This window comes from Carassius gibelio, chromosome A15 (genome assembly GCF_023724105.1).
Source record: "Carassius gibelio isolate Cgi1373 ecotype wild population from Czech Republic chromosome A15, carGib1.2-hapl.c, whole genome shotgun sequence".
Lineage (NCBI taxonomy): Eukaryota > Metazoa > Chordata > Actinopteri > Cypriniformes > Cyprinidae > Carassius > Carassius gibelio.
This window is the reverse complement of record NC_068385.1, coordinates 6,759,729-6,816,091: the sequence shown is the minus strand read 5'-3', so window position 1 is coordinate 6,816,091 and position 56,363 is coordinate 6,759,729. Positions and strand designations below refer to the sequence as shown.

Below are 56,363 nucleotides of genomic sequence, written 5' to 3'. Positions count from 1 at the left end.
TACATATTGTATTAATACAAATGTATTTACTGACCCTTTACAAAAATGTAATTTAATATTATTCAATAATACATTTTCTTAAAAAAAAAAAAAAAAAGTTATTTATTCTTATTTATTTTTTAGTTCATAGTGTTTACAAGAACCATTTTCATCTCTGTACAGGTTGAGAGATTGTGGTCTTACAGATGAAGGCTGTGCTGCTCTGACTTCAGCTCTGAGATCGAACCCCTCACACCTGAGAGAACTGGATATGTCAGGGAATAAACTACAAGATTTGGACCTAGAACTTCTCTGTGCTGCACTTCAAGACTCTCGCTGTAAACTGGAGAAACTGTGGTAAGATTATCTCTCTGACAGTCTCACACATCATTGTCCATTATAAGCCTGTCGTTTGATGTCACCAAAATGCTGGGAACAAACAAACACACTTGCACAAACACACTTGCACAAACACACTTGCACGACTCCGTTGAGACAAGAGACAAACTATTCCCTTAACACTGGGTTCTTTGGGAAGCTAAACAAGGTTATCTTTCCCTCACAACCAAAAACACACTTCTTTAGTGACATTGTTGATTTTGTGGTCTAGATATGAAATTACAAAGCCTTCTCAAGCAAATCCTGTGCAGCGCTACTGATTACTTCCCTAACCCTAATGAAGCATGTTAACCTAATAGGCTGCTTTTGCTCTCGCTCTGGTTGCTGTGTGAGCACACTCTTCCAGAAGGAGTGCTCATAAAAGAAATTCCACTCTTTATGACATCATACAGGGCCATAAAAAAAAAAAAAAACTTTAACGAACATTATATAATGCTTAACAGATCATTAGTATAACATCTGTTAACCCTTGAACAGGCAAGACTGGAAAATGATCAGCAAAAAATCTGTTTCATGTGACTTTTTACATCATCTGGACTTAAGTAAAACATATCCAAAGGAATTTTGGAAATATCTGATGTAGTTTGGATTGTATGAGTTGTAACTCCCAGGTTATGTTGCCTGTTTAGGGTATTAAAAAAAAGGATTATCCACAGTATTGACAATGAATGGTGTTTCAAGGTAAACTGTGCTCCCCGCACTGATCACTGCATTATTGTGATGTGTGAGAGGTGGGTTGTAGGTGGTTGGGAGGGCCAGTAAAAATCTCGTTCCAGGACCCGGGCCCCTTCTCAATCTATGTATTTTGAGTAAAAATAAAGTTATTAAAAATAAAGTTATTATAATGTGTTACCAAAATACTCTAAAACTTTGGCCATGTTTAGCATGGAGAATAACATTTTTTACAGTGTAAATAACTCAGAATGCATGTAATATATGGAAGCATATGGGTAGCATTATTCAATTTGGGATGTAATATGCAAAATGACAATGTAATATGTAAAATGGCAATGCATTTCTGTATTTACATTTACATTTTCCAATACATCTGTGCAACGTTTGGTGCAAAATGAAAATGAAAATTAAATTACATAATTTTCATTTGCCATTTACTACACCAGTTTTAATATGTAAAATGAATATTAATTTTAACGCTTTATAAGTTGCAAATTTAAAATGAAAATGTATTACAGAAATGATTAGATATGTCTAACATGTTAAAGCAAAACTGTGGCAAAATGATCATTTAAATGCTATTTTTCTTAATTGCATTAACACTCACAGTCAAGACACTTACGATTGCATTTTCATTCGGTGTCCCGCAATGAATGTAGCAAAACTCAATGTGCACAATGAAAATGCATTCCGAGCCGATCACGTGTCCCCGCCCTCGCGCCACGTCAATCATTGTGTGAACAAGGCGGGGCTTGCAGAAGGTCAGAGACTCAAGTCTCAAGAAGAGGATTCAATCAAGTGAGACAACATGGACAAGACAGTTGGTCCGTGTATGTTTTGATCATTTCGGTTTATGGCTTCAATATTTCATTCGGATTTGTGGGCGGAGCTGAAACGCTGCTTTCATCTGATTGGTCGAATCGGATCGGTTTTCATCTGACAGCCTTCAGCTGAAATGTCTGAAACTACACTCACTGTTAATTAGCATAATATTTGAATCAGATGTAGCTGGGCACATAATTCGTGCTGCTGAGACCTGCAAATTATTTCTAGGTTGTAGTATTGTATGAATATTGTCCCACTGATAAAAACAGTGCAAATAGTTCTGTCCCTTTGGATAACAGTAAAGTGGAAATAAATATAGTTAAATTTATGAAATAAAATTAAATAGGATTTTTTGGGAAGGTAAGTCTGGCCAGTTATACAAGCAACACGAGTCGGAAGAGTCTAAAGATATGAGCTGAATTGGGTGAAACATTAAAGTTCTAGTCTGTGTCAATTACTCTCATAATAAATAATAATAATAATGTTAACTGTATTTTTCGGTATAAGTGGCATCAGTCCAAAAATACGTCATGACGAGGAAAAAAAACATATATAAGTCGCACTGGACTATATGTCACATTTATTCAAGACCAAGAGAAAACATTACCGTCTACAGCCGCGAGAGGGCGCTCTGGGGTAGGCTACAGGAGCACTGAGCAGCATAGAGCTAATTTTACTATTTTTATTTAGAAATGTAACTATATTCATTTTTACAATTATTTATTAATGTCACACACACACACATACCTAGTGCCTTATGACTTAAAAGATGAGAGTGGTAAATGTTACAGACATGGAACTGTTCAGTCTATTATTGATTTTAATTTCCACTTCACTGTTATCCAAAGGGACAGAACTATTTGCACTGTATTTATCAGTGGGACAATATTCATACAATACTACAACCTAGAAATAATTTGCAGGTCTCAGCAGCACGAATTTGCCCAGCTACATCTGATTCAAATATTATTTTAATTAACAGTGAGTGCTTTCAGACATTGCAGTGCTTCACTCGCACTGACTCTTATTCTTCCTGAAAGAATGACAAGACCGAGCTGAAGGCTGTCAGATGAAAACCGATCCGATTCGACCAATCAGATGAAAGCAGCGTTTCAGCTCCGCCCACAAATCCGAATGAAATATTGAAGCCATAAACCGAAATGATCAAAACATACACGGACCAACTGTCTTGTCCATGTTGTCTCACTTGATTGAATCCTCTTCTTGAGACTTGAGTCTCTGACCTTCTGCAAGCCCCGCCTTGTTCACACAATGATTGACGTGGCGCGAGGGCGGGGACACGTGATCGGCTCGGAATGCATTTTCAATGTGCACATTGAATTTTGCTACATTCATTGCGGGACTCCGAATGAAAATGCAATCGTAAGTGTCTTGACTGTGAGTGTTAATGCAATTAAGAAAAATAGCATTTAAATGATCATTTTGCCACAGTTTTTGCTTTAACATGTTAGACATATCTAATCATTTCTGTAATACATTTTCATTTTAATTTTGCAACTTATAAAGCGTTAAAATTAATATTCATTTTACATATTAAAACTGGTGTAGTAAATGGCAAATGAAAATTATGTAATTTAATTTTCATTTTCATTTTGCACCAAACGTTGCACAAATGTATTGGAAAATGTAAATGTAAATACAGAAATGCATTGCCATTTTACATATTACATTGTCATTTTGCATATTACATCCCAAAATTGAATATGCTACCCATATGCTTCCATAGTAATAGCATTAGACATCCCCTTTAATTATGATTGGTAGAGTGTGTTTTTGTGTTTGTACCTTGGCAGGTTTTGACCTGTCATGGATAAATATATTACACTTAATGCCAGCAGTAGGTGGCAGCAAGTTCCTGTCTTAATGAGTCATTCATTGAATCATTCATTCAAATTATTTGTTCAAATCACCTGTGCATACAAGGAATTTGTTTTTAGTGACATAAGCTTACAAAGTACAAAGAGACAACAAAAACACAGAGTCAATAAAAAATAAGATGAGAATAAAAAATACACATGTAAGTATAAATAAACAAAAATGTAAAAATAAATTGAAAGATAAATAAATTGTATGTACATTTGTGCTATAGATGATAGAATGTAATAGATTAGAAAGAGATACAGGGCTGTACTGGGATGGAAGTGGTAACATATTCAAGATTATTGTACATTTTTTTTTATTGCATAATGGGGGGGGGGCATTTAACTGTTCATAAGTTAGATTGCCTGGGGGAATAAACTGTTCTTGTGCCTGGTTGTCCTGGTATTTGGGGTTCTGTAGCATCGGCCAGATGGCAAAAGTTCAAAAAGGGGATAACTTTGATGTTATGGATCCAGAGTGATTATCTGAGCCCTTTTCCTCACTCTGGATGTATACAGTTCTTGAAGGGTGGTCAGGGGAGCACCAATAATCCCTTCAGCAGTCCAAACCGTTCTCTGTAGTCTTCTGATGTCTGATTTTGTAATTAAACCAAAACAGTCCTGGTAGGAATGCATACGTCCTCACAGAAAGTAAGGATGTTACAGTCTCTGTGAGTTCGTCCAGATCGGTGGTAGCAGCTACAAAAACACTCCAATCAGTCAGGTCAAAACAGGCTTGTAGTACACACTGTTTCGTTGGTCCATCTCTTTACAGTCTGTACTACAGGTTTACCAGATTTAAGTTTTTGCCTGAAAAGTGGTATAAGATGAACCAGGCAGTGATCAGACAGCCCCAAAGCTGCCCATGGGATGGAGCGATATGCATCCTATTGCTGTGTAACAGTGATTCAGTATATAATTGTTTCTAGTGAAACACAGAGCAGCAGAGTGTGAGAAATACTTATTTGTCCAGGAGAACAGAAGTTAACTGTCTATTTTATTGGGTAGAGAGTGTGCTTTCTGAGCTTCTTGAGTGCACTGCCTCACTTCCCCCATCTGCGTGTCCTGAAGCGCTTGATCAGCACCTCTGCTCTGTCAATTACTATGTTCAGCAAAACATCCGAATAATCGAAAACCTGTAGGAGATTTTGTGGTATGTTCTGCCGAGTGTTCAGCAGTTCATCCCTGGTGAAACTGATCGTGTTTGAAAAACAGGAAAAGCTAACAAAACCACTAAAACAACTGGGGCGTGAAGCACTGTGGCTGCCATGTGCGGCGCCATCTTGCTTATAAATTATAAATGGATCATTGGATCACTGACTCACTCAATTAATTCAAAAACAGATTAATTTAGGAACAAAAGGCTGCAGAGCAAAAACCTATACATGGGTAATTTTTTATTAACAATGACGATATCACATGCCCCATCCCTTAGCTGTTCTAAATTTAAATGACAATTTTTGAGTCCCACACTTTTTAGTGCGCACTATGGCTGCCGTCGCATCATCCAGGTGGATGCTGCACACTGGTGGTGATGAGGAGATACCCCCTGACTATGTAAAGCACTTTGAGTGCCCAGAAAATCGCTATATAAATGTAAGGAATTAATTAATCAAGGGAATATCACACTTTTGTTTTGTTCTTTTTAAAGAACCTCAAAAGTTGTACTTGAACCATTTTGTGCAAAACAAAAAAATACAACACAGGTGAAATTATGTTTTATGTTCTGATAGTGTTCTGATAGTGCTCGTTCTTTTGTTTGTAAATTATTATATGTAAAGAAGTTTAATATTTCATTTACATTTCCGAGTTTTACAAAATACACAACAATATTAATCTAAAGGGGATGGTTGTTTAAAGGGGGATTCTTATATTTTTCGTCATTTTATTTCATTCAACTTTGTGTGTCTGTTTAGTCCTGAAGCACATGACTGTTTCAAACAGCACTGAACATCATGCATAAATCTCATTCTGTCAGCAGCCGTACTGTATGAGGCAGTGATTGTTATCATATCTCCTCTTCTTCTCTGAAACCACAGTCAATGACAAACTACAGATACTTCAACTATAGTTCACAGTGTGTCATTGTTCTCTACAGGTTGAGTGATTGTGGAATCACAGCTGAAGGTTGTGCTGCTTTGACTTTAGCTCTGAGATCAAACCCTGGACACCTGAGAGAACTGGATCTGTCTTGGAATAGACTAAGTCAATCAGATGTGAAGTTACTCTCAGATCTACATGATGATCCACATTATAAACTGGAGAGATTATACTTTTGTAAGTATATTTTTATTTAAAGCATTTACATTGGCCCAAGTTTAGTAACAGGGATCTTACAGTATGTGTGTAACTGGGGTATTTGTGTTAGATAATTATTCAGCTCTGCATCAGTCTATACAATTTAACATTCTGTAATTTGACTGATCTATCAATATTTTCATATTTTACAGTGTCTCTGTCATAAAGAGAGAATTGTTGGTCATTTACTGTTAATTTTATATTAGCAGTTTCTCATTCATATCTCTGGCTGTTTTCTGAAATGGATCTGCTGATGTGATAGCGTTAATGTCTCGGTCTCATATGTGACTGTCTGTGTGTTTTATTGTAGGACTCTCAGTATTTAGACTTCAGTCCAGTTTCTTCAGGATCAGCTGCTACAGAGACACAATCACACAATCAACAGACACTGAAGACGCAGAAATGGCAATCTTTTGTTTAATCTCTGTTCTCTTCAATTATGGATTTCCACAATAATTTTTTAGAGGAGCTGAACTCACTCTGTCATTTAAAACTGTCATTTAAAAAAAAAATAATTATAATCTCATGAAAATCAGTGCTGACAAGTACCATTAGAGAGTTGTAATTGTTTTAGATTTACTAGATACTGATTACAATGTAGCTTTTAAATCAAGAAAAGGTTTAAATATTTTACTTTGAGAAAAAAATAAGAGCTTGATTAATGGAGAGATAGATGTTATTATTGTGTCTACTAGCAGAGAGAGACAAATATGCAATTTTTTTTATTGAATTATTTTTTTAGCTACCTTTATGATGATCTATGAAAGTTTACACCAAAATCTTTTATATTATCCACCGTTTTCCTGACGTAAAAATGGGCGCCGCCATTTGTAAATTACAGCTATTTTTAGCTGTACAAAACAGTACGTTTTGCTGCTTGATATTGACAGTTAATGTGTCCTATCATATTATTTTAATCTGTTATCTTAATTAAGAACACACTGGTTTGTACTGCAAACAGTTTAACCATTTACTGCATGTTGTTATTCTCCTCGTTGTTTACCTATAGCTGCTAATGAAACGGAAGTCTCACCGATAGGCTTACTTCCGCGATGTGGAAAAAGTATTTAGTTTCTAATTCTTTATTTAAATTAATTCTTTATTTCTGAAGTCACACAGTCAATGCAGACTGAAGAAGCAGAGACACACAGCGATCACTCTGAATTCACATCACTGTATTGTTTTTATATTTTGTGAGTCTGTTTTTTTTTTTTTTTTTTTTTAAGTACTGTTGTCATTAGATTTCCACAATTATCTCTTTAGAGGACCTGGACTTGCTGTATTATTTAAGACTCAATTTTGTACATGATCTGTGGATGAATGTTGAATACCACTGTGTACTATTTTGGATTGTTTTGAATTCGCTAGATATTGATTACAGTACAGATGCTGTAACACTTGTTTCATTTCAGTTTTCATTTTTGTGTGAATTATCTTTTTAAGTGACAAAAGTCAAGCCATAGACATGAAAGTGAAAAAGAAAGAAAGTGAAAAAGTGAAATTGAAATGCATTGTATAATTGTATAAAAGATATGTATTGTGCACTAGACAACTTTTTTATGGGAGAACGTTTTTTTTTTGTACAGAATTTTCAAAAAAAAAAAAAAAATCCTCTAGAAAGATCTGGTTTTATCAAAACATTTAAAGTTACTGTGTATGAGCTTCACTCCAGGTACTGTACATATTTGAAATAACTCAATCTTATTTAGAATTAAATAACTTTTTTAAGAGATTGGATGGAGAATAAAAGACCCCACATTTTACAGAACACACATATTGGCTCATAGTTTTGTTAACTTTAATTTTCCTTCTGGATCTTGGAACAAAGCATTCAAGCTTCAGATTATGAGATGTTAAATCACCGAAAAAGCTGATTTGTCTCAAGGCAAAACAGTGTTAAAGCATGTAACACATAAACCAAAAATTAACGAAGCTTAATTTGTTTGTAGTCATAAATAGATTATAGATAACATTTCTGAATACAAATATTATAATTAAAAGTCTTACGCGTGCACCTCTCAAGGGGGGAAATGTCAAAATTTTCAATAAATAGGGAGTTTGAATGTTTTCTGAGTGTAAATCTAGTCTAATTAGCATTATATATATATATATATATTAACAGTGGCAAAACCAAAAAAAAGACGTGTCCTGTTCAATCTGAATTTAAATCAGACTCTTATTTTGAAATGAATGTATCGCGCTTCCACCGGAAACACTACGCGCAGTTGATGCTCATGCTTTACACTGATGTTATAATGCAGTTTGTGTCGTTACAAACTATTTAATTTCGGGAAATTTGGATGGATGAAATGCCCTTTACATAGTTTTAAATGAATTTCGTGGATTCGTAAGTATACTTGAACGGTTCTCGTAATGTTTTTCTTCTGAAAATAACAGCTGCTGCACTTCATTTGCATTTTCGGTGGATTTAACGTCCAATATTAATTGTATACTAATTAAACTGACTCAACTTTATTGTATCGGAGAAGGGTATTTGCATATACAGTCATAAACGATCTATTGTCAAGCATTGGTGTTTATTTGTTAAAATAAACGAATTATGTTGTATTATTATGTGCTGTTAATATACATGCCATGCTTTTGACCCCATTTAGGTTCTTCTCTATAAACCAGAATGGGTAAAAAGAAGGGGAAAGACAGAAGTCCTCGAGCAGACAGAAGTCCTGAGACAGCAGGTACATGTATGACAGCTGCCCTTGAACAGTGATTTTAATTATGAAACCTCACACGATTCTCCTGATGCTTTGTTAGGAGTGTCCTGCGCTCACATCCGTAAAGGAATAGAGCACAACTTACTGAAGAAAGCCAGTCTGGATGAGCACTGGAGCTCGTGTCAGGACTGTGAGCCAGACAAACCTGTTGAAAAGCAGATTTTAGAGGATGAACCTGACAGAGAAAGTCCAGCTGTGTGGATGTGCCTGAAATGCGGCCACAGAGTAAGTGTTCAGGTGACTTATAACACATTACTGTTGACCAGCTGCACATAAAAACCCATGTTATGATCCTCGTCAGGGCTGCGGGAGATCAGAGAATCAGCATGCGATCAAGCACTACGAGACGCCTCGATCTGAGCCACACTGTTTAGTGCTCAGTCTGGACGTCTGGAGCGTCTGGTGAGTGACACACATCCTCCTCCTCACTGAAATGTGGCAGGTTTGTGTATTCAGAGCTCTGTGTGCCGCAGGTGTTACATCTGTGATGATGAAGTTCAGTATTCCAGCACGGGGAAGCTGGCACAGCTGATCACAAACATAAGAAAAGAGGTGCTGACGGATCCTAGCAAGAGGAACTCCAACAGAAGTAGGTTTTTTAGAGCTTTTAGGTCAATTTACGCTTCTAAAATATCTGTAGTTTACGCATTTATGAGCGGATTATCATAAGGACGTTTATATATACGCTATGCAATATGCACGTTTAAAAAAAAAAGTAATTTTAGAGATGTTGTCTATCTATCTTATATATATATATATATATATATATATATATATATATATATATATATATATATATATATAGGTATTTCGTATTCTAAACCCGTTTTTTTGAATATGCAAATTTTGTTATCTACTTAAACATGCACTAATTTGCATTTCCAGATTCTAAATCGGAAAATTTAAGCCATGTTCAAAATTCCAGTTTGATTGACGTATTAGAGTTAGAAGAAAAATTAATTCACCACGTTAGGAATAAAATATGATATAAATCATGTGAATGATATATAAACAAACATTTCTATAAAAAACGTCAATTTATAAACTGGGAAGTTGTATGTAATGTAAGTCCTGCTGAAGGGGAGATTTCCGACTCCATTTGAGGAAATTATTTGTAAAGATATGTTTCATAATTTAAATAGGTGAACTGTAATAAATAAACACTTAATTGTGTATTTTGGAGGTTTTCTTTCTATTAGTCTGAAATGTTTTGGAAGCAGAATGGCCTTAAAATTGACCAGTGCGTGAAATAAGAATGATGTTGCCTGTAGTGTTTTGCCTTAAAAAGCATCATTTTGCATGCATACTCTGCAGAAAGCAAGAAGGAGGAGAGCTTAGTGACAAATCCTGCAGAGCAAGCGCTGGACGAAGAGAAAGAGATCAAGGAGAAGCAAAAGAGCAGCTCAAATCATGATGAGAGTCCCAGAAGACAGAAAGCAGCATCCGCAGGAAGCTCTGGTGTCGTGAGCGTCAGGGGTCTCAGTAATCTGGGCAACACGTGCTTCTTCAATGCAGTCGTGCAGGTGCAGAGTATAAAACACTTCACATGACAAACAGAAACACGCTTGCATGCTCCGCTAACCATGATGTTCTCGTCTCCCGCTCAGAATTTATCACAGACGCAGTTTTTACGAGAACTGCTGAACCAGATCACAGATGAGAAGAGCTGCTTCACCATAACTCCTGGCCTGTCATCTGAGCTGGTACTGATGATGAGCCACAGTGTGTTCTCTTCTGGATCATTTTATGAGTAAAGCTTCATCTAACAGGATGTTTCCAAATTATGTTTTCAGGATCCTCTTCAGATCCAGCTGGACAGGCCCGGGGCGCTCACGCTGGCAATGTGTCAGCTACTGAATGAAATCCAGGAGACCAAGAAAGGTGTCGTGACCCCAAAAGAACTCTTCACACAAGTGTGTAAAAAGTAAGTAGCCAAACAAGAGCATTCCCAGCGCAGACGCCTCGTGTTATAACAAGTGTTCTGTCCTGAAAAGATTTGGTTGCTTTCAGAATCTCAGTTTCAAAAAATTGACCCTTATGACTGGTTTTGTGTTCCAGAGTCACAAATATCAGCCTCCAAAACAAAAAAAATTTTTTACCCTACATTTCAAAAGTTTGGCGTCATTAAAATTAGGTCAGTTTTATTTTTGTAACCACTGACTACTCTTAGTCAGCAAAAATGCAATAACATGATCAAAAGTGACAGTAAAGTCATAAATATTACAAACGATTTCTAATTCAAATAAATGCTGTTCTTTTGAAATTTCCAAATCACCAAATAGTCTTGAAAATGATCCCAAATCAGCTTATCAGAATGATTTCTGAAGGATCATGTGACTGGAATAATGATGCTGAAAATTCAGCTTTGATCACATGAATAAATTATATTTTAGAATATATTAAAATGAAAAACAATTCTATTAAATTGCAATAATATTTTAATATATATATATGTGTGTGTGTGTTTGTGTTCTATTAAATAAATGCATTCTTTCTTGTTATCTGTTGTTGACAGAGCTCCACGATTTAAAGGCTTCCAGCAGCAGGACAGTCAGGAGCTTCTGCGGTACCTTCTGGACGGCATGAGAGCAGAAGAAGTCAAAGTATGAACCTCTAACAGCACATGAACACAGACCAGAAGAAATGTGCATCAGTTTAGCAGTGGACTCATGTCATTTGACTATAAAGAATGTTTGAGACGTTTTACTGTAACTGAGTCCTCCTGCTGTTTATTTATTCCCTGTGTTTTCCAGAGAGTTAATTCTGGAATTCTGGAGGCTTTGAAAAACTCTGGCAAAAGCTTAGAAGCTGAGCAGATGAAGAAAGTTATTAAAGGTACAAGACAGAATGGCAAAGGAAATATTTTAATGAAATGTTAAAGCATGATTGAACACAAAACCTGTAAAATGATATCAATGTCTTTGACTTCCTCTTGCATCATTTTCACCAGAGTATGAGAAAAACGGTGCACCCAAGAACTTTGTGGACCGAGTGTTTGGTGGACAGATGAGCAGCACAGTGATGTGTAAAGAGTGCAGAACTGTGTCTCTGGTGACAGAGATGTTTCTGGATCTTTCTCTTCCTGTAGCTGATGAGGTGAGCGCCATATAGACTCTGTATCCCTCGTGTGAATATTCTGGGAAAGTAAACTGATATGAGTGTTTCCTCCAGGCTTACAGGAAGAAGAACCAGAAGAAGGTCACTCAGTATCACAGCAGTGTCAGTGATGATCGAGACGGAGAAAACACAGCATCCCTGGCCAATGGGAATGAAGACATGCCTACAGGAACAGGAAGCAAGTACCAGCAGAAGAAAGCCAAGAAACAGGCCAAGAAACAAGCCAAGGTGAAGACACGCACACACACAAGTTCAAACCAATAAAGTGGGAATAATAATGTATTTGTTATTACATATGTTATAAATAGTGATGCTCATATATATTGACCAGGCTGTTTAATATTTACTGTTAACTGCATTGAATGGTTAACAGACATTTTTTGTGTGTGTGTGTGAAAGGAGTTTATATTGTTTAAAATAAATGTTAATTCAATTTAAAATCTAGTGTGTATATGGGGGGGGGGGGTTGAGTAAATATCGCAGCAGGTAAAATAAATCTTTTTTAAATCTCATAGAAATCTATTGTTTATATTTTGCCTTTATATTGCCATTTATTAATAATTGATTTGGTGGATTAATGCACATTTTAGCCTCGACTCTTCTTTATAATTTTTTTGGTGAATTTTGAGAAAATATGTAAAATAAATGCTCATTTAATTTAATTCTATTATGTATATATCACCATTATATAAGACAGAATTAAATTGCATAATATTTTCATTTAATATTAACTGCAGTAGTGCTGCAACAACGTGAGAGGAAAACATCTTGGCGCTCTCCGGTTACGGTTTAACTGGTTACCGTGTGATCTGGTGACCAACTTCCTGGTTCAGGTCTGATATTCTTGCGCTTGCGGCATTCTGAAAAGTTGAGATGTTTTTAACTCGATGCGGTGCGGACGCGCCTGGAAAAAAGAATGCGTCGCGACGTCGTCTATCCATTATGAGCACGCTTATCGCGCCTACATTGGAAATTACGTGATATGTGAACGGCCCCTTAAAAGTCAGCGCGCCGCGAGACAACAGTCACAAACCACCGAGCTACCCCCAATCAGCTCCAGATCTCTGGAAACCAAGCTAAACCATAGCAGAACCCTGACTACATTTTATGGTTTGTGATGCTAAAGAACATTTCATGACGGCTCAGACTACTGTAAATTTATGGCTACTGTGGTTTAGTTATAAACGCTATCATAAACTCATATTTACCATAGTAAAATAATTTTCTTTGCCTCTTTATTATTTTATACTGTAAAAACTTCAACCACATTGGTTGAAAATGAATAAAGGTTGAAATATTATATTAGAAGTTGTACTCATATTTTTTTTGTAAAGTTCTCCAAAGGATTCATTAGCTAATTAAAAAAAGAACATTAGATTATTTATTGTAATAAAAATAATCGTCAGATTAGTCGACAGAAAAAATAATCATTAGTTGCAGCTCTAAACTGCAGTTCCAAACTCTAATGACACCATGCCTGAATTATCTGAATTTATTTTATTAATTTTTTTCCGACATGTTTGTTCCAGTAACATAATTTCCAAAATATTAAGTAGAATTCAGATGACATGAGATACAGCTATATGCTTACTATTGACTTTTGTGTCCATAGGGTCAGAGACGTCAGCAGAAACTGGACAGTAAGGTCAGTCTTGACTCTCTGACCCATCAGAGCACAGCTAGCAGCTCCGATCCAGCAGACTCCTCCAATCAGAGTCTATCAGTAAATGGCAGCGCTGATGCAGAGTCAGGCGAAAACATCCAGGAGCGTTCGAACCTTGAGAAACCTCCTGCATGCTCACAAAATGAGGATGAAGATGATGAGGAACCCAAGCAAGAACCTGCTACTTCTGTCAACAACCGCTTCACTGCCTTATCTGAAGACCGGACCCCTGAAGACCAGACCACTGAGGACCAAACCACTGAAGACGTGTCTTTGGAGGGAGAAGAAACAGAAGATGTGAATGCAACTGAGAAAGAGAACGGTGAAGACCAGCTTTGTGATGAAGAGGATCAGTTAGTAGAAGAACTGAATGCTATGTCACTAAAAACAACTGGAGACGAGGCCTCGTGTGACGTTAAAGAATACACAGTAGTGAATCAGGACCCGGAGCTGGCCTTTCAGTCCCTGGCCAGCAGGACGGCGCCAGAGAAGCAGGAGTGTTCGGTGGAGTCCTGTCTGTATCAGTTCACTGAGGTGGAACAGCTAATGGAGAACAACAGACTGATGTGTGTCACCTGCACTAAACGCCAGTCTGGACATAAAGCCGAAGACGGTACTGTGCTCAACTATTAACATAGCTCTCTCTTGCCTCGGTTTTAACCTCAGTTTACAGCCCAGAAACATTTCGTCAGCAGAACCACTTAGAACATATTTAAGTTACTTAGTATTTCTAGAATTGAACAATACTGGTGTTGTTAATGATATTGGTTAATGGTTGTATGACATTCAGGTGAACATAAAATAACACTTATTCTGTATAATGATTTCTACATGTATCCACCGCTGAGACGGAAAGAACTTAAACTGTTACTAATGTAAACTGTAACTATCAAGGTTTTTTTGGTTCGATCTCTAGATAGAAGAACCAACTAACACTACAAGTTACAATACAGTCAAATGTTCACACTGTTGAGCTTTTGATGACCGTGTTTTGCACGCTAATTGTTTTAGTTTTTTTCTAACATCTCATTTTGCGATCGTTAAATACATTCAAATATATTCCATGTTTATTTTTTTATGTGTATATTTATATCTTTATTCATCCCTGACCACTTTCATATTTTAAATGATCATAATAAGCTTCCAGAAATCATTGCACACCGTCCAGTTTTTTCATAAACCTCAATTATGAGAGCAGTGCAAAGTGTAAACCGATTTTGTCGTTGTGTTCAGGTTGTAAGAAAGCTGTTTACAGAGATGCCCTGAAGCAGATGCTGATCTCTGATCCTCCAGCGGTTCTCACGCTCCACCTGAAGAGATTCCAGCAGGTAAAACAGCTTGTTCCTCCTCAATCACATCTCTACACAACAGTCAGCTCAAAGAAATCTGCATTAAGCCCTTCATTGTGTCATTCACCTGTAGGTTGGATACAGTGTTTGTAAGGTGAACAGACATGTGCGGTTTCCTCAGATCCTGGATCTCGCTCCATTCTGCTCTTTAAGCTGCAAGGTGAGGAAATACTCACTGGTCTTCACAACATTTATCCATCACTCCTTGAGTTCTGGGTTCAGTGAACTCACTCAAAACTGTGTGCATCAAACAATGTCTGTGTTTTAGGGAGTGAAGGAGGACGAGAGGCGAGTGTTGTATAGTCTTTATGGGATAGTGGAGCATGGCGGCACCATGCGCTCTGGACATTACACCGCTTACGTCAAATCAAGACCTTCAACACACAATCATGTAGAAAACGGCCTCGATGCTGGTTGTGAGTATCTACGCTGCTGAGTTTTTTTTTTACTAACATGCATTAATATTATAGAACATAAAATCAGTCAAACCTGATGCGAGCTTATTGCATTAAATTGCATTTAGTTGGAACAAAAAGACGTTTTGTTTATTATTATCCTCTCGTAGCAGGTCACGCCGAGGCCAGTAAAGGATCGTGGTTTCACGTTAGTGACAGCAGTGTTCATCCGGTTCCAGAGGCCAAAGTGCAGAGTTCCCAAGCCTACCTCCTGTTCTACGAGAAGATCTCATAACTCACATGAGGAACGGTCTTCAAAACAAAGGGCTGCTGCTGCTTCATTCAGACTCGGCTGCTGCTGGGAAATCCTCCAAATCAATTGAAAACTTGAATCAAAGTCCTTTGTATGTGCATCATCTTTTTTTTTCTTCTTTTTCTTTCTGTTATCAGCTGCTGTTCATGGGAAAGTTTTCATTCATCCAAACAAGATGCAGAACTTACTTGGAATTAATTTTTTTAACCCGAAGTTAATAATTTTCAGTGGTGATGATTCCAAAGCGATGAAATATTTATCTTACCTCTAGATCATGATGGGATGGTGTGATGAAGCTGTGATGCGGTTGTTTTTCTCATACAGTGTTTCTCAAAGAGTCTGTTTAAGAGCATCCTTCAATCTTCCTGGACTGATAGTCATTTTGCATGAATCTCATAAGGAATAGTCATATTCCACCCCAAAATTAATGCTATATATATTTTATTCACATTGTTATAAAAATGATTTATTTATCCGTTTAGTAAATTATTATTGTCTTAAGAATGGGCTTAATTTTTTATATGTAAAATAAAATAAAAGATTTTCCTTTTATTTTGGGATGAAATATGACCAATATTACTTTACAGAGACTCATCCTTTTTAGTTCTGAAATATAAAACTAGACTGTAATATATATTGGTACAATTTTATATTGCAATACATCCTGTGCTGTCCTCAATATAATGGCACAGGTTTGTTTTCTAACATTTTAAAAATGCTTAAGATATATAAATAAAACTGACAATTTTCAATTCTCAAAACGAGTGTCTCTTGTCAAAACAATACTTTGTGTTGTGTATTGAGTTCAAGGAAACAGAATATTATTGGGCGGCACTATTTACTGCGCAATAATAGAAATGTATTATAACAATAACTTCCTCAGGGGCGCAAAAATTTTTTCCACTCTAGTTTCGTTTCTACAATGGCTCATCTGAAAGTGGAAAAACATTTGTATACTCCCATAATCTGAAGTTGTTCAAAATAATTTGTGACAAAAAGAGACCGTTCTTCACCTGGCCCATATCCATCTTTTGTAAAGCCAACAATGTGATCAAGGTTCCTTTTCTAATGTGAAAATGTTATAAATAAAGCTTAATATTAAAAGTTCCCCTCCTTTATCTCAGGTGTTGAATGAAGAGTTAGAAGGTCAGTTTCAACACCGGAAAACACTTGACTACAGACAATATCACAACAAATTTAAGTTATTTCTATTTAGTTTCAGTTTTAATGTCATTTGATGGTGTGAAATACACTTGCACTTTAGAATTGACAAGGTGTCATAAGAAACAAAATAACAATGATAGTGATAGTTGAACAGTAAAATAGGATTATTTTAATGTACTGTATACTTTCAATGAAATATCAAAGTAAAATAGCTAATAAAACAAATTGAGCAAATTAACACCAACTAAACAAATGATTAAGAAGAATAAAATCTGGAAGATAAGACTAAATATACCAGTGATAGTAAAGTTCTGCTGCTAGTTTCTCATACACACTGCTGTGCTTGTGCTGTTTGTTCAGACAGAGCGAGATTGTGTGTGTAAACCCCTTCAGAAGCAGGATCTGCTTTTAGACACAGCAATGAGGAGCGTCCAGACTGAACTACAGGGCACCACATCAGAGAAACTCACCCTGTGAGATACACACACACCGATTCAGCACTGTAGATCATTCACAGCAGGAAAAAGACCAGCGCTTCCTGTGTCTTATGTTACTGATGCCAAACGCTGAAGTGTTAGATTAGGCTGATGGCAAAATGTTCCATGATCCTTGAAAACCATTACCAAAACTACACAAGATGAAAGAAAATATGATATGTAAATCACAGTTCTGACATAATGCACTGTAAATGACATCAAGATTGGAATGTTGGAATCATCAGCTCTTTTAGTTTCACTGAAGGCAGATCCTGGAAGACTGCAGCAGAGTTCCACTGTTGCCGAGGAGACAGCTGTCAATCATCAGCAGCTGCTGGAACGCTCCATTGAGACGCTTCAGGGGGAGCTCAGCTGTGCTGTGAAAGATGGAGAGACCCTGAGAGAAGAGATACATCAGATAAAGAGGAAGGTCAGTTAAAAGTTCTTTTAGAAGTTAAAACAAAAGAACATAGGCACTGCTGTTTAAATGTATATGACTGAAACCAATAGTTCTGGCACTGAACCACACTTTTTAAATATTTATTATTCTTTTTTATTATTATTGGTAGGGGTAGTATGTATGTATTATATTATATATATGCAATATGTATTATATTATATTATAATTTACTAATTTAATAAAAAAAATATTAAAAGGAATAATAATTATATATAATAAATTATACATAATATACATATAAACATTTTTATTTTATATTATGTATTAATAAAATGATTATTTTGATAATAAAAATAAATAAACTTTGATTAATAATAATTCTTATGACAATAACAAAATTATTTAACATTAATAAAAAAATACAATGTTTTATTATGTTATGCATAATTATATAATTAATATACATATACACATCATACAACGTATCATATTAACATGATTACATGTATTTTATTATTAAAAAGGATAATAATAATAAATATAGTATTTATTATACATGTATAGTCATGTATTTCAATTATAATATTAAAAATGTATAATGTTAATACATTATTATTTTTATTAATACTATTAAAAAGCGGCTGTTTTATCAAAGCAATACACTGAAATCTCTTCTCATGTGTCTGCTGGATATAAAACGGAACTCATTTTACCTGCTATACTGACTCCAGTACAGCAATTACCATAAACATCTTCTTCTTCCCCCAGTGACGGACAGGTGGAGATGACCACGGTGAACTCAGCACTGCAGAAACAGAAGGAGGACAACAAGGAGCTGATGGAGAGCCTGGCAGCCTTCAGCATCAGCATGTTTAACATCAAAAGATCACCGAGTCAGATGCACGTCAAACGAAGAGTGTGCTAGTAAGTCTCTCTCTCTCTCTCTCTGTCTCTCTCAGGTAACTCATCATCAGATTTAACAGATGCTTGGGGACTTGACAAACAGCATGAACAAACTGGCCTATTTGAAGGGCAATCTGTAGGTCTGTTTCACATGTTGCATGTATATGGATTTATTGCACACATTTTGCACGGTGTGACATACAGTGTTGCTTGAACAGTCATATAATGAACAAACATCATATGTCAGAAAAACACACCAGGCTTCAAATGAACAGAGTGTGTGTGTGCATTTACACAGGCACAAGTGCAACAGATGGCCACTGAATGTACTCAACACTGAGCAACACTGCACTGCAGAACACTTACACACAGGTAAACACACACACACACACACACTCTAACAAGCACTTTCACCAGTTCTGTGCCGCTCAGGTGTGTGAAACTGAACTGCATGAACACAGAAAAGCAACTGACACTGGTCAAATTTGAACACTGTTTATTGATTAAAGAGTTCATATCATGAGTCAGAGTCAGATTTAACAACAACGTTTGAGATCAATTAGTTTGCTGTGCTTCCTCTTCAGTCCATTCTATTAGAAATTAACTAAATAATAAATGCACTAAGCAACAAACTGCTTCTTTTAAAAACCACAAGGTTTCTGTAGTGCTGATCTTGTATTACAGTTCTGGCTGATACCTGCCGAGCCAAAAATTATTTTCTAGATATGACAAAAAAGAAAGCACTGCAAACACAAACAAGTCATATTAAATGCTACAAGTACATGCTAAACATCGCAGCATTATAATTTACAATATAAAAATAGATATTCATTTTGAGATTAGATTTAAATTTAACAGTATTATTAAAATATTTGTATTATCTATAATATCGGTCATTAACTGACATGGTACTGTACTATAGCTCGCATCCCTTGATTCTAGACATTTGAAGAAAGCATTAACTTATGACTAGCATTTAACAATGTCCATTCTGTGTTTATAATGTTAACTTGCCGAGCCAGAGCAATATAATATTAGCATCTCATTTCACTGCCCAGTGTTTTATGTGGTTGTCATGAAATGATGGATCATTTAAAAACTGTGTTAGAGCAGCAGTGTTTTTGGACGTAGTGTGCAAAATTGTGATTTAATACAAATTGTTTTTCAGAACCCAAAACTTTGTAAGAGAACTTTAAGGCTAAATATTAAATAATGCATGATATGAACCCTTCAGCTAGTGAACTACTGAATATTTAACACTCTTTCTGTCTCATACTCAGACGCAGGGAGGAAATCAGACACTAAAAGAGCAACGCTGTGCACTACAGCAACACCACAGAGACACGCTGAGGTTTTCAGCAGCCAAAATTTTACATTTCTGGAAATTGCTACAGCCCAATTTATTATTATTTATTTGAATAACTGCAAAATCTGCACTTCTTCCGTGGCTTATTTTAATTTCATAATGAACTTTACTCTTTGAAGTCAAACAGCAGTGGTTAAGTGACAATATGCAAATACTTCTGGCCCATTTTGGGGTGAACTAAATATACAAGACTAGATTTACATGTCACTGTTTATAACACATTCTGTTCATCCTTTGCTGGGTCGCTTTAAAAAAAAATTGGGGCATAAATTGAGAGAATGCCCACTTCTCCAGGCACCACTACAACACTGTATGTGCCCTGGAGCACAGGTCTCTGGGCTATATTTGTAGCAATATCCAAAAATACATTGTATGGGTCAAAATTATAGATTTTTCTCTCATGCCAAAAATCTATGGGATATTAAGATCATGTTCCATGAAGATATGTTGTAAATTTCCTACCATAAATATTATCAAAACCAAATTTCTGATTAGTAATATGCATTGCTAAAAGCTTCATTTGGACAACTTTAAAGGTGATTTTCTGCACCCTCAGTTTCCAGATTTTCAAATAGTTGTATCTCGGCCAAATATTGTCCTATACATCAATGGAAAGAATGTTTATTCAGCTTTCAGATAATGTATAAGTCGCAGTTTTGAGAAATTGACCCTTATGACAGGTTCTGTGGTCCAAGGTCACATATGGAACACTTAATAAAGAGCTTTAATATTTGTTAATTTCTTGCTATATAGACTTCAATTACACTGTAAGTGCATCACTGTAAACATGATTTCTGTGTGTTTTCACTCAGTGATTGTTTGTAGTAAACGGCAGTATGTTGTGTGTTTGTCAGACTGCAGGCTATGGAAGAGATTCAGAGGTTTGAAGCTGAAGAAGGGAATCACAACGCACCAAAGATATGATATGAATATGATGAATGAGTTTAACTGTATACATACATTCTGTAAACAACCTTGCCCAGAGTTTAGAGCAGGCCTCAAGGGAAAACCACAATGCACAGGAGAAACTAAACACCCTCAGCGAGAGGTAAGGGAAGGTGAGTTTATGGTATATTATGAACATTATGATTTATCAGTCACTAATATATGGTGCATGCCTAAACTTTTGCATAGATTATCTGTTTGTGTTGGATTGTTCATATATCTTCTGTATACACGTGTCCAAGGTCCATTATATATTTAACTAACAGAGCTTTTTGCATCATCTTTGTCTTCCCAACAGGATTTGGAAGCAGAAATTGAAAGTCTTGAAAAAGAAAGGGATGAATATAAGAGGAAGAGTTATGAACAGGCATGCATTCAAACCTGTTAATATACAGACAAGTCTGAAGGTTATGCTAAACCAAATATATTTAAAATCCTAGTTGATGGTTTATTAAACAAATGCTCGGTCTTAACCCACTAAAGATGCATGTATCATATTTTATACATGACTTTCTAAGGCCTCTACATCTTTTACATAATATTGTCACAAAAAAACTTTTCATCTGCATGTCTTCTGTGCATTTTTCGGATTATCCATGCAGATCAATAAGTAGAAAAACTTTCAATGTAATTTCTAATTGTTATTTGCTCGGTAAAGTAAGGGCAAGGATAACTTTATATTTTACTCGCCTTAATATTTCATTAATATTAATAAAGAATTTAATTGTTTATAAAAAAGTGTTGAAGTGCTATATTTGAGGCATATTTTAATCGTCCTTTTTATAATGCATTTCACAGTGTATTTTGTTGAGCACAATAGTATCAAATTGATTTTGCTGAGATGTATTTTGAGTTATTTCCAATCTCATACTATTATTTGTTATTAATAATAATTATAATTTTACATATTCCTCACAAAAATAATTCCTCGCAAAAATACATTTAATTATTGTTAATTATAGGAGCTGAAGGCAGAGAAGTTATTATACAAGCGCTGCTTTACTAGAAAGTAAAAGTACTGAAACTAAATGTTTCATTTCTAAATTCACCCTTTAAAGCACGTCTGCTATAAATATTAGAGCTAAAATTTGGATAATCGCTTTATAACCAGCTTGCTGGACTATAGTGAATGTCCCAATCCATCCCTATGAAGGATGATATCTCACAGTGTGTTTGTTATGTGTGTATCAGTCTGATCTGCAGTGTCTGTATTGCACTCAGCAGGTGGAGCTACAGGCCGAAAGAGATCTCAATCGCACGCTACAGGAGACATGTCGGGTCTTAGATCTCTGACACTGTCCTAGATGGACCCTCAGCTCTTGTGGTCCATGCAAAATTACAGGAGCCATTAGTATCCATCCTCCTTTTCTTCTTTCATCTCTTTCTTAGTTTCTGTTTGCTTTGTGATTCTCTCTCCTCATTTTCCTTCCCTTGTGCAGTATCAGCAAGCTACAGTTCCCTTCATCTTCCTGTCTGTTACTCCCTTCAGGTCATCAATACTGCAAGACCAACAAAGTGCTGGAGAATTGCCATTATGTAAAGGAATAATCAGGGCTTTTGTGCTGAATGCTGCTGTTATGTGTGTGCAGCACCTGGAAGAGAGTTTGAAACGGCTCCAGGATGAGGCAGAAGTGAGACTCAGGGAAGTTTATCTGGAGTCACAGCAGGTAAACAAACCCCACCAACATCAGTTTATACACTAGCAATATTAATAGAGACATTTAATGAGAGAATTGTTATTGTTGAGTAAACCATCCCTTTCAACGGAATCCGAATGCTGTTGTGTTTCCGATGTGATCATCTCCTGTGTTCTAAAATCCTGAAATTAATGCTCTAAACTCTAAAGCATGTCAGATTTTAGGATGCCGCCTCCTTCACTGATGACAGCCAGTGTTGAAATCATGCAAGCTCTCCAGAGGATGGAAATTTATTTTGCCTCGCAATTTTGCCCTTGATATGGTTCTTTCGTTTGCATCCTGCTTCTCTGTTCCTCGGAATCACAGAGAACATGGACGAGGACCACAGAGGGCTCTGCTCTAAATCTGAGAGCTTTAATGGCCACAGAAACTCACAGAGAGCTTTTGCAAGATGGGAAAAGACAGCACATGGTCCACTTCAGCTCAAGTAGCAAATGAAACATGATTTCTGATATTATTTTATACTGTTTTTTTTTATCATTAAAAATGCTCCTTAAAATTCATTTTAAGTGGTTTGACAAATTTTTTCAAATGATTTTTTTTAAGTAATTTTAAAGGATATATCCATTTATTATTCAGCAAGGATGCATAAAAATTAATCAAAATGTATGTTACAAAATATTTCTGTTTTTAAATAAATGCCGTTCTATTGAAAATTCCATTAATCAATAAAAAAAGTTTCCACAAAAATATTAGTTAGTAGAAATGTTTTCAACATTCCTAATAATAATAAATGTTTCTTGAGAAAATCAGCATATTAGAATGATTTCTGAAAGATCATGTGACTCTGAAGACTTGAGTAATGATTCTTAAAATTCAGCTGTGCATCACAGAAATAAATTACATTTTAAAATATATTCAAATAGTAAACAGTTATTTTAAGTTGCAATTTATAAAATGTATATAATTTTTTTTATTGGTATATCTTTTATACTTCAACCTGAAAAAATAACCATGTAATATAACAACAACAATATATATATATATATTTCCAAGGGAATTCATTGCTCTATAAATGTTATAAACTGAACAGCCCACGTCTCCAAACCCCGCCCATCACTGATGTGTCAGCCAACCAGAACACGTAAAAAGCCAGTGCTTGTACTCTGATTGGCTAAAATTCTGTAGGCAGCTCCTCGGTTTTTTTATTTATTTATTTATTTATTATTATTTTTTACAAAGTTAGTATTTTACGGAAAGAAATTTTATTTCTCAAAACACACTTTTCAGTGTTAAAAGTCACATAATGCGGGCCTTTTGATATTTGTTATAAAAAATAAAATAATGATAATTTGAAGGTTTTTGTGTAACAGTCTCCGCCTGTCGGTGTTAAGGACTCACTGTCACTACTGAAGGTTTTATTTTTGTACCTCGTTTCCTTGTCTCGTGCCCCCGCAGACAGGGAGAGAGAGAGAGAGCGCGCGCGCCGGGCTCCGGTACTGCCACGTAATCTCAGTCGAGCCCCCGCTCGCTCACTCACTCAAAACTCAAAACCTCCGGGAACAGTGACAACGACTACGGAAAATTAAAAACACACTGTACGAAACCCCTCCGGGCGGTGCACGGACTGCAGCGGTAAGCGAAAAGCGCGTGGAAGTGTCCCCGCAGTGCACGAGACGCTGTCCACGTTTAACACATTCTCACGAGCAACAGGGCGATCCGCGCGTGTGAAGCGGAGCCGAGTAGTTTTCAAGTCATGTCGCATGCAACAGGTCGTTGATTTGCTGTCGATAGCTCATCATAAACAACACCGACGCGGAAGAGAACGCGTGCGGCTCGTGCTGTCATGCGCTACATTTCTAGTATGTTCTGTCCTGTATCAGCCTGATCTGAAAGATTGATTTGAACTCTGCTTTTCTCAAACGCTGATTTAGTGTTTCGAGCAGAGATGCTGAGAACTTTAACTTTTGTTTTCACGTGCAGAGAAGTTCAACGCATCCACCTGCATATAACAATTTATGAGAGTTTAAATATTTTTAATATACAATCCTGTGTATTCACTCCCCTCTTATCAAAATATAATAACTTGCTGTGCCTCCTGAAACAACTTTTTCACTGTCTTCACATCCAGTCAAATCATAGTGGATGAAATCCAAATCTTTTAATAATCATTATGCATTTATAATTCATAAGACATACTTAAAAATTAATTTGTCACACTGGAGGATTGTTTAACAGATAAAAAAGCAAATGGATTAAAATCCTAAAGTCAAATAGAAATCATATTTGTATATTTATATTAAAAATATATAAATATTGTAATTTATTATTTAATATGCATTCCTGGTATTATTGTATAGAATTGATCAGTGTTCATTAATAAAAAATAAAAAAAATTCTATGGAATTATGAATTATAATCCAATCAAATCCTAAAGTATGATTTCAAACTTCACCCTGCATTTTTCTCATTGAATATTATATGTCACTTTAAAATACGTTAAACTGAAAGACCACTAAAAGCATCTAAATATACAATAAAGATTTATGTAAACTTGAAATTAAAATCTTAAGTTGTTTATCCTTTTATAAATAAAATCCATTAACAAATGTATGGTCATGTGCTTCAATAGAAAATAATTTAGCATCACAAAATTGTTAATGCTATTTACAGGACATTGTCTTTTGGGTTTTCTCTCGGGATCGCCGGTGACCCGCTGTGTGGAAACACTGAGCCATGCGACAGTTGAAGGGCAAGCCGAAGAAGGAGTCGTGGAAGGACAAAAAGGAGCGCAAACAGGCCATGCATGAGGCGCGGGAGCAGGTGACAACCATCGTTCTTCCGACGCTCGTCTTCCTCGTGCTGCTCATCGTCCTCTTAGTCTACGTGGCTACGAGACCCGGAGCCATCGAGGAGACAGACTCCAAATAGCCAAATGTCCTCTGCCCTTGTCTTTCTCTTACATTTCCCCTTGTTCCTTTCCCAATGCCAACTCCCCAATGGACTCAATCATAAGGATGAATGGATTGATAAAGTAGTGGTTTTCTGTGCCATGTTTGGAGTATGTTGAAGGAGTCTTCCATTTGGGCTTCTGACAGAGCACCTCTCCCAGCCACCAGCATTCGCTTCTGTGGCGGCCATGTTGGCTCCAAATGCATTTACAGGGTTCTAGTTTCATGCCAAAGCACCTGAGATACAGCAGACTCAGACTGACCCAGGAACCGGGCCAGATCTGATGCCTCTGTGCTCAAAGTCAGTACAAACGAGAAGTGATTGTAGTATTGCACATGTCTGTAGCATGCAAACTTATGCATACACACACACACAGATACACAAATGAACATTTATGGGTTCACATGAAACCATTAATGACAGAATTGTATGTTACCTAAAATGTATACTTATTGCTCACTACCAAATGCCTTTTAACAAGCAGTTGCTGATGTTTTTTGTTAATGTGTGTGTGTGTGTGTGTGTGAGCATATGCACATTGAAGTGAATGTTCCTATGACACATCTGTGATATACAATCCCAGCTGCAAATGTACTCTTATTTTAAAATGTATTCCAGCAGGACTTGGATCTAAAAATGTGCCTTAACTTTTAATAACATAACAGGATTTAAAGTATTATTAAAGAAGTAGAAAGCCATGCCGACTGGTTTTAATAAGACTCTGTGTTTGGAACTTTGAAGTTTTTCCTCCCATCTGTCTCTTACGAAAGTATTTAATTATTTTGGGAGCTTTGTTTTTGCTGACAAAACGTTGTGATTTCTTGCTTAAATTATTGCATTTTCTTGAGAAACTTTACATGCACAAGCACTGAAATGTAGTTTATCCGCAAAAGCTTTGTGAGCGCATTCATTGAAATACAATTTCTCCTCGCGTGTCCTCTCAAAAAAAGTATTTGTATTCCCCTGAAAACTTTGCATTCGCTTACACAAGCATTCAAATATAGTTTTTCAACACAAATGTTTTATGAGAGAATGCACTGACTGAAATATAACTTTCCTCCAATCTTTCATCCAAAAAGTATTTAGTTCCCCTGAGAAATACTGCATTGGCTTGCAAAACTTTTTGTGCTCTCTCACAAAAGTAAGGCATTTTCTCGTAAAGCTTTGCATTAGCTCACAAAAGCATTGAAATATAGTGTTTTTCTCCTACTTCATATTAGCCAAAGGACTTAAAGTTACTTTTTACACTAGACAAACTACACACTTTCCCTGCCTGCCAGAAGATAACTTTCCAAATTTATTAACGATTCACAAAAAAATTAAAAGAAAAAAAAAGGATAAATTAAGCAGCTGGCCCAGTAATCAAGAGTAAGTTTTAGAGAAAGTATCAAACACTGTAGTGCATATATATTTTTTTTTCTAACATACAATATATGATTGATATTCGTGACTTTTTTTTATTGGAATTCTGAAACTTTACATTAATTATAGAACTTTATTAAAACTCCATAAGGAGACAGGTAAAAGAAAAGAAAAATCAGCTACTAGTGAAACTAAATATAATATAGGATATAAATATTCCCATTGTGTTGGTTGGGTAAAAATGTCATAATTAAAAAAGTAGCCTGCATTATGGTGTAGTTGGTAACTGCTAAAACTAACCAGTCAAACGCGACTCTTATCCGGGCGGCTGTATTAGTGTCGCGGCTCCTTTAAGGATTTGCTCCGTCATTACCGCGGTGACGTTGCGCGCATAGTTTGTGTGTGACTGTGGGATCCTGTGATGATTTCCATCGTGCGAGTCTGTTTCATTCGCTGTCATCCACTACAAATCTCACACCCAGGACTCATATTCAAGGATGGCATGTCATCACTTTACGCCTGAGTAATCTGATCGCGCGGGTTGTTCGGTGTGGATAGCGGATCCGGATCCAGCACAGGGCCGGTGATGGTCGCGCGTCAAGCCGGAGAGAGCAACAGAGGAGCGGCTGTGATTTCTGCGCTCCGTCGGTAACATCCTCCACTTCCATCACGCTATACAGCATTAACATTTAGCTCCTTATACTGTTTTATTTTTAAAATGTAAAGTTGTTGTTTAGCTATTTTGATTGAGTTTATATTCAATGATAGGGTTCAAATATATATAAATATTTACTAAAAAAATATATATATATAAGTATAGGGATTTTAGTAAACCCTTTTTTCTAATTAATATATTCCGTGAATAAAAAAGAAATAAGTAGGTTTTTAGTATTTTATGTAAAAAAATCTGTAAAATATATGTAAATTGTGTACTATTGTGTGTTTAAAAATAATAATATTATTATATGCATTAGACATAATGCAACACACACAAACATGTATATATTTCATGTTTTGTTGACACACTTTTTATTAAATAGTATTTACTAAATACATTAATTCACATATTTCCCTGAATCAATATTTTAAATAATTTTCTAATGTCCAGTATATTGTGTTGTGTTGCTTGTATAATAATTATACTTGAATTGTAGATTTTATTGTTATTATAATCATTATTGTTATTTATTAAGCAATACTGTATATGTATTATATAATATAATAATATTATGTGTTATGTATATAATATAAATAATATTATTTGAGAGAGTATATATATATATATATATATATATATATATATATATATATATATATATATATATATATATATATATAATGGAGCAGAGTGCATTTCCATACTTTTACTTTTTGGTTTAATAGTTTTGATGACTTTATTTTTACTCTAAAATGTGGAAAAATAGTGTCTAGTAGCTTTGATAGTGTTTGCAACATGATATGTATAATATTTATGTGTTTAAGCTGCTTAACAGTTATGATTAGGAACTACTTTAACATTTCACATTAATGCTATTACAGGTTCGTTTTAAAATGTCACAGTCAAATGGTGTAGTTTGAGTTTTCTGTCTGTCATGTGTTTGGAGTGTAATGAACGCGTGTCATCGTGTGTATGCCGTCTACAGCTGATACCCCGTGTGCCAACTCATCAGAGCACACAACACCCACAGCAGGTTTGAACAAACACCCTCCAGATGAGCAGCACAAGATGCCAGCAGCTGAACAACTAGGTAAAGATGTGTGTTTAACCTCACAGACGACACTGAACCAATCTGTGATGTCTGCCAAAGGCTCTGTTGATTCATTGGCTTCGTGCATTAAATTCATCACATCAGAAAAACAATAAAAACACTGTACTACTAGATCTTTTAAAATCAAATATTTTAATATTCAATAAAACAGTCTGTAAATAAATATAAAAATATTTTTTTAAATCATGCTGTGCAGTATTGTTTTGAATAACCCCATATAATAATTAATAATATGCACTATAAATGTACATTTAAAATGTTTTTTAAATATTTATTTAAAGAAAAAAACTAATTTAAAAATAGACACAAATATGTATATATTAAAATGAAATAATATATAGTTAAACATTTTTTTTAATTATTACTTTTTAAAGTACTACACCAGTGCTTTCTCAGCAGGGACACCAGTGTCCTTTAAACCTGAGGGCAGTTTTATCTCTGACCTGTTATGATCACCAGATGCATGGTCTGAGAAACACATCGTCCACATGAGCCTGAGCGGATAGACTATTCTGGGCTGCTTCTTTATGAACTGAATAAAGCAGCAGTGTGCTGTTTTTAAACAGACCTACTTTTTTTATTTTTTCTTATGAACTAGATCTGTTTAATTAGGCCATTCATTTAATACTCTGTAAGATCCGATGCCTTTAAGTCTGTGGTTTTATTTCACGGAGCAGACATGGAGCTGATGACCCCTCTGATGGAGGAAGCAGGAGGTGAAGAGGAGGAGGAGGATGTAGACATAGATGAAGATCCAGAACATCTGCCACAAGGCATCACGTGAGTCTCGCATCAGGGTTTCTTTAGTAGATATGGGTTAAAACAGCTGTTTGTTTGCAAACAGTCATTTTGTCTGTAACAGATGTGTGTGTGTATAAACAGCAAATTACATAATACACCATGTTGTAGCCTCTCTCATGTCTGACATCTCCCTGCTTTAAATAACAACATATAACGTCTGTTTTGTTTTCTCTGCTCCTCAGGTTTACTCAAACCCTGCTGCATCTCTTAAAGGGGAACATCGGCACAGGATTGCTTGGGCTTCCTCTAGCAGTGAAGAACGCTGGGATTGTGGTATGTAGCATCGCAGCTCCTTCATGAGCGATAAACCAAGTATAAATCAATTTCAGCCGCTTGCAAAATGTTACTTTCCTTCTTTTCAAAGTTTTAAGACTGACTCGTAATCCGAACACTCTTGTAGTTTGTTTGTCCGGGTTTTCAGGGTCAGACTACACCATGTACACCACCGACTGTAAAAACCTGAAATGCTTGAGAGGAGTTTTAAATGAATGTGTTGGTCCCAGCTTTATTGCTCCTGTGATTAGATCCATTTGTTTTCACCATCATGTCCTGATCGCCCGATACTGAGTGTTTAATGGGTGGAATGAGTTTAAAACGGGTCTGACTGGTTTACAGACTGAACCCGTGTAGGCTGTATTGTATGCAGACAGCTCAACTGCTGTTTGTTTGTAAGCGTGTCAGTCCACTAACTTTATTGCTGTCATAAAGGCCTTGTGCAGTATGTAAGCAAAGTTCACACTGAGAGAGACCGATAAGGGTTTATTGCTTACACTTACAGTTTTTAAAAGAGTCTAAAACACACGATTCTCCTTTTTTTTTTTTTTTCAGCTCGGCCCAGTTAGTCTGGTTCTGATGGGTGTTGTGTGTGTCCACTGCATGCACATCCTGGTCAGCTGCAGTCATCAGCTCAGTGAGCGGTAAGAACGCACCAATCACAGCCCACTGCTTCAGATGCCACAACCAATCACATTTCAGCTTCTGTTTTTTTTCTATTTAGTTGAAAAAAAAAAAATGTGAGCGCGACTGCGAGACAGTTCGTTAATGGAGAAGTGGTTTGATTTTGTAAAAAGTGGGTTTTGAAAGCAGAACTAGGACTAGGCATTACTAAGCATGGTTTGTGTGGTGAACAGTGTTGGACTAGTTGCTCAAAGAATGTAATATATTATTCATTACTAGTTACTCCTTTCAAAAGTAAGTTAATATTATTACTTTCTGGCAACAGTGATTAGTTACACTACTAGATGCAGTACTTTTTCTTCGCCCCACAGAGTATGTGATTGTGTATCTTCCTCATAAAATTCTTCTAGAATGTTACTAACAACATATTTCTGCCTCATCATTTGACCAAAATCCACATTGAATCACAATCAGATGTTATTACAAACACTCAATGGTGATTTATAGCGATATTCAAGTAGTTGTGTTGTATTAATCTCATTAATTGTCATGTGGAGCTTGAAGCTTTCATTATGTATTTGATCAAATCACAAGTTTGTAAGAATAGGGTATGGTTAGGTATATTTTTAATTATGTATTGTACCACATGCTGATCATAGGGGTGTGGGTGGGATGTAATGCAAGAGTTAAGTAAAGGCACAACTTACTCAACAGTCTCAGATCATCTTTGTTACTGACAGAATCAATATAAAGCAATATTTCTATCTGCTGAATGTAAGCTTTTCCATATTCCATGCAAGTCAGGAAAATTATGAAAATAGGAATTATTTGATTGTTGGATTTTAAATCATCGAGATTGAGGCATCAAAAGTAACTACCGTATTTTTCAGACTATAAGTCGCACCTGAGCATAAGTCGCATCAGTCCAAAAATACGTCATGATAAAGAAAAAAAACATATATAAGTCGCACTGGACTATAAATTGCATTTATTTAGAACCAAGAACCAAGAGAAAACATTACTGTCTCCAGCTGCTCCAGCAGCAACAATAGAGAGACGGTAATGTTTTCTCTTAGTTCATTTCTCTCAGTTCATGTCAAATTAATTTTGATAAATAAGCCGCACCTGACTATAAGTCGCAGGACCAGCCAAACTATGAAACAAAGTGTGACTTATAGTCCAGAAAATATGGTAGGCTGTTTTATGGATGCTAACTGTAATATTACAGTAACTAGTTGCTGCCCAACACTAGTGGAGAATCAAGTGTTATGATCAGTGATTATTTTCTTAATAAAATACTAATTTGACATTGGAACTGGGGTGCGATGGCTGATGCGCATTGAGCGTTATGTCACATCGAGCCATGATGCAAACATGAGCGAACTAGGTTTGAGTTATCTTAGTCAGTGTTATAGTTAACTAAAACTAAAATAATCAATTGAATTGAAACTAAAATGTATATGTTTATTATTGAATAATGAACAGTAAACAATGTCAATACGGAATGAAAAAATGTAAAAAAAAAAATTCATACAAAGATAACTAAAACTAAAATAAAATTGTATAAAAACCACACATATATTATATATATCAGACGAGCTGAACGAGACGCAGATTCCCCCTCTGCCAGCAGGTGGCGCTTAAAGCTTTTCCTGGGTTTCTGCTGTAAACAAAGCAGTGCTGCATTTATTAACTTTAAGATGTGATATATAGAGGAAAGATGAAAAGAAAAGAAGACAGCAGGTTTCCCTCAGACACACATTCATATAAACTCCTAACCTTAGTTGAATCACGATTTGTTTTTCATCTCAACCGATTTAAACAACTTTTCAACGGCTGGCGGTTAACTATTACACCCCTAATATATACATCACGTGTTGAGAGGGGAAAAGAGCTCGAAGGAGGCAGATAATAAACAAACAGAGTCTTTAAAAAATCCACAAGGCAGAAATGGAAAAAATTATCTCTTTACATGACAGAGACAGGACAAAGAATAAATACTAAACCAAACGATGGACTAATAAGATAATTAATGAACACCGGTGGAAACTAATGAACTAATCAATCAACAAAAGAAAACCAGGTCAGGCAAGGAGAAAAGAAACATGCACATGACAATACATAAGGTGTTAGTTTTATTTAACTGTTACAACCCTTGTTCTACTCCGACTTATAATGCTGTATGATAAAAAAAAGTGTCGGCTGAACCCCATTGACCCTAAAATATTGCCTTGAAGACCCCTTATAAATGAACATTTCAGTAATTTAACAATTTATTTGCATGATCACAGTTCTGTGATGTTGGTTAATGGTCACATGGCATGCAAGTTTTTTTTGGGGGGGTTTATACATCTTATATATACACACATATATAATTAATATAATTTTATTTATTTATATTTTAATTATTTAATTGTTAGCTCTTCGTCCACTTGTGATCCACTCATATCTCAGTCCCATTTTTCTCTTTCTCGACTAATTTCTGGTCTTTCTTCACTTTACCTGGATAATAGACAAAAATAACCCCCAAAATAGTAATTTCACACAAAGCAGTTTCTCATCTCAGTTTTTAGATAAAGCATCACACAGTGCAGGTGACTTTCAGATCGTTGTGGCCTCCTGGTGGAGTTTTTCCCCCTCTTTTCTTGGAAACTTTTCTGGAATTCTAACCAAACATTTGATCCTGTGGGTGACAAAAAAACTACAGCTCACTTCCCATGCAACAGCGCAAACACACATGCAGTGAGAGCTGAATAAAGAGGCTCCCGTGTCGCATTTGAAGGGCTGTTCCCGATGGGTAACCTGGAAAACAGATCTCATTTACTGTCTAAATAAACATCAGCGTCTCAGATTGTTTGTGAAATTATAGCCATAGTGTTTTTGCAGTCAGCTCAAGCATTTGAAGCATGCGTATTGTGTATTCTGAACACAGCGGTTTTCTAGCGAGTGGACTTTCCTGCAGTCTGAATTTCTGTCTGTGCGTTCACACTTAAAAAACGGTGCTTCGTGCATGCACTCCCTCTTCAAACACGATCAAAGCCTCTCCCTCGGGTCTGACTCCTGAAGCGCAGGATGCTGCATCACTCAGATGTGGGACGGGGTTCTGCAGCGTGTGTCAGCGTTAGCGTGAAGAGATGTCAACCTCATCTCATCATTATCACAGTGAGGATATGATTTCAGATTATCAGTTAATCAGATGAGATTTGGTTATTGCATCAGTGTTATTATAGTTAGGGAAAACCTTAGACATGCACCCCTGCTTTGTGTGAAATTAGTATTTGCGGGAGTTGTTTTTGTCGATTATCCTTGTCAGATTTAGCCTTAGGGGTCAGTTTTGTCCCCAACCACATGAAGAGAAAGTGTCATGTGTGTTGAACTTTTTTTGTCCTTCCTCTTTTATTTAAGTGTTTTGACTGCATTTTTCCCTCTGGAATTACACAAAACACAGTTTATTTTTTCCTGCAATGCTTTGTTCTTGAAGAATATTTGCCTTTGTTTTCCTCTCTCTGTCTTCTTCCTCACAGGTTGAAACGTTCCCCCCTCGGTTACAGCGACACGGTTGCAGTTGCCATGGAGATGAGTTCCTCCCAGTGCCTGAGGAAAGGTGCTCATTTTGGGAGGTGAGCTATCCCATCATGCAGTTCACTGGCATGACAGCCCCCCCCCCCTCCCGAAACATATGTGCATATGTGAAAGAGAGAAAGAGGGATGGCACGAGGGCAAATGTCTGTGCTTGACTGAATATATTCAGGACGCTGCCTGCAGGGGTGTGTTTTCACATCTGATGTCCCACACACACGCACACAGACCTCTCCCCTGAATCTTAAAAAGATCTGTCTTACCGGGAAATACTGCCTCATTTTTATCTGTGTTAGAAGATAATATCATGCACTTTAAAAAATAAAACCCTGATGATGCTACTACTACAACAAAAAATTATTAATAATAGTAATTATATTATTTAAAAAATTACATTTTAGATAGCAGAAAATTCTGTCATGATTTACTGTTTAATTAATATACTACATAATGAAAAAAAATATTATATATTATGAAAATATTATAATATTGTACTTTTAATACTAATATAAAATTAAATTAATTTAAATAAATATTGTAATAATATGTAATATAGCATATGCATTTGTTTGTGGAAAAGCCTGAAATCATATGGCTATATTTTTTTTAACACTTTTATGGTGCTTTTTCCTTTCTTTTTTTAAGTCTTTATTCATAAAAAAAGAGCATGATCTTTAAATGAAAAGTCATAGAAAGTCAATTGGGTTAAAAAAACATTGAGGTGGAGTGAAATATGACAATTTCTATTCAGTTTTATTTTTGCATTAATTATATACAATTATAATTTTATTCATCTTTTTAATTGGCTTAATTTTTATATGTTCATTAAATGTATTAAATTATGTATATTTTCTTTAGTTTCATTCAAATGTTTTATTGAATTTTACTGTTGTGGACTTTTGTCTGTCATTTTTGTTTTAAATTGTTTTTTTATTTTTGTCAGCTTATTTCCATCAGTTGCAAAGACAAACCTTCTCATTTAAATCTAATATTTACAATATTACCTTATTTCAGATTTATTTCAATAAATAAAAATGTTTTCTAATAGTTTTAGTTAATAACATTATTTCCATTTGTATTTGAACAATCCCTTTAAAAGCTACTCGCATGGCTTGAATACTTGATTCTGATTCAGTTGCTTCAGTCAAATATTTTTATATTGTTACTCTTTTCTTACTTCCTGTTTCTTCTGCGTTTTCTCAGTCACTTTATTCCTCCTCACCTTCTTTGTGGTAATTGTTCTATTTTTTCTTTTATTTATAATTTGTCTCTTATCTTCTGGAGTTATTTGTTCTCATTTTTCACCAGGGATATAGCTGTTCTTAACAGGTGTCCCTGTCTTCTTTACTACTCTAGGCATGCCTTTTCCTCAGTTTTTTGGGGCTCTGATTAGTCCACTTCCCAGAACTAAGGACACTTAAGTTAGTCTGCAAACTCTGGAGCCTAGTATTATATCTTTTCTGCTCCCCAGTTCTAGGTTTAAATGCTTTAATGCTCTGAGTGGTTTTTCTCTTTTCTTTTTTAAAAGGCTAAGTACTAAGATTACACTCTGCTAATATGTTTTCAATTTCTTTTTTGCTGGCATTGTTTAATATTGTGGCTAACGTGTGTCCTTCAGGTCTACCTCCACCTACTTCATGCAACAACCTAATCGTATCCTCATGAGGGCTCTTAATCTTCTATTGACAGCCACATACTTAATATCAGTACACCACCTTTTTGAGCTTTAACAAAGTCTTTTTTCCACTGCTTAACTTCTCCTCTTTCCCAGTTACCTCTTGTGCCTTCTCCAAGGCTTCAGCAGAGACAGCGTGGCCTGTGCAAGTGTGCACTAACCTGCTAATCGAATCTTTGCCAAGTCTTGCAGTCTTTCATAACCCTGGTTGCATAAACACTGAGGTCCTCGCCCTGTTCTGCTGCCTTACAGCCTCAGTTAAGTTTAACTCTAATAATTCAGAGTCTAAATCAACCTGTTCTTCTCCTGACTCTTTTAAGGCATTAGATGTGAGGTATCTAGGAGTTGGAGTCTTTCCCCTTGCTATTTTCAGGTTCTGGCTCTTCTAATGTCATTTGCAGTTCTTTCTTTTCTTTTTTTAAGGCCTTTTAGCATTCTGTCAATCTCCCTAACTGTGTTCCTCATATAAGAATATCCTTCCTGAAATAACGCCTGCTTACCAGACTCTGTCCAAACTTCTGCCCCAGCTATACTTGTGACTGCCGGAGATCTACTTGCTGTCCTCATTTGACCATACATTAAACTTCTTTTTTTTTATAGCACTTTTTCTCTAATTGTCAGCCTCTTTCTCTCTCTGCTGCTAGATTTCTTGTATTTTATCCCTTTAATATTAACTTCAGGCCAATCATTATTTATTTGCTGCCTGTTCTCTTTTTTCACAGTCTTACTTCTCTAATATCATCTTCTGATGACTCACTGCTGTCCAGCCTTCATACATTCAGATCATTATCCTCTGTAACTGTTTCTGTAATGGGCGACCGAGATGGGTGTGGGTCAGAAACTGTGACTGCACTATCTCTGTCATCATCTACATGTGTTGAAGTAAGGAGGAACTCGTGTGCATTTTGGAAGTCTATCATTGCCTCTTTATATATCCTAACGTTTTCCATATTAGGAGTCTCACCCCGAGACTTCTTCATGTTTTTCTCCACTCATAGTGTACGGTTTTATTTTGCCTTGGTTCTTTTTACAGACCGTGCTCATAGTTCCCTCTGCCTCTGAACTTTTGCATTGAATGGTCACTTCCTGTTTACAGTGGCTTCCTATTTCTAGGGCTCGTTGTATGACTGCTAGACCATCTTGTGACTCTTTAAAGTCTCCTTTCTGCAGTCCATCCGTGCTTGGCAACCATAAAAGTATCTGACCTGGCTCTGTTTCCTGGACTGAAGGCTCTTTTCTCCCTGTGGTCTCCCTGGTATATGGCTGTATTGAGATACTGCTGGATTTTCTCTGGGCTTTTTTACATATCATAGTAAAGCATCCAAGTTTTTCAACTCCATAGCCCCTCTAGGTCTCATGGGTAGTGACCGCATTTCTTTGGCCCTTCAGTTCTTTCTCTGGACTGGAATATATTAACACCCTCAGGATTAGTATCACCGAATCCTTTCTGGATTGGTCTATGTGGGTCTTACTGGTAGCTCTTCAATGTGGGATCTAGACTTTCAATTTAAAACTTAAGCCGGAAGCGGTGCAATGTTACTCGGTGCATGCTTTTATCTTACACCTTTAACTCTGATTATTCAGGAAGGGGAAGGATCGGAAAATCTTGCCTAAACCATAAAGCACAGGTTGAAGTCCTTCAGGAGTGATGTAGAAGACTGCCTTGTGGTTGTTCTTGTTGAGGCTCAGTTTGTAGTTGAAAGGAAAGTAGTAAAAATAAAATCTCTTATTTTGTTGGTTGCAATGCAAAGCAGTTCGTGCAAAAATAAAACAAAAGTCAGCTAAGTTAAAACTTCTATAATCAGACTCTAAGCAGCATACATAACATCATAAGTCTTTCACAACTGTTGCTTGCTCATCCTAACAAAGCAAATATTGCAAATGCAAGCATCTTTGTATTAAATGGCAATAACCTTAAAACAAGCAAATAACATAACACTGAAACAGGTAAAAAGCAATACAATTATCAGTACACAAACCAGTATAAAAGCTGCTGTTAATACAGCTGATTTCCTACACTATGCTAGTTTCATGTCTCTCACGTCACACAATCTCTGTCTTCTCATATAATCCTGTGATGTGTTCTCATGTCAATATCTTTTACAGGCACTTGGTAAATTTCTTCCTGGTTTTGACCCAGCTGGGCTTCTGTAGTGTTTATTTTGTGTTCCTGGCTGAGAACATTAAACAGGTATGTGTGACTAGAGCTCCAGAAATATTACATTTCTCCATAGATAAACTGATTTTTATTATGTGACGGCATCAGAGCTAATGAAAACTAATGGAAATACACTTTTATCAGAATAAAACCCAGCAGCTGCCAGTCAGATTTCTTTTTCTGAATGTAAAAGGTAATTGATGCACAGTGTGTGTTTGTTAGGTGATGGAGGGAGCTCATCTGAACAGCTCGGTGGAGACGGTGCTGATACACTCCAACATCTCACAGGGAGAGACTCCTTCGGTCTCTGCAGCTGCGGGGCTGGACCTGCGGCTCTACATGGTCTTCCTCCTCCCCTTCATCATCGTTCTGACCTTCATCAGAGACCTGAGGAACATGGCCGCACTCTCAGCCATCGCCAACCTCTGTATGGCTGTCAGCATCATCCTCATCTTCACATATATACTCAACGTGAGTATGTGTGCCAGCTGCACAGATTGAGGAAAAACTGAACATTTACATAAAAAAAAAAAAAAAAAAAAACTAAATTAAATTTGTGATTTAAAATGCATTCTTTTAAAGCTCCGGGTTTGCTGTGATTGAATTAAATAGCAATATGACTATAAATTAATAGTAATAATTATTATTACTACTACTACTATTACTATCACAAAGTTGTTTTTACTAAGTTGTTAACAAAACTATTAAAATGGTAATATTTGTATTGTAATATTTTAATGTGAAATCAAGTAATTAATAAAACAATTATATAATAATTATTTATTTAGTAAGCAAAACTATTAAAATAAGAAATATTACTAATGTAATATTTAACTCTAAAATTATAATATTGTAATTGGGATATATTATTGTAAAATCAATCAATTATTTAAGAAATGTAATAATGATAATAATAATAATTATTATTAACAAAACTATTAACATAAAAATACTATTGAAATATTTGATTTTTTTTAATAATCAAGTATTTAACAAACATGATATAATAATAATAATAATAATAATAATAATAATTATTATTATTATTATTAGTAAATAAATCTAAGAAATATTACTAATGGAATATCACTACAAAAAAAAGTATTTAAGAAAAATAACAATCATTATTTAACTTTTCAGTACAACTGTAAAACACATTACTAATATGACCGTTAATTATGGCTGTATAATTTCTTCATTTTCAAATGTTAAACCATCAAGCTTTTATTTCAGCATAAAACTCATGGATCCCTGCATTGAGCTTCAGTTACTGTAATGAGAAGCGATTTTATAACAGCTTGTCATTACAAATTGGGACTCAAACTCAAAACTCAAACTGATGCAGAGAGGAGTTTGTATTGAGGAGCATTTACTGTGAACAGAGTCGCTCTCAAATGCAGGAAACAAGAACACAGTGGCATGCTTCACTCGTGTATTACACATTTGTCTAAATGCATCACAGCGTTTGTGATTTGATAACTGCACTAAGCCATATCAGAGTTTTTTAAAATAGGTTTTATTCTGATTAATCGTGCAGACCTTGCATGTTTAGTCTCATATATCCACTTTTGTAGTCAGGAAACCTCATTGTTTAGCCTAGGAAGTCCACTGATGCAAGCCTATGCATGCAAACGCTCACAAAGTGTATGAAGCTACCAAATCATATTGGAGGCTTTTTTGTATGCAGCAGATATTCAGGGCTGTGGGCGGCTGACTCTACATCTGTACATGTACTGTGCCTGTTCGTGTGTGTGTGTGTGTTCATCTGCTGTGTCACAAAGAAAGACTGCAGTTCTAATCCTGATGTGTAACTATATCATGTCTTTTACCCTCTCTGACTGTCTGTAGGATGTGAGTGATCCCAGACGTCTGCCGTACATCTCCTCGTGGAGGAAGTTTTCCTTCTTCTTTGGAACAGCCATATTTGCCTTTGAGGGAATTGGAGTGGTGAGATGACGATTGAGGTTTAATTTTTTTATTTTGATTCTTCAACTATACATGGTGTTCAATTAATCTTTTTTTTTTTTTAAACATTGTTCCTTTTGGCATTTTTTTTATATGTAATAATAATTAAATTTATACTGTATTTACTGACTTTAATTGTGTGCCTCTTGCTTCTTTCTATGGTCTTATAAATTATTAAAATAAAATAAATTATTTATTTATTTTAAATGCTGAGCTAGTTGCAATGCAATGCAATTTTTTTTCTGCAAAGAGTACTTCTTAAAAAAATAAAAAAAACGTAATATGAATTTTATATAACTATATTACTATAAATTTTGTTATATTACCCTGCCATTAAATTACAAATCAAGTGAACAATGCTTCAAGGAGTGATAATAAATTTGACATCTCTCATAATAATTTTTTCTTTTCTTTCTTTGCAATACAATGGAAAGACAAGTCATGAAAAGAAAATGGAGTTTTTTTCATTCACCATTAGTGTAACTGGTGAATTTCTTTTTTGTAAAGGTCTTGAAAATGGTGTCAGAATATAATAAACTCGCAGATTTCCTGATTCATGCATTCCCTTGGGATTGAACCCATGACCTTACCGTTGCTAGCTCCATCCTTTGCTATGAATTTGATCAAAGGAAGGCGTCTTAGAAGGCAGCATCATCTTTCACACCACTTTTGGACCAGGCTTTGTGCATGAGAAGCCTGGAGCAGAGCTTCACCACACACGATCAGTCTCTCTCTCGCTTCGTTTGTGTAGGTTCTTCCACTGGAGAATCAAATGAGGGAACCGAAGCGATTCCCTCAAGCCCTCAACATTGGCATGGGCTTCATCATCATCCTCTACGTGAGCCTGGCGACGCTGGGATACCTCCGCTTCAGAGACGACATCAAAGGAAGCATCACCCTTAACCTTCCACATGACTCCTGGTGAATATGATGCAAAGACACTTCAAAAGTCCATCAGAAATCTCTCTCTACGTTCAAAAGAACAGCTTTTATTTGAAATAGAAATCTTTTGTGACATAATACAATTAATGCATGCCTGATGAATGATGCTTATTACATACTGACCCCAAACTTTGAAACAGTATTGTGTGTGTGTGTATATATTAGTATAAATAAAAATAAATCAAATATAATAGTAATATTATAGTATAAATAAAAAATAAATTAAATAAATTCAGTCTGGCCAGCATCGTGTTCCCAACCCAGTCTCTCCTTTTGTTTTTCTCGACTACCTCCAAGTAAAAAGCGTCAAAAGCTGAAAGATAAGTCTCATCCATCACATCTGAGTGTTAAATCAGTTCAATTTAGTTATCGCAGCTCTCTGCTATAGTGGAGTTAAATTCAGAGAGCTGATATAAAACTCCTCGCTGGAGTCTCTGTCAGAAACATCTCCACTGATTGATCGCAGCAGATCTCCGAGTGCCTTAAGATCAAATTACAAAGAATCAAAACCAGCTGCTTTCAAGTGGAGCTCTTACTATATCCTGCCATTTTTAACTTACTTTGCTCGAGACTTTTATTAGCAGTTAACGTATTTCTAGATCCCATTAGCATCCGTTCAGCTGAGGACAATCTGCCACCAGATCCGATCTCTGATTCAGCTTCTGGTTTGTTGTCATATCCAGCAGTGACGGCCGTGTTCTGCAGTGTGACGCTGTTAAACAGCTCCAACATTTCAATTGCTTAGTTTAAAGTCAGTTTTTTAAATACCTTTATTATTTAGGATGCATTAAATTGATCAAAAGTAACAGTAAAGACATTATGATGTTACAAATTATTTCCAATAAATGTTCTTTTGAACTTTTATTCGTCAAAGAACCTTCAAGAAAAAAAATGCATCACGTTTTCACAAAAATGTAAAGCAGCACAACTGTTTTCAACACAGCAACTCAGCATATTATTCTGATTTCTGAAGATCATGTGACACTTGAGACTGGAGGAATGATGCTGAAAATACAGCTTTGATCACAGTAATAAATTACAGTTTACAATATATTTAAATGGAAAACCTTGATTTTAATTTTCAATAATATTTCAAAATATTGCTGTTTTTACTATATTATTACTACAATAAATGCAGCCTTAGTGAGCATGAAAGACTTCTTTTGAAACATTAAAACTGACTTTAAACTTTTAAAGATTAGTGTAATTCTTTTATAGTTTGCTACCATTACGTTGTTAAATTGGTGGAAGTATTCAGATATTTAATTAATAAATGTTTTTGAAAAACCATTTCATTAAAAACATAATTAAAACAATTCAGTCAGTTCTAGTATTTTTAAAAAGTAACTAAACTGGTGTGTGTGTGTGTGTTGCAGGTCTAATCAGCTGGTGAAGGTCTTGTACTCGTTCGGTGTGTTTGTGAGTTATGCGGTGCAGTTTTTCGTGCCGGCAGAGATTCTGGTTCCACCCGTGTGTGAGCGCATCCGGAAGAGCTGGAGACGAGCGGCTGATCTCAGCTTACGAGCGCTGCTCGTCTGCCTCACCTGTGAGTGAACACACACACACACACACACACACACACACGCTCTCATCCAAAACACTGTGAGCTGCCTCTATAATCAGCATCATAGCCATGTATTTTATGATAAAAGCAATCCCAGAATGCATTGTGTCGAGCTCAGTGAAAACAAAAAATCGAATCGGAAGAAGAAAACAGCTGTAAGACAAGTATACTTGTATACCATTCAATACAAATCATTTAAAATAGTGTTGCACTGTTCATCTTGTTTTATGCTCCCGCTCCATCATCCTCTTTATTTCCATTCTGTTTTCTCTGCACTTCTTCCACCCACCTATCCGTTCGTTCTCTTCCTTGCTTCCCTATTCCTGTCTTCTTCACCCTAATCCTCCCTCCTCCCTAGTATCCATTGGTGATGAGAGGAGAGATAGTGGAGGTTTGTTTCCCTCCCAAAATGATGGATGGTTGCTGTGAACCATTGTAAAGCTGAAGGCTTTTGGATTAGTTTGATATATGTTTTTTATCTTTGGAAAAATTGAGTCTGCCACTGAACCGTGAACCATCTGGAGACCTAAAATATGAAAATAAATATTTGTTTAACACCGTCAGTCATGCAGGTACGAGAGAAAGAGCGTTTGCAATGAAAAAAGAGAGGAAGAGAGAATGTTGCAGGAATTGAGTGAATGAAAAAGTGAGTGATGGTGTGTGCTTTTGTATGGAAGCAGAGAAAAATAGAGCGAGACCGTGTGAAATGCAAGCTGTAAAACAGGATCTCTGCCGATCAGTGTGCTATGAATATTATTTATGTACTATTATAATATTTTTTATAATAATTTATATATAAAAAAATTATGTGTATAGTTTTTCATTTTCCTTTTCTTTCATATTTATCTAATCTATCCATCCATCAAGTTATCATTCTAGTTATCTATTGTTCTATCTGATGCTCTGTTTATCATTCCTTCCATCATCCATGGTTCATTCTATCCATCTATTCATCCAGTGTCCATTCCTTCATCCTTCCATCATTCATTCTATCCATCCATTTTTCAGTCTGTCTGTCTATCCATCATTTATTCATTCATTCATATATTCATTCATTGCTAATTCATCTTTCCATTCATCCAATATTTATTGTCATCTATCCATCATTCATTCAATGTTCACTTATTCATTCCATCCATCCATCCATTGTTCATTCTTTCCCTCTATTCATTAAACGTCCATTCCTTCACCCTGTCTATTCATCATTCATTGTTAATTCATCTTTCCATCCATCCATTGTTCATTCATCCAATCCTTGTTTATTCCTCCATCTATCCATTCATCCATTGTTCATCCATTCATCCATTGTTCATTCATCCATTCCTTGTTCATTCCATCCATCTATCGGTCTAGCAATCTGTCTAGTTTTTCCATCATTTTTTTATTGTTCTAGCTAACAATCCATTGTTCTACCTACTGTTGTAGACATCATATCAGCTATTAATCTATTATTATAGTTATTGTTCTAGCTGTTATTAATAGTAACTATCATTCTACCTCTTGTTCTAACCTCCTATCAATTGTTCCAGGTATAGATTTTGCTATCCATCCTTCCATCTGTTTTTTAGCGACCAATCTTTCTTGCCATCTACCATTCCAGCGACTGATATTGTAGATATCTCTTATTCTATGTAGATACAATCTTTCCTCCCTCCCCAGTGGCCCTGCTCACTGTTCATTTGTCGGTCTTTTGTTCTATTCATCTCTCTGGTCTCCTTGGACATATCACTTTCTCCGCTTATAAGATTTTTTATTGCATCCATGACTTTCTTTTTCTCTTTTGTCCCGACTCATCGGTCACTCGATGCTCCGTCTCTCTCTACAAAGTTTCAAGTTGCAACATGCCGACATGAAACATGTAGAGCTTGGTGGGATTAGAATAATATTCACATTAATTCATTGCTAAACTGCATTTAACGTTTACAGAACAATGCATATCAGAGTAAAACGATAGTTGGTGTGAAATGATTTTAAGTGGAACTTGATTTTATCCAATGGAGTTTGGCCAAGATATTACTGGTTTATATTATTGTCTCTGCCCACACAGCAGGAAAGTCATTACATTTTGATGAAAGATTATGAAAAACATTCACAATAAAATGCGCCGTTGAGCTGTGTACAATAAGAACAGGGACATTTATTAGGATGGGAAATAACAGGGTTCCCAAATTCTGAAAACACGGTATTAATTTAAATTAGAAATTGAGGCAAATATATGGAAAAGTCATGAGAATAAATGCAATTTTGAAATCCTTTACGCTCCATGAGCAAATTGCTCTTTTTCAAGGCAGTCTACAAAAGTCTATCCAGCAGTCACAAACACCTGGAAAAATAAACGGAAAAAGTAATGACTCCAATAATTTGATATAATAAAAAAAATAAATCAATATATTACTTTAATATAAAATAATTTTAAAATTAAAGATACATTTAAAATATTAAAATATATATCATTGTTAGACATGATTTCATGATCTCTAATAATTAATAATAAAAATATATATTTCATATTTCAATAAAAATAAAAATGTATTTAAACTACTAAAATAAAAATGTAAAATAAATTGTATTGGTCTTGAAATATGAAATTATTTAGAATTTATCTTTAATATCACATGGAACTGCATGGTGTAGGTCTGCTGGGTGTTTTATGCTGCATGTAGCTCTGAGGAAGATCTAGAAAGGGCCTGTGAAATGAAATGCTGTTGAACAGGGTAATGAGGTCTGAAGGTTACGGGTCTGTGGCCTCTGCTGGTAGATAAACAGATGAAGTTCTCCTTCTGTCACTCGTTCATGTTGTCTTTTATCTCTCTCTGTGTTCTTGCTGCCTGATGTGCCTCCTCCCTCTTTCCCTGGCCCGAGGCCGTCACCCCTCTGAGCGCTGTGATAGATTAGTGGGCACGTTGTGTGTATGGATATACCTGTGTGTGTTGGTGCAGTGTATGTTTTTTATGGTGTGTGTGAGAGCTGGGGCAGAGTTGAGGGACTCATTCAGTGTCTGCTCATTTATCTCAGTCTCCCTGAGGCTCTGTGAATTATTACCTGCCTGCCCTGTGGAGACAGGCCCATCATGGAGCTCTTCGCTGAGGCCTGTCACAGAGCTCCGTGATAGGGCTTATCACGCACCTGCATGGAAGACATTCTCTAAGAAGCCTCTGGCTTTGAGGTGTTTGTGTTGGAAGTTCAGTGGTTAAGGCTCACTGGTAACCCAAAGGTTGCTTGGATCATTGTTCTTTTATTATCATTACATATTAACATAGTTTTAATAAGTGTTTTGAATATTATAATTGACTCTAATGATGATATAGAATTTGTGGATACAGAGTGTAAAATTATTAATTAAAATATATATATATATTAGGGTTAATATAAAAAAAAATACAAAATATATTTAATTTTGAAATCTGAAATTATATTTATCTTTAAACTCGATAATGCTGACTTGGATTGTCTCTAAAACAAGTATATTAAATAGCAAAAGAAGTTTGCTTCATCAGTACCCATAAAACATTTCATTTCTTAATTAGTATTCATATTTGGTTGTTTGCAAGCTTGTTTGTTTTTCTTTTTGAATGCGGGTCCATTTGTTGGTGTCGGTTTATCTCTCATATCATGTGCTGAACTGTCAAACGTTTTTCCTGAGGGTGGCAGTAGCACACAGAGAGGAGAAACTGAAGCGCTCATGCGTGGTTGTGAGAGAGTGTTCAGAATAACAGAGCGAGGATCCAGTGTGTGTTACATGTTACTGGATTCTGAGAGAAGGAGAGAGCGACAGAGAGATGTAGCTTAGAGAGCAGGTGTGACACTTCCCACTCGAGTCTCATGAATTAAACATATGTGGACATCCTGAGTGTGCGTGTGTGTGTGTGTGTGTGTGCGTGTGTGCTTTTTGTTAAAGGCTGCGAGGAGCATTTACAGTCATTCCACTAAAAGCTGTATATGTGCGCAGGTATAAATTGTTGTGCCTTTTTTATTCAGGGAAAAGAGAAGGGGTTTTGTCTTTTCAACATCAGCAGAAAAGATTAATATTGATTTTTTATTTAATCCTTCAGCCAGATCCTCTGCACACATCCAGTCTCACACCAGTCAGGATGGCAGAGAGTTAAACACACACACACACACACACACGCACGCACGCACACACACACACTGCAGTTCAGCTTTGTAGCTTTTTACACAAACTGCTCATAAATAACACTGGTCTCCATCTGCATCTGTTTTTCTTTATTATAATTAGTGATGACCATAAGTATGATGTTTTGATATGTAACATGCTCTGTAGTGCAAACGAGCAAAACAGACCTAAAAGTCTGGCCCTAGCAACCACTCAACACATTATCAACGACACTGTAACACTGTGTCAACACATCCTAGCAACCACATTCTGTACCAACACCCTAGCAACCACCCACAACATGAGAAAATGCATTGTGATGATTACAAATGTTTTACTATTATTAAATGCCATTACAGTAATTAGTAATGTATATTATATATAAAAAAAAATTTCTAGTTTTCAATTAGATTAAGTAATTCTGTTGTGCTTTCTTATTTTTTATTTATTTTTTTATTTAGCTTTAATTTATTTAGATTCATTTTTAGTTTTAGTAATTTTAGAACTTCAGCTCATTTCAGTAAGTTTTCAGGGCAACAAGGCTAATTTATTTCAGTTTTATTTCAATTATCAACAAAAAAAGTTTTTACTATTTTAGTTGTTGACAGTAACACAACTGCAGAACACACTTACAGAAACATGGCAATTCCAGCAGATTCTCCCTAGCAACACCACTGAGTTTCACATGATCAAACACCACTCATGTTTTCTTAAATCTCATTACTCTCTCTCTCTCTCTCTCTCTCTCTCTCTCTCTCTCAGGTATGACAGCAGTCTTGATTCCGCGGTTAGATCTGGTGATCTCATTGGTCGGTGCGGTGAGCAGCTCGGCGCTGGCACTCGTCTTTCCTCCGCTGGTGGAGCTGGTGGCGTATCCCAGCCAGCCTCCTCCTCCTCTCCTGCTCCTCAAAGACCTCTCCATCGCCTTCCTCGGCTTCATCGGCTTCCTGACCGGGACCTACGTGACGCTGGAGGAGATCATTTATCCCGACGACCAAGGACCATCTCCGTGACACACACACTACCTCACCAGCCCTGAAGGCCACGCCCACAAACAAAGGACCAATCAAGGCACAGTTCTTAAGGGCACAGTGTCATTTTAAATACTGTACCTCTTCTTCCTGTGAGTGACTGTGGCTCTGGGGTGGAGAGCTTGTCTTTTAGGGTTTGAGGTTTCAGTCATTTTTCATTCCACAGGCAGATGCCCGAGGTGTGCGTCTCTAGCGTGGATGCATAGCGAGTGAGTGATGGTGTGCATGGGAAATATTTCCTCCAAACAGGCTTATTGACTTGCCGTGACTCCACCCTGTTGTAGATGGAATGAGTTTTACTCCATCAGGTCAGTGGACCATATAACATGACGGGCCGTCAGCTTTTAACACTAAGAGAGAGCGCCGGAAGAAATATTCCACTCTGTAAAGAATGCACATTCCTGCTGACTAGAGATATTATTAATAAACCAAGCGTTTCTCCTGAGGCTTGCGGTATTTAATTTATTTATTTAGTTCTTTTTTTGACTTCTGCAGTATTCAGGGGGATTAATGAGTATTTATTAAATGACAAACATTGGAACGTTAAATGTATTTCAGGCTTTTAACTCTTGATTTTAGAAAACGAGCAGAATGATTCAGGATCTAGAACATGCGGTTTCCACCGTATCTGTAATTTGTCATCATTTAAAACGGTTTTTGACATCCCTCGGTTTGTAAAGACAAAGAAAAGTCAAGTTTGAATCGATGAATGTACAAAAAAAGGCATTCAAGAAGCTTTATAGTTATAGCTCTTAGGTATGACAGTGTGTTTCTGAATAATCCTTTTAATAAATTTAGCAGATAAATTAAATAAATGTATGTATTTGGATTGTATCAATTTTAACCTATCATGTGTTCCCGGGAAATCGAACCCCCAACCTCCACCAATTGAGCTACAGGAACACTTTTAGTAATGAATTTCTGATTTTTACCAACAAAAATATTTTTTTTTTCTTTTTTTTATACATTTTATTTCTATTTATTTCAGTTAAGTTAATTTTTTACATAAACCGTATCTAGAAGTGAAGTGACATTCAGCCAAGTATGGTGACCCATACTCAGAATTTGTGCTCTGCATTTAACCCATCCGAAATGCACACACACAGAGCAGTGAACACACACACACACACACACACACACACACACACACACACACACACACACACACACACACACACACACACACACACACACACACACACACACACACACGGAGCAGTGGGCAGCCATTTATGCTGCGGCGCCCGGGGAGCAGTTGGGGGTTCGGCCTTGCTCAAGGGCACCTAAGTCATGGTATTGAAGGTGGAGAGAGAACTGTTCATGCACTCCCCCCACCCACAATTCCGTCCGGCCCGAGACTAGAACCCACAACCCTTCGATTGGGAGTCCAACCCTCTAACCATTAGGCCACGACTTCCCCGTGGCCTAATTTATTATTTTAGTGTTCTCAGAGTTTAACTTTTATTTTTAGAATGTTCAGGGCTGCAGTATTTAAAACTGTTTAATAGAATTCTATTTCCCAGCGCTCACAGTGTTATTGCTGACTTGTGGCATTTTCATGTTAATTCAAAAGTTGTGAAGTTTCCAAATTGTATAATACACCATGTATACAAAACTAAAATTAATCTGTGACCTTTTTGTTTTGAATTGTATTTTAAACAAGCAATGTTTAAGTACAGTTAATATAGTTAACTAAAAGTCAGACAAAACAATGTGTTACTTAAATGGAATAAAATATATTTAAAAAAAAATATTTAATAATTAGATTAACTTCTGTACAAACACATTATTTGAGCTGCTGTTTCCAAGTGAAACAGGATGATTGAGGATCAGTTTGGGGCATTAGATTTTAAACATTGTGAATTTACAGTTTATACCAGAATAAAGCCTGGGTGAAAAACATTAAGAAAATTTGGTGATGTCAGCTAAAAGGAAATTTGTTTCACGGCCAGAGGAAGTTATTAGATTTTGATGAAAGTCTAATGTGCACTGATAATTCATTCACAATAAGCTCAGAATGTGTTTTATGAATGCACATGGGGTCAAATTAGCAATGAAAAGTGCAATATTCAGAAAGAATGATTGCCAGTTTGCATTAAATTAAATGTCGTAATTGCTTGTTGTCCATATCTTGATGGTCATCGGTGTCAGTCAGAATCGAAATAAGTCAGCTGATTGCCACTTTTAATAATTGATTACTTTAAATAGAAATACAGATCAGTCCAGTCGCCCAAGGTCTGTCCGTTTCCTTCTATTTCTGATTAATTAAAAAGATCTGAAAAAGCTCCAAAGTGACACCAGACAGCCCTTTCTTACTCTCTCTCTCTCTCTGGCTCATTAGTCTGGTCTTGTTTATATTCTCCTCATGTTTGCTCCTCTCTCTGCAGAAAGCTGGACACCTGACAACTGGCACGCGACAGAGAGAAAAAAAAAGAGAGAGAGGCTGATCGAATATGAATAGCGAGAGGCAAAACGCTCGGATCAGAGAGAGATGGAGCAAATTAGAAGCTGAAAAATAGAGGGAGAAGCGAGGCGTGGAGAGAGGGAGGGAGGAAGAACGGGGGAGAATTTGCACGAGAGCACCGAGTGCGTGAGGGGAGTCTGTCTGGCACGTGAGGACAAAAATAGACTTCTGCGAGCTAAATATAGCACAGATCACTGAGCAAGCAAGATGGAGTGAGTAAGAAAGGACTGGCCCGCTCTTTTGGAAATAATTTCTGAAGGAGCACACCCTCCTCCATCCACCGACTCCATTTCGGAAATCTATTTTCAATGTGCACAAAATATAACATCTATCATTCAAATGGGAGCAGTAGGACTCACTTTAAAAGCGTGCATAATTCAGAGGGAAGGCTCTCAACGTGATGTGTATTTATAGGTGCAGCCTACGAGAAAGTATATTTAGAGTTTCTTTCTTTCGTGGATCTGACATGTCTGGAGGCCTTTGTCACATATGTGTTTGTCTGGAAGGACAGAAACGTATGAACGCTTGCTTGACTTTGCACGAGTCCCCATGAACGTGCTTAAAGTGAATTGCAACTCGCAAGCCATTTTATTCCTGCAAAGGAAGGTAGTTTCAGAGGAAGAGAGAATAACAGATTACGAAGATGTAACAGATTTTTGATTCCGGTGTAACATTTACCAATAAAACATTCAAAAATCAGTTAAAATAAAATTACAATGCAAATGTGCATTACTGTTAATGCAGGTTTTCCAAACTAAATGATAGGTCAATTATTTTCTGAAGGCTAATAATAAATTAATATAGACATACATTTTTATTGAAACCTGTTAATGTCACCACATCTGTGCAACTCAGTTTACTTTTGCTTATAAAAGATTTTTGTAAGATTTGTAAATGTTTTTGAAAGAAGTCTCTTATGCTCACAAATGCTGCATTTATTTTATAATAAAAAACACAGTAAAATCAGTAATATTGTGAAATATAATTACAATTTAAAGTAACTGTTTTCTATGTGAATATATTTTAAAATTTAAATTATTCCTGTGATGCAAAGCTGAATTTTCAGCATCATTCCTCCAGTCTTCAGTGTCACATGCTCCTGCATAATGAATTGTGATCTGACACATTTCAGAATGCACCACTGCATGACTTAAAAGTGTTTAATGAAGTATTTAATGAAGTTGTCCACCTTGGTACTTTTTTTTTTTTTTGCATGCAACAAATGATGCTACCATGATGTGCGTCCAAAAGAATTTTAATAGCATATTTGCGTGCATTGTATGTGTATTAAAATTCACCCCTAAAAAGGGCTGAATGAATATGATAATGACTGCTACAGTCCTGTGGGTATGCTCACAATGAAATGCATGGCTTTCTGGTGTGTGAACTAGAGCGTGTGTCTAAAGAAGATGGAGTGAGACGGATGTGTCTACCCTCAGTGATCAGTAATGGATGAGCTGATCCAGGCTTGGCTAAACATTCAGAGTAAAGGATGGGAAGAGCCAAGTCTGTCTAAACGCACACAGTGATGACTGACAGGTCATCTGTGGCTCCCGGAGCAGACCGTGTGTCATTGTCACACATCCTCGCTCAAAATCACTGCAATCCATAATCTTTATGCATTTGTGCTTGTGTGACGAAATACGGTTGTGTACCGTTCTGTTCATCTGAATGCAGAAACGTTGGAGAAAAATGCCTGAATTGCCCTTCAGGGATGAGTAAAGCATTTTTCTATCAGGCATCAAGTGCTTGTTTTCCCAGTCGAATCTAAGATGATGATAGAAAAGATTCTTTGAATTTGAGAATTTGATTTGTGAACAATTCATTATTCACCAATGCACTGAAATATAAGCTGTATCCTAACTAAAACTGTAAACTACAGTTGACGGAGCCGTCGGTTTTATGTCTATATTGTTGCCAGAAACAGAGGAAAAACAACTATTATCTGTGCAAACAAAGACATTTTTTAAAAATATCCAGATTCAATGATCCACTGAATAAAGTATTCAGGATCGCTGGCTTGCTAAGTCCCGTGAACAACAGCGATTGTTTACCAAACGTGAGTCAATTAATGTTCTTTAGTGGATTAAACAATTGCCTTTTTACGTGACGAAAATGTAGTCAGTGCATCTGTGATTCAAATCTCTTCGCAAATCTGTTTTGTTGTTTCTAACAAATCCAAAGCGGATTAACTTGCTTATTGATTTCTCTGGTTTTTGCACTATGCATATGGTGCTGTCTGTTGGTTTTGCAAATTATGATGCTTGCTTGGAGCGAATCATACTTGACTTGACTTGATCTGTTCAAACCACTTCCAAGCACAAATGTTCTATGGATTGTGTTAAGTCATGCAATTGTATTTTAAATAAACATTCATGACATATTGTTTCGTTAAGTTGCATTGAAATTTGTGCTTTTAAGGAAAATCTTGGCATAAGTCAAGGTCAAAGGTGTTTTAATTTGACTTGGTTTTTTCCCCTAATCTGTTCACATCACTACCAAACTCAAATTATCTATGCATTGCGTTGTGAAAATTGTGCAATTTAATTTTTAAAGACACAACCTCCTAAAATGTAACTATCACGGTGCTCCGAATGAGTCCCTCTTGGTGAGTCATTTAAAAAAACTAACAAACAAAAACTAAGATTAATTTCTTCATTTTAAGTGTTATATGTGAAATATCCCTCTGTGAATTACTTTTCTCTCCAATTCAGTGTTCCAATAATTCTGGTGTCCTCAGATGATCTATCTATAATTCTATCTATCATTCCATCCCTCCATCATTCTGTAATCCTTCCATCCATCACATTAAACTTCTAATCATGTCTTTTAAAGCCACTTATGTTTGCGTTGCTCCAAATGAGTCCCTCTATGTAGTCATTTTAATAAGCATGTTTAACTAAGGATCATTTCTGCATTTAAAGTGTTTGTGAAGTATCCCTCTGTGACTTTTACTTTTCACTTATTCAATAATTCTGTTGTCCTCGGATAATCTATGAGGCTCTTTGCAGTCTTGAGTTGAAAATGAAATGCTGCGTCGCCCCATGATTTGAGGACTGGGATGATTTGAGCACCTTGTGGGAAAGTATCTTCATACTCCATCTGCAGTGCACCAGGACTGAGGTCGTACAGGGACGAAAGAACTAATGAGTGTTTCTTGAGTTTGAAATCCAGTGCATTTGGTGTGATGTGCACTTCTGCCTCTGGTGCGAGTATTAACTTCTGTATTAAGTGTAACATTTGGGGTTGAGAAGAGCTTTAGTGCTCCTGCTAGTTGCTGATTAAAGCATAAGCAAACCTTGTGAGAAGGATGGACTAGGTTTAGTTTTTAATGAATACATGCTGTATTTTTATCATTAAACGTGCATAGTTTATCTTTGTTTTCTGTTATATTGCAAAGTATTTCAACTTATATATATCATTATCTAATACTTTTCTCTTCCATTTCTGTTTGGCCAAAATAAATCAGGGGATGCTCTTTTGGTACTCAGTTGAAAAGACCATTAGTAGGACACATTTCACACCAAGAAGTTCAAGTTTAAGTATTAACTTTATCTCAAATGTTTTTCCTAAAATTCATCAGGACAAATTTAAATACAGAAACTAATGATGCAATTTTTGACAGCCAGATTATGGAGCTATTCATAATGGATAAACGGATGCATGTCTTGAAGAAGAGACGGTCTGAAACGCAAACAAAATGCAAGTCAGCCAAATGTAAATTAGGTAAATATTTGTTTTGTGTTTCTACATTCTGATATCCTCTAAATATTACTGAGCAAATTAAGCACTAACTCAGCCATCCTCTCACTGTGGTAAAATATTTTTTCACAACTCTTCCCCAAATTATTTTGACCTTTGTTATATATATGAATTAAAACTAAATTTCTCGTCACGCTGTCTGGTGAACCTTCATTATGGATTGAAATAACAGCTGATGGTTCAAGTACTGATGGCATCACATCCAACATACAAGGAGAAATGAGTCAAAGGAGAGTGTCCACTTAAGATAATTATATCAATTAAGTCAATTCAATAATTTCCTTAATTATATGCATAATGTTCTAATTCGTCACATAGTCTTGATCATTTCAGGTGTTGTTATGATGCAGACATTCAGACAACAGTCACTCCCACCTTTTAAAGCCTGCAGACATTGAGTATTGTAGCTCAAATGTCATTAAGAAACAAATCTCATCTGAACTGATGTCACTGCTGTCTCACTGATGTCCAAAAAAAAAGATTCTTATGGGAAAAGCTGGTAGTGAACAGTAGCAGGCTGTAAGACATTTTAAGCTATGTATACTGATCATGTTGCTGTACACCATCATTCCATCCATCTGTTATTCTGTCTATCCATCTATTCGTTTGGCATTCTATCCATCCATCTGTCATTCTGTCCATTCATTTCTCCATCCATCCATTCATCCATCTGTCATTCTATCCATCCATTTATTCATTTGTCATTCTATCCATCCATCTATCATTCAATTAATCATTCTTCATTCTATCCATCCATCCATCTGTCATTATTTCCATCCATCTATCCATCATTCTATCTATCCATCCATCCATCATTCAATCCATCCATTTTTTCATTCATCATTCTATCCACCCATCTGTCATTCTATCAATCCATCCATTCGTGTAAACCTTCAAACTTCAAAAAACCTTTACTTTTTTTTTTCAAAAATTCAAATCAAATTCTTTTATAGTAAAATTAAGTTATTACAGTATAAGTACTAATTTTTACTACGTAAACTAAAACATTAGAAATGTTTATCACTTTGGTTAGGGGTGTGCGATATCACTATTTTTGAATTTGGACGATTAAAATGTCTCCACAATCTGCTTTTGAAGATATATAAATGTATGAATTTGGCAGACGTTTTTATCCAAGTTTTATAAAGCTTTTATCCAAAGTTACATTTTTACACATGATGTGTTCCCGGGGAATCGAACCCCCAACCTTGTGCTTGATAGCAATGCTCTACCAATTGAGCTACAGGAACACTTATAACCGTCTCAATATACAACGTGACATACATTCACACTAAATGTTAACTTTGCAGTAGAGTTACACTCACGGGACACTGCACTTATTCACACTCACAAAAGTATGTTGTTGCATGTGCTTTAAGGCTTAAACATTTAATTTGTGTGCATTTTCTGAGTGTGTACACCCAACAACACAAGTTATCTTATGTCTGAATGCACGAATACTGTCAAAAACACCCAATGTTTACATGTAAACCATTGGTTGTGTCTAAAGTGAAAGCAAACAGTTGAGAAAATAACAAATGTGCACCTGTATATTAGATGCATGTAGATCTTAAAGTGATAGCAGACTAATTGTATTAAACGTAGTAAACAGACTAATGACATGCGCTTTGCACTAAATGGATAGTTCATCCTAAAATTATTTCATTATTTACTCACTCTTTCTTGTGCTGAACTCATAAATGGTTAATAGAAGACACTGATAGTAGAACAAAAAAATAAAAAAATACTATGGAAGTCACTGGGGACCAGCAACTATTTGGTTAACCACATTCTCTAAAATAACTTTTATGTTGAACAGAAGGAGGAACCTCATCGTGATTTTTCAAAAAATAAATCTTGATGTATTTTTGCCATATCACCGACCCCTAATTTAGTTGTTTCATTCCTTAAGAATAAATATTTAATAAGCTCAGTCTCCATTGTACCACCAACAGTCACATAAAAGATGACCAACACAGTCAGAGCGCTGCCTCAGGAAACACCTCAATGACTCATTCTTCAAGCAGGTACCCACATGCTGTGAAATTTCTCACTTCATCAGGTAAATTCGCAGCCCATTAGGAACCGTGCCAGCGTGGACTGTATAATACTGTACGTGGTCAAAGAGGATTTCCTGAACACACCTGCACATCTGCCTTAAAAACGGCAACTAGAGATTTGCTCTCATTTCCTGTATTGATTTTCCATTTAGCAGACTTCACAGCAGTAAATAAACAGTGTGCATTGCAAAAAAATAATAATAATAATATATATATATATATATATATATATATATATATATATATATATATATATAAGTCTTGTGTAATATTGTTTATCTGCAGAAAAGCAGGCTGGAGAGCCGTGGCAGTGCATCAAATGCATGAACCTGTTAAAGCCACACAACACTGGTGTGCCGATTTTTTATTTAGTACTGCAAAGAAAATCATTACTTCCAATTTGGAGAGATTATTGTACATTTATTTTACGCAAACTGTAATCAGTGTTTAGCTCACACAAAATGTCAGTTGTTTATTGTTGTGTGTGTACTGTGTGTACTGCAGAAAAGACAGTGAGAGATGTAATACTTGTTTGGATGATGTGTTTTTATCAGTCTAGTGTCTTGGCAGATGGCTTACTGAACCCTAGTGACACTGTGTGTGTGTGTGTGTGTAAGAGAGACACAAGCCAGCTGGAGCAACAGTCTCGGACAGTTGAATGATTGACCTCTTTGACTTCAGCTATACTCTGGATCTCTCTCTCTCACACACACACACACACACATAAATTCTGTCTTCCAGTTAAAGATAAA

The 56,363-nt window shown here is 36.1% G+C and overlaps 2 protein-coding genes and 1 long non-coding RNA gene across 4 annotated transcripts; all 3 read left to right on the top strand.

The window, feature by feature from the left end:
- The first annotated feature begins 8,256 nt into the window (after nt 1–8,256).
- On the top strand, nt 8,257–16,729 carry LOC128029492 (ubiquitin carboxyl-terminal hydrolase 16). Of its 2 annotated transcripts, none has more exons than XM_052617299.1 (17): nt 8,257–8,403; nt 8,672–8,752; nt 8,829–9,013; nt 9,090–9,190; nt 9,262–9,377; nt 10,103–10,311; nt 10,396–10,491; nt 10,582–10,712; nt 11,304–11,391; nt 11,542–11,623; nt 11,739–11,884; nt 11,960–12,133; nt 13,518–14,181; nt 14,802–14,896; nt 14,991–15,077; nt 15,186–15,333; nt 15,486–16,729. In XM_052617299.1, exons 2-17 carry the CDS (start codon nt 8,692–8,694, stop codon nt 15,605–15,607), a joined length of 2,505 nt encoding a protein of 834 aa, XP_052473259.1. In that variant the 5' UTR covers nt 8,257–8,403; nt 8,672–8,691; the 3' UTR covers nt 15,608–16,729. The 2 variants fall into 2 exon arrangements, with proteins under 2 accessions (XP_052473259.1, XP_052473258.1); XM_052617298.1 differs by having other exon boundaries at nt 15,483–16,729.
- A 6,843-nt stretch (nt 16,730–23,572) lies between these two features.
- LOC128028534 (uncharacterized) lies at nt 23,573–26,166 on the top strand. The gene is made up of 2 exons (XR_008187158.1): nt 23,573–24,151; nt 25,190–26,166. It is a non-coding gene; the product is annotated as an uncharacterized LOC128028534 (long non-coding RNA).
- Nucleotides 26,167–27,173: 1,007 nt separating this feature from the next.
- LOC128029465 (proton-coupled amino acid transporter 4) lies at nt 27,174–47,770 on the top strand. The gene is made up of 12 exons (XM_052617263.1): nt 27,174–27,478; nt 28,474–28,578; nt 29,277–29,379; nt 29,583–29,673; nt 30,229–30,317; nt 33,822–33,917; nt 37,658–37,742; nt 37,932–38,180; nt 39,558–39,656; nt 40,426–40,595; nt 41,993–42,162; nt 47,057–47,770. The coding sequence occupies exons 2-12, from the start codon at nt 28,557–28,559 to the stop codon at nt 47,305–47,307; spliced, it is 1,425 nt and encodes a 474-aa protein (XP_052473223.1). The 5' UTR covers nt 27,174–27,478; nt 28,474–28,556; the 3' UTR covers nt 47,308–47,770.
- The last annotated feature ends 8,593 nt before the right edge of the window (nt 47,771–56,363 follow it).

Bases quoted from the DNA above. Each gene is read 5' to 3' on its own strand.
- LOC128029492 (XM_052617298.1), top strand. From the start codon at position 8,692: ATGGGTAAAAAGAAGGGGAAAGACAGAAGTCCTCGAGCAGACAGAAGT. The intron at 10,492-10,581 runs GTACTGATGATG...TTATGTTTTCAG, and splicing joins CTGGCCTGTCATCTGAGCTG to GATCCTCTTCAGATCCAGCT. The intron at 14,182-14,801 runs GTACTGTGCTCA...CGTTGTGTTCAG, and splicing joins TGGACATAAAGCCGAAGACG to GTTGTAAGAAAGCTGTTTAC.
- LOC128029465 (XM_052617263.1), top strand. From the start codon at position 28,557: ATGCCAGCAGCTGAACAACTAG. The intron at 33,918-37,657 runs GTGAGCTATCCC...TATCTTTTACAG, and splicing joins AAAGGTGCTCATTTTGGGAG to GCACTTGGTAAATTTCTTCC. The intron at 39,657-40,425 runs GTGAGATGACGA...TCGTTTGTGTAG, and splicing joins CCTTTGAGGGAATTGGAGTG to GTTCTTCCACTGGAGAATCA.